Source organism: Quercus suber, unplaced genomic scaffold, assembly GCF_002906115.3.
Source record: "Quercus suber isolate HL8 unplaced genomic scaffold, Cork oak 2.0 scaffold_279, whole genome shotgun sequence".
Taxonomy (NCBI): domain Eukaryota; kingdom Viridiplantae; phylum Streptophyta; class Magnoliopsida; order Fagales; family Fagaceae; genus Quercus; species Quercus suber.
The window spans coordinates 855,437-927,525 of NW_027069735.1; the positions used below are offsets into that span (position 1 = coordinate 855,437).

At 34.3% G+C, this 72,089-nt stretch overlaps 2 protein-coding genes and 2 long non-coding RNA genes across 6 annotated transcripts; 3 read left to right on the forward strand and 1 right to left on the reverse strand.

The window, feature by feature from the left end:
- Window positions 1-18,243: 18,243 nt before the first annotated feature.
- On the forward strand, window positions 18,244-19,651 carry LOC111996272 (ervatamin-B). The gene is made up of 2 exons (XM_024028233.2): window positions 18,244-18,755; window positions 18,859-19,651. Exons 1-2 carry the CDS (start codon window positions 18,251-18,253, stop codon window positions 19,446-19,448), a joined length of 1,095 nt encoding a protein of 364 aa, XP_023884001.2. The 5' UTR covers window positions 18,244-18,250; the 3' UTR covers window positions 19,449-19,651.
- Window positions 19,652-20,730: 1,079 nt separating this feature from the next.
- Window positions 20,731-25,237, reverse strand: LOC111996251 (uncharacterized). 3 transcript variants are annotated; one of them, XR_010632338.1, is made up of 5 exons: window positions 24,961-25,237; window positions 23,714-23,769; window positions 22,147-22,307; window positions 21,894-21,965; window positions 20,731-21,026 (listed from the first exon to the last, which is right to left on the reverse strand). It is a non-coding gene; the product is annotated as an uncharacterized LOC111996251 (long non-coding RNA). The 3 variants fall into 3 exon arrangements; XR_002881215.2 differs by lacking the exon at window positions 21,894-21,965; XR_010632337.1 differs by lacking the exons at window positions 21,894-21,965; window positions 23,714-23,769; window positions 24,961-25,237 and adding an exon at window positions 22,427-23,513.
- A 12,650-nt stretch (window positions 25,238-37,887) lies between these two features.
- LOC136071025 (uncharacterized) lies at window positions 37,888-40,067 on the forward strand. Its single transcript, XR_010632342.1, has 2 exons — window positions 37,888-38,058; window positions 38,664-40,067. It is a non-coding gene; the product is annotated as an uncharacterized LOC136071025 (long non-coding RNA).
- Window positions 40,068-49,615: 9,548 nt separating this feature from the next.
- LOC111993195 (uncharacterized) lies at window positions 49,616-59,098 on the forward strand. Its single transcript, XM_065781803.1, has 14 exons — window positions 49,616-49,962; window positions 50,483-50,618; window positions 52,050-52,195; window positions 52,665-52,866; window positions 53,114-53,382; window positions 53,896-54,007; window positions 54,240-54,426; window positions 54,630-54,781; window positions 54,914-55,080; window positions 56,049-56,360; window positions 56,450-56,487; window positions 56,873-57,078; window positions 57,444-58,534; window positions 58,649-59,098. Exons 1-14 carry the CDS (start codon window positions 49,735-49,737, stop codon window positions 59,096-59,098), a joined length of 3,696 nt encoding a protein of 1,231 aa, XP_065637875.1. The 5' UTR covers window positions 49,616-49,734.
- Window positions 59,099-72,089: the final 12,991 nt, after the last annotated feature.

Below are 72,089 nucleotides of genomic sequence, written 5' to 3' on the forward strand. Positions count from 1 at the left end.
ATAATGAATAAGAGAATCTAGATAGAGTCAAACTTGACTATTGGTGAAAAAATCTTTTTATAGTCGAACCAATTCTTTTTGAATAAATCTTTTCGCCACTAGTCTTGACTTTGAAGATTTGCACCTTCAAATCTATCAATCTCATTTACTTGTAGACCTATTTGAAAACAATAGGCTTATTGCCATTAGGCGCCTCTACAAGTTCTAAGCTTTAAATAGAATCTAATTCTATTCACATAACCTTGATCCAGTAATCCATATTCATATCATCTATTGCCTTTACATAGGACCAAGGATCAAATTCATATCCTTGTGGAATAACTACAAAAGTTTATTCCAAAAGTATGAATTTATTTTGGTAATCCTCCCACTACGATGTTGTACTAGTGTAATAATTATCTACAGAATAATGTCTTATGGTATATCTAATACAACCATCTCTTTTCTAAATGTATTTTATAGTTGTCCTACAACAAATTCTAACAATTTTTCTTCTAGAAAAATCTACCTTTAAAAGAGCCCTATTCATCCTTTATGTATGCACTAACGTAAAGAAGTCATTGGAACTTCATTCCTTTACTTAAAGGAGCCCTAGATCATATTATCCTCTAAATAGAATTCATAGATTGTGAATATAACAAAATAATGGTCCTAAAAGCTCATCTTTCACCAATCTTGAATACCATTTAGATTAATAAGATCTAGACATAAGTGCCAAAACATACAAAACCAAAGGATGGAAACTTTCTCTTTAAAAAAAATAAAACATGTAAATTTCCATCTAGTAGACAATCATGGACAAAGCTTAGCATTACCAAACCAGAAACACTTTCCTTTGGTCATACTTTTGAGTTTAATTTCCTTTTGGCAACTACTAAGGCAACTAACTTGCCCAATTATTTGGTATTATAACTCATCTTCTTACCACCCTTATCTTTCGGTTTAGGCTAAGAATTTGAATTAAACCATATTGATCCTAGCCTTAGCATTTAGGATGTCTTCCGTTGCGTAGAACTCACTCATCAATTCAGATAATATAAAAAGAATTTATTTTCAAAGCAAGCTGAATTGATCAAATGATTCTAACAAGGACTTGTGGATCATATCCATATGAGATTAACATTTAATCTCTACATCCAAGAATTCCAATTCATTTTTAAAATTAAAAGATATAGAATTGGAACTCCTTAACCTTTCCTTAGCACTCAATATGATTCATACCAAATATCTTATTTATACTTAATATAAAGTCTAAGTCTAGTACTAACTCTTGCATCTCATGCAATAGTACAATTGAGATAGAAGCCAATGAACATTTTAGCATTTCAATGGAAACTATGATTATATCATAAGCTATCTTCCATTAAATGCACCATGTATAGGAAATTATGACAATACTGAATCAAAATATAAATATGTACTTCAGCTTCTTTAAGCACCATGTCCAAAATTAATTATTAGTTAATGTAATTCAATTAAATAGTAGCTAGAGAACAAAATTTATGACAACTTTATTTTGAGACAATGAACTTAAATACCAAGACATTATCATTTTGCATCCATAACCATATAATATGGAACCCATAAAACATATTATATTAGGTGCAATGACAACCCAATCCATGTCTATAATTCCTTGGTAGCAAGTTTATTATAAACACATTAATTGGTTCAGAACTATTCTCATTACTAGTGCTATCATGATAACTCTTATCATACACTAATAATATGCCGTAATACCTTCAGCCTCTAAGTAATAATGACATAGCTCCTTTGGGAGGTTAACATTACACTTAGTCTAGTGTACACCATTATCTAGAATCATGCATAGCCACATTTCATCTCCCTTTATAGTGTTTAAACTAGAGTACCATGAAACAAAACACCCTTCTTTGGGATCGCGAGGCATATACGCCAACACAAGGTGCTTGTTCACACTACTTTAAACGGGTAAGTTCAATCTTGTAGTACCATGAAGTAAACACCCTCATTTGGGATCGTGAAACATATACGCCAAGACGAGGTGCTTATCCACACTACTATGAACCGATAATGGAGGCCGTGAGATCCAACCCTTGTATCTCTCTCCCACTAGAAATTTTAAAACAAGTGGATTGTCCTGAAATCATTGTGATCTAATCACAATTTTAACCCTACACATTAAATGTGTTTAATTCTTTGAAATCAATGTGATGTAACTAAGTCACTTCACTATAGCGTAATGAACATTCGCGTAATCACAAGGAAGTTTAACCTTGTAATCTGAGAAGTAAATACCCTCCGCATAGAATGCAAGACTCAAAGTCAAGACAAGGTATTTATTCACTTTACAATAAACTTAACAAAAGGGTTATTTCAGCACTCCCACTCATTATTTGGGTTTTTCTTTAAATAATTGTGATCCCATCACAACTAATAACCTTGCACTTATTGAAGACTCTAACATTATTAGAATCACTAACTAAAATGGAAGTCTTAAACTATTTAGGATTCCTTAGACACTAATGAATCAAAAATTAGTTATACAGAACTCTATCCTTAATTTACTAGATAAAGTATTCTAATCTCATTAGAAACTATGTAACTTTAATTAGAATTTTAATCTCATTAAAAACTTCTAATTAAAATAAATTAAGGACTGTTAATCATTAAATGATTTAGTACAAAGAGTTCTATTTAACTAACATCTTTGATCTTAGGTCTTTTAGTTAGATAATGATTAACAAATGTCCTTAACTTTTAAGGACTATAAAATTAATCACATAGCTTTACTTTTATTTATGTGAAAAACAGGTGCCAGAATTTTTGGCGACTCGTTTTGGCGACTCATTCTAGTTGTGAGTTTTGGCGACTAGTCCAGTCGCAAGACCCCAGTCGCGAGTTCATCCAAAAGCTCTGGCGACTCACTCGCGACTCATACCGTGACTTGCCAGTCGCAAAAAAGCCCAAAAATAGCCACTTTTCTATTTAACCATTTTTGACGCTTTTCATTATTCTTCCATCAAAAAACACTTTTTGATTTTATCAACTAAGATTTACAAATCAAACATTAAGGTTTTCAATATCAAGATCAAGAACCATAATAATGCTAGAAACCTTGAAAACCATAATCCTAATCTCATTAGGAGTAAACTTCATAATCCTGGCAATACCAAACTGTTTGATCATAAAATATATATATAAAGCAAGATTACCAACAGTACACGTTCACCATTGAAGAATGAAAAACATACATTCATACATGTACGTTCAGACCAAAAACAAACGCTATTTGTAATAAAATAATCAAGCGTTAATTAAAACTTATGAACAAAAAACATGTGAACGGCAAAGTTGAATATGCCATATGCCACATGGGTCCACAATATAGATTTGTAAAATAATATATTATGCCAAGATATATGTTAATGGCAACACTAGTTATTGAATAAAACCAATAACTATGCCAAGCATGTCCAAGCGGTGCAAAGCATCATTCACGCACTTGACAGTTACATTCAATGGTCATTAACTATATCCATCCCAAGAAAACAAGAGACCGACACATCAAACTCTATCAATGCATTTTAAGTTTATGTGTTCATCTCTAATACAAAGGCGATTGTGTTCATGTCCAATACAAACACCATACATGGAGAGACATAATCTTGACCACTTCGAACAAACCAAGAGAATATGCATCCTTGGTGTGAACCCAGTATCATCATGTCTCACATACATGAATGGCACAGGAAACGATTATCGAATAAATTAAACTGCCAATATCCAAGCATTGAAAACCAAAATGCTCATGCTTGATCGATATACCAGTTTCATTTACATTCTTTAAACCTTAATCCATGTCTTTCACAAAAAAGTACAATCAAGGACAAAATTATGCAGAAAATTTACTGCAAAAAATTAAATCACCAAGAAAAAGATTTTTCTTTAATTCTAAAACTCAATCACGTGTTATACAAGCATGATATTGAAGACTGCTCTAATACAAATTGTTCGAAAATCGGGTTTTGTATCTCATACAAAACACACAGCAGAAGCAACAATCATGGATCTACTTCAATTATGAAAGATAACATGTAACCATGAATTCTAGAATAAAGAATAGAAAGCGTACCTTGATGCAGTGAATTTCAAAACCATGACTTGAGAATACCTTTAATCTTCATCTCAATTTCACATGATGCCCGAGATGTGTGGTCTCTCAATCAGTATAGACTCTCAAAGAAAAAATCATTCTTCTTCTCCTTGAGGAGAAAAAACTGGTTTCTTTTTCTTTCATCATACGTACGTTAAAACTATTCTCATAGTTTTCATTATTTAATAACTCTTGTTAAATAATAACTGATTATCTAATTGGGTTAGCCTTTTGGGCCTACCCAATTGGGCTTTAGTTTGTGGCTTGAGATGGGACCAAAGGGAACAAATAAGACTCTAGCTCCAATGGGCCTTGGGCTTTTCTGTCAACTCTTGACAAGTCTAAAGTTACCCTTAATTATATTCAATACCACTATAAGAATATAATTGCACTATAGGCCTTATTAATAAATTATATCCCAAAACTTTATTATACATACAACCCCTTCATTAAAATATTCGTAGTAATACAAAGTCATGAATGTAGACTGCCACTTTGAAGATTACTACATCTTAATCCTTGAGTACCTGATTTAATCCTTTATGTTATTCATCATATATTTATGAAATCCAATTCCATAAATATATATTTTAGTAACTCCTTACTAAAGTGGTTAGGCCCAACACTCTAAATAACCAAACCCATTAAACTTATCTCAAGGAAATATTTTATATCTCCGTTAAGAGATTATGAATTCCATCTTGAGAATATATGTTCCATTAACACTAAATGTGGTTGCCCAACATACTGAGGTTTTGACCGTAACTTATAGATCTCACGCTTGATATATCAAAGCAACCTACATCTCATGATCAGGTCCATTATTCTCTCAGGATTTAGAGTTGATGTAAATAGAAGTCGTGAGATTTATTATTCAATTGACAGTCGTTAAGAGAATAATAAATCTCATAGTGGTTCAGTTCAATATGTCTTAACTCTTAAACCATATCAACATATCAACTAGAAGTTCCTACTTCCATGGTCAAGACAAATCATCTTAGTTGATATATTATAGTCTTCGCAAATGAAATGCCCAATTTCATCATTGACTACGAACTAAAATTTCGAGTTTACAAAGAACTTGTGATTTATATCTTCTGTGACTAAATCACATAAATCACATAGTATGCATCTCATGGACTAAAATAATGTCCCATTAGTTCATTTATAGATAGTCTCATATAACTAAACAATTTAATTATTTATGACATGTCAATAAATTGGATTTTAGGGCATAAACCCTAACATATCCTTACACGGAGTTTCCTCCCATTGACGACATTATGTCTTTTCTTACTGGTACTACCATTAGTTGGGGTACTAATCATAGGATTACCACCCATGAGCTTACTGAGATCAATTATTTGTTCTTTAGGATTTCTTGTCATAGCATCTGACCTATTTCTCACATACATACCAATCCCATTGAGGGATGAGCATTTTTGTACACTCTCATCTCTGATGCTCTTATCAATTTTCCTACTCTTTTCATACGTTCTCTTGTAGAGGTTCATAGGAGTAGTGCTAAGTCTCATGGATTGTTTTTCCCAATTTTTATACATAAGATTCTTTTAGATTTAGGTTTAGAGGACTTCCCCATTTCAGAGCCTGTTCATCTCATTGCTTCCATAGGGTTTATCAGTTAAAAGCTAGCTCTAAATGCCCTCAAGTCAAATCTTCTATAGGAGATGCATCTAGAGATCCTCCTTCTAGTGATCCTATTGCTGGATTTTGTGGACCCCACTACCACTGTGGATCCTCCACCGTTTACATCATCATCTTCTTTTATGCATACTATGTTGGAGACGTGTTTCACTGTTCAGGTGGCACATGGACAGCTTTTGTTAGATTTGCTCAATGAGGTTGTGGCCTGACGAGTAGATTTAGCTGATGCTAGAGGTGCTTCTCCACCGACTTTGCCCTCAGATCAGTCTTGATTGCCCTTTGGCAATACGTCACGGAAAGGGGGAGTGCACAATGATAAGGGGAGATGAGATATTTTTGGTGTAGATTGTATTTAGGGGCATATATGTTTTGATGATGTGATTGTAGATGTTAGGGGGAGACATCGCTTTTATATATTTTATGTTCTTGTTTTATTTATGTTTATGTTCTTGTTTCACAAACTATGATACATTGGTTATGATCTATATTATGAGGCTATTCATGGTATATATCTTTTATTTTTATGTTTTGTGAAAGCAAGAAATTTATTTTGGTTTACTTGTATTTTCCACACATGACGTGTGGGGTTAAGTGTTTCACTCTATTAGGACATATGTGTTTTCACTTGTTAAGAGCATATGTCACTGATTTATGTAAATTGGCTAAATCCTTTGACAAAATGCACTCTACTTGTAATTGGATAGTTCTAGGTGTTTTTAATACTTCAAGAAACAAGGTTTCAATGTCAAGTGTTGAAGTCATCAAGCCTGTCCAAGAAAAAGCAAGCTGAAGTGCAAATTCATTAAAGATTAACACCTGCTCAATAGCTACCTCGACACCTGCTATCTGTCAAGATTTATAATTTCAGATTTTCTAATATGATTTTCTTGGGATCCGTGAATATGCTTTTGGGCCTTCTTTTCTCTAAACCCTAAACATATAAAAGGATTGTTTTAAGAGCCGTCAAGTGTGACACAAGTTGCAAAAGATTAAGCAATTTCTATTTAAGCAAATTGTGATCAAAAGACAAAGTTCTTAACCTATCAAAAGACAAAGTTCTTGACCTAGTTCATCTTCTCTGAAGAAGTTGCTGTGTGTTTGCACCAAAGGGTTTTGTGACCAAGCATCTTCCTGATCTTCATCGTGTAGGATGAACTGAAAAACTTTGTAGCCAACCTCTCTTCCTTAAGTTGGTGTTTTGAAGTCGCGTACTGGGATTCGCATATTGATTAGTCACGTACTTGGGAGCCATGCATCAAAGGTGGGAACTGTCACTACAGATCAAGTCCAATTGGATATTGGGGTAAGGGTTCAACTGTAGGTTGATAAGGTACTTGGGATTCCTTTACTTGTAACCGCTTGATTTGATATAGTGGAGTTTCAGGAGTGGTGACCTGAAAATCACCCGGTGGGGTTTTTGCCGCAAGGTTTTTCCCCATTCGTAAACAAATCACCTTGTTATTTAATTTCCGCTGCATATTTATTTTTTGGTGATTTGTTTGTGCTTCCACGTAATTGCATGATTAATTGATTAATTAATAACTTGGCTAATTAATTAATTAGTATAATCACAAGGGTTATTCAGTTTGTGGCCTATCAAGTGGTATCAGAGCAGGCACACTCTGATTAGGTTTAATCTTTGCGGTGTTGATCCATTGACCCCTATTGTCATGGTTATAACCGGCTTGAAGAGATTCTTGTTTTCAAATACATCTTGTTTTTCTAATCACTATTTGTTTGAGTGTCTCAGAAAATACAAGTCTAAAAGTTATTTGAATTCTTTTATAATGACTATTGGAAAGGATCTCAGTTTGGCTAAGAAGAAACTAGACTATCTCAGAATAAAAATGTGCAAAGGAGTTCGTCTAAGAAGAGTAAAGGTTAAAGGCTTAGCTCATCAAAGGCAGTTGAGTGAAAGAACCATTCCTTTTGATTTGTCATCCAAGCATGAAATGTGTTTCATGATGAAGTCTGCTTTCAAAGTAATAGATACATGTCTATGGTATCTTGACAGTGTTTGCTCAAGACACATGACTGGAGATCGATCTCTCTTCAAGATCTTTGAGCCTAAAAAGGGTGGTAATGTGACTTTTGGTGATAGAAGCAAGTCACAAATTAAAGGGAAATGAATCATATCTCTACTAGGACTGCCAAACATTGCAAATGGTTTTATGTAGAAGGCCTAAGGGTGAACCTATTGAGCATAAGTCAGATATGTAATCAAGACTTCATGGTGCTATTCTCAAAGGGAAAGTGTCTTGTCATGGATGAGTCTGGAAAGAAGCTCATTAGTGGGGTTTGCACTCTGGACAACTGCTATGGATTGGTTCTTGATGCCGATATAGTGTGCAATAGCATTCGATTGCCTAATGAAGATCTATGGCATCAACAAATGGGACATGCTAGTTACAAGCATCTATCCATTGTATCTAAGCATGAATCAGTCTTGGGGATACCAAAGCTTAGCAAAATAAGCAATGTGTTGTGTGGACCATGTCAGCTTGGGAAACAGACGAATGCTAAGCATCCGGGCACTCAGACTTTAGCTACCTCCAGACCATTGGAGCTTTTGCATTTAGATCTTATGGAACCAACCAGAACCGAGTCTCTTGGTGGTAAGAGATACATCATGGTTATGGTCGACGACTTCACTAGATACACTTGGGTCATCTTACTCCGATCCAAGTCTGATGCTCCTGAGCACATTGAGGCTTTGTGCACAAGAATGCAGAATGAAAAGAGGTTAAAGATTGATCGAATTCGAAGTGACCATCATAAAGAATTCGAGAACTCATACATGGAGTCTTTCTGCATAAGATCAAGTATATATTAAGAGTTCTCTACTCCTATTACGCCTCAGCAGAATGGTGTGGTAGAAAGAAAGAATAGGGTTATTCAAGAGATGGCCAGAGTGTTGCATAACAAAGATGTGGCTCGAAACTTATGGGGAGAAGCCGTAAACACTGCTTGTCATACGGTTAATAGGGTGTACTTCAGACCCCGTACCAAAAAGACTCCCTATGAGTTATGGAAAGGAAGAAAGCCAAATGTGAAGTATTTCAGGATATTTGGAAGCACTTGCTTCATCCTTAAGGATAGAGAGAATGTGGGAAAGTTTGACTCTCGAAGCGATTAAGGCATATTTCTGGGATACTCGTCCACAAGCAATGCTTATCGGGTATATAACAAGAGAACTCTGAAGGTAATGGAAACAGTAAATGTGGTCATTGATGATTCTTCTGATTCCAGTTCTGAGAAAGGAATTGAGGAACTCTCTAAAGAAATTCTTCCTCCTGAGCCTAAGGAAGTTCAAGATATTGCTTAACCAGAACCTGTGTCCCCAAGTACTCCTAGTATTGTGGAAGACTCTGCAAATACTCCTACTTCACCAGATTCTGAGTCTCATGAAGAAAAAGGACCCTCCTCTAGAATCAAATTAAATCATCCTCCTGAAGTTATTGTGGGAAACATGAATGAACTCACATTAAGGAAACGTACAGTCGATAAATGTGTTGCTAACTTTGTGTCTTATTCTTGTTATTTGTCACAGGTTGAACCCAAGAAAGTTGAGGAAGCACTACAAGATGAAAGTTGGGTTGAAGCAATGCATGATGAACTACTCCAGTTTCAGAGGAATGATGTTTGGACTCTAGTACCTAGACTAGAAGGTGAGCACATCATCAGTACAAAGTGGATATTCCGCAACAAGACTAATGAAGAAGGCAATGTAATTCGCAACAAGGCTCGACTTGTGGCTTAAGGATACTCGCAAATGGAAGAAGTAGACTATGATGAAACATTTTCCCTAGTTGCCCGAATGGAGTCAATCAAAATTTTGCTTACCCTAGCATGTCAGCTGAATTTCAAACTTTATCAGATGGATGTAAAGACTACCTTCTTGAATGGGTTACTCAAAGAGGATGTCTATATGGCTCAACCAAAAGGATTCATTGATCCACACTTCCCGGATCATGTGCTGTACCTTAAAAAGGCACTTTATAGGTTGACGTAAGCTCCTAGAGCCTGGTATGATAAACTCACACAATATCTGGTGTCACATAGGTTCACAAGAGGAAAGGCTGATCAAACTCTCTTCACCAAAAAGGAAGATGGTGAGTTGATAGTTGCTCAAGTCTATGTTGATGATATCATCTTTGGGTCGACTAAGGATGAACTTGCTCATGGCTTCTCAAAACTCATGCAAGCCGAGTTCGAGATAAGCATGATTGGAGAGCTGACTCACTTCCTAGGATTACAGATTCGCCAACAAGATTCATGTATATTCCTTTCTCAATCTAAATATGCTAAGAATCTTGTGAAAAAGTTTGGTTTGGAATTTGCTAGTTCTGTTAGAACCCCTATGAGCCCAAATGTTAAACTCACTGTAGACTTGTTAGGTAAGAGTGTTGACCCCTCTCTTTATAGAAGCATGATAGGTAGTCTTCTTTACCTTACTGCTAGTAGACCTGACATTAGTTACAGTGTTGGAGTGTGTGCTAGATATCAGGCTAATCCCAAGGAATCCCACATGACTGCTTTAAAAAGAATTATAAAGTATGTCAAAACCACTGCTTAGTTCGATGTGTGGTATAGCAAGGACACTAATGCTTAGTTCGATGTGTGTCTTAGCTGGGTACTCTGATCCTGATTGGGCTGGTAATGCTGATGATAGAAAGAGTACTTCGGGGGGGTTGTTTTTATGTGGGTAACAATCTTGTCTCTTGGATGAGCAAAAAGCAGAACTCCATCTCGTTATCCACTGCAGAAGCTGAATACATTACTGCCGGTAGCTACTGCACCCAACTTCTCTGGATGCAAAAACTCCTTCATGATTATGGTATTTGTCAAGAGCATCTCACCATTTACTGTGACAATACCAGTGCCATAAATATCTCTAAAAACCCGGTTCAGCATTCTCGAACCAAACATATAGAGATTCGACATCACTTCATTAGGGAGCTTGTCGAAAATGGTACTCTCACTCTTGAGTTTATCCACACTAATGATCAGAAGGCTGACTTGTTCACCAAACTTCTTGACAGCAAACGTTTTGAATTCCTTTGTTAAAACATTGGTGTCATCTCCATGGATTGATCTCCTTCTCTTGTTCTTCTTCCTCATGCATTTGCATCTAGTTTTTATGCTTTGTTTTGTTTAACATGTTTTTGTGTGTTTACTTTCAGTTTCGTTTACTTTTGTTTTTAATATAAAAAAAAAAATTGAAAAATCAGAAAAATACAAAAATAGTGTGTGTTTTGTGTACTTTGGATGGCCATTGAAACATAGTTTTTAAACTTTGTGTCTTTTGTAGCATAGATGAGCATCTCTATGCACAACTAAGCAAGTGAGCTTTGTGGCTCTTGTTTGTGATGAGTAAGATTAAGTCATATCTTAAAACTTAACACTCATATCACTATTTTTGACGGGTAGGACTAGAAAATCTTAAGAGAAAGGTATAAATAATCATCTCACCATTGTTGCCCGCCAATTATAATATGACACATGTATGCTTCGGCATAGCAAACGTGCAATGTCAAAGACATTCGTATGCTTAGGCATAGCAAAAGTGCGATGTCAAATGCTTAACATCTTGGGTATTTCTTTTCTCTATTTTATATGCCCATATATGATATGCTAAAATAAACGAAAATATGCAAAGAAAATAAAAAGCAAAAAGATCAAAAAATGCTTTAAATATGGTTGCAAGTGTGTATTCTAGGAGATGTGGGAGTTATAGGATGTACCTCGAAGGTGATAGTCCCCGTCAAACAGTTATGATTATATGTGAGTTAAAGTTATTTTCTCATATTTCAGACCGTTATAACATGTATACACATATGCAATCTTGCGATGTTTTTCACATACAACACGTAATATTTTTTGCTACTTTTGATACATGTGCAGGTACAATGTGATTTGGCCATCATAAAGGTTCTATATGTGCTAATGTATACTCACTAAACTGTCTTAACTTGTTTTTGAAAAATAAAATTGGTTAGACTTGTTTAGTGTGTGTGTGTGTGTGTTTTTGAGGATCCATGTGCTAATTTTTGATTGAAAAATGATTTTGAGAGCTTAAAATGTTGATTGGATCTTTGGTTGAGGTGTATGTTGGATTGCATTCATGTCTGTATTTTTCTCTTCTCGAAAATTTGCTTTTTCAATTTGGCTCGACATCTTCTCGATACCTCCTCGATACCTGGTTATCTGTCGAGCTTCTCAAGCCTTTTTCTTATCGCAATCTCGACACCTCTTCGACACCTGGTTGATCGATTGAGAAAGTTCCTGTCTCCTCGATACCTCCTCGACACCTTTTCGATCGATCGAGCTTCTGTTCTTTGAATTTGTTCTTGTACCTCAACACCTCTCGACACCTGAAGCTATCGAAGGTCAAATCGTCGACACCTTCCTCGATAGCTTCCTCGATACCTCTCAACACCTCAGCTATCGAGATTTACTGAGGTGTCTATATAAGGATTTTTCGCGATTTTTCTCTCATTCTCTCGTTCTCTGTTGATCTGTTCGAGGCGTTTCATCTTCCAACCACCTTTCTCTCACTCAAATCTTCAAACCCACTTCATTTTCGATTTTCCCTTGGTTTCTATCACTTGGTAAGTTCAATTTTCCCTCCCTTTCTCATGCATTTCATGTTTTGAAACCTAGTTTTTGGGATTTTTGAAAAATTTTGGGGTTTTTCAAAATTGATGAGTTTTTCTTGAAATTTTGGGTTGGGTTTTCACTTAAATGCTTTCAAAATGTCATACATTGCATTCCATGTGCATTAGAATGATATTTACATGCATTTAGATGTGTGCTCTATGCTGTATGCTGGTAGGATTGGATTGGGCTGAGCCCATGATGCCTTTTGATTTGCATGTCACATGCTCATGCATTCCTATGCATACGTTCTTTTTGTTCAATATATTTGATCTATTTGAACTGTGTTGGGACTTTTCTGATTGTCTCCCTCTCTATCTCTTTCTCATTCTTTTACGTTAGTAGTGTCTATGGCACCCAAACGTAAATCCATTCCTGCTTGGAACCCTCTGCGTTCTGGAGCTTCCTCTTCTTCTGATTCTGCTCCTCTTAACCTTCAGTTCCGTGATGGAGATGCCCACAAGGCATTTTTGGAGAACTTTTCTCGATGAGATGTTCATTCGGAACGCCAAGTCATTCTAGCGGACTTCGGCGACACTGACCTTCCCTCTATCATTCACAGTAGGGGATGGGAGTCACTGTGTGACGTCCCGGTCACTTGTCCTCTCGTGCTGATTCAGGAGTTTTACTCCAATATGCATGGGATAGATCGTTCAGTACCTCTCTTTTTGACTCCCTTTTAAGGTACACGCATCCCTGTCACACCGCAGCTAGTTGCAAATGTGCTTAAGGTTCCTAGGATAGAGCTTCCTGACTATCCTTCTTGTGAGTGTTTGAGGACTGTGTCCAAAGATGAGCTCATTTCTGCCTTTTGTCAGCACCCTGTTAATTAGGGTGAGCATCAGTACACATCATGTAGGCCTTTTGCTAAAGGTCCTAAATTCCTAAACATGGTGACAACATTTGTTCTCCATCCTCTCTCTTACTACAACTCCATCATAGAGCCTCGTGCTCGATTTTTGTTATCTCTTTTAGAGCATCTTACCATAGATTTTCCTTCTCACTTTATTTTTTCTATCATAGATGTTCATCTTAATTCGATGTCCCTTGATAAGCTCATCTTTCCTTCCGCTATCACGAGGATCTTACCCCATTTTTCTATTCCCTTTCTTGTGTCCGACCACTTCACACACATATGTGCCATAGATGCCACTACTGTAAAACGTAGTGAGGCGCAGTTTAGGTCGAGACAGATAGATTCCACTCATCCCTCCCATTCAGCTCTGTCCAGATCAACTCCATCTACATCAGCTCCTTCTTCCTCTATGGGCAATGTATCTCTAGGAGACATTATGGTGCAGCTGCAGCGCATGGACACTCGCCTTGATACATTCTCCGCTGAGTTGTATCAGGTGAATGTTCGTGTTGGTTGTATTGCACGACGGCAGGCGACCATGGGTGGTTTTGCTATAGAGGCTACTCCTTCACCACCTACTCTAGCAGCTTCAGATTCTGAAGATGAGGATGATGATGATGATGATGGAGATGCTAGCTCTACTGATGAGATGTCTACATGACACTCTACCCTTTGTCACTCGTGACAAAAGGGAGGAGTAGTTTTGGGTTATGAGAGTAGTCATTTTAGGGGGAGAGTTAGGATAAGACATTTTGATAGGGGGAGTGTTGATAGTTTGAGGGATGTAGTGAGGTTTTGATGTATTTTTTCTTTTCTATTCTTTATAGATACATTGATCTTGTATATGAGGTCCTTTGACCATTTTTACATACATTGTACTTATACTTCTCTATATATGTGGATGTATGTTTCTTTCACCTCTCTCTATTGTACTTATACATTGTTTCTTTTCTATCTTTATACACTTGTTCTTTATACTTGTATGCAATCTATTATTTCTATTTCACACAAGATGCCTTGATGAGTTTTGTTTAAAGTATTTCAGAAATACAGGTTGTCAAAGTCTACTTGCCATAAACTCTTTTCTTGCAAAGTTTTTCAAGAGTTTGTGTTAGGATAGATTTTATTGTATCAACAAGTGCATATGAGTTGAGTGATTTATGACTTCTCTCATATGTTCATTTCTTTGTTGTGGTTTTGTCACGGATTGCCAAAGGGGGAGATTGTTAGGACATATGTGTTTTCACTTGTTAAGAACATATATCACTTATTTATGTAAATTGGCTAAATCCTTTGACAAAATGCACTTTACTTGTAATTGGGTAATTCTAGGTGTTTTTAATACTTCAAGAAATAAGGTTTCAAGGTCAAGTGTTGAAGTTATCAAGTCTATCCAAGAAAAAGCAAGCTGAAGTGCAAATTCATTAAAACTCGATACCTGCTCGATAGCTACCTCGACACCTGCTATCTATCGAGATTTATAATTTCAGATTTTCTGATCTGATTTTCTTGGGATCCGTGAATATGCTTTTGGGCTTTCTTTTCTCCAAACCCTAGACATATAAAAGGATTTTTTTTTAAGAGCCGTCAAGTGTGACACAAGTTGCAAAAGATTAAGCAATCTCTGTTTAAGCAAATTGTGATAAAAAGACGAATTTCTTGACGTAGTTCATCTTCTCTGAAGAAGTTGCTGTGTATTTGCGCCAAAGGGTTTTGTGACCAAGCATCTTCCTAATCTTCATCGTGTAGGATGAATTAAAGAACTTTGCAGCCAACCTCTCTTCCTTAAGATGGTGTTTTGAAGTCGTGTACTGGGATTCACGCATTGGTTAGTCACGTACTTGGGAGCCGTGCATCAAAGGTGGGAACTGTCACTACAGATCAAGTTCAATTGGGTATTGGGGTAAAGGTTCAATTGTAGGTTGGTAAGGTACTTGGGACTCCTTTACTTGTAACCACTTGATTTGATAATAGTGGAGTTTCGGGAGTGGTGACCTGAAAATATCCCGATGGGGTTTTTGCCGCAAGGTTTTTCCCCATTCGTAAACAAATCACCTTGTTATTTAATTTCCGCTGCATATTTAGTTTTTGGTGATTTGTTTATGGTTCCACGTAATTGCATGACTAATTGATTAATTAATAACTTGGCTAATTAATTAATTGGTATAATCACAAGGGATCATTCAGTTTGTGGCCTATCACACTCCAAGTATAAAAAGAAAATCCCTAGTTACTTTTTAAAAATCTTTGTTGACTTGTGTGTTGAATCTTTTATGAGATTTGAGATGTGCTTACCTTCAAACACACATGTAGAGCTACCAAGATCAAGATTCCTATCAAGAACTTGATGATTGTTTCAGTTGCTGCATAAATAACTTTAAAGAAGATCTAAAACCTTTGAGTGAAGTCTCAAAGTCACAAGTAGGAGAACTTGTGGTTATTGTAGATCAAGGAAAGAAATAGTCCGTGGACTCAGAGCTATCACGTGGTCATGATAGTAAGTTTTCTACATGAGGTAGCAATAGGATATTAGTGGTCTAAGTCTTAGTGTACAAAATTCAATTTTTTTATAGTAGATCTGTTTTTATCTTAAGGATAGCGAGGTTAAATCATTCCTAGATTTTTTACCAATTTGGTTTTCCTGGGTCATCAGATCTGTGTTCTTTTCTTTCAGCATTATATTTGTTTAACCTAGATTTAATTAACAAACTTGTTAATCAACTTGACTTAATATTATGTTAAACATATTGTGTTAAGGGGTCTAAAACCTAACAAAAGTAGAGAATGTTTCTTGTATCAAGATCTCTTTTGGTGACCTTAATCTGAGTAATGTAACAATTCTACTTGCTAAACTCTATGCATGTCTTCCCATTGATTGATCTTCAACCAAATTCAAAACCAACGCAAGGTCTAATATGCCTATTAATGAATTCTACAACATTTGGGCCAATAGTTCATTATTAATTCGAAGTAGCTGATGAAGGTACCTCACATACATCTTCAAATAAATTGTAGGACAACTCGTCCCATCAAATTTTTCCATCGATGGTGTTTTGAACATGGGCAGCACATGAAAAAAAAAACATAGGTTTTGCAAATTTAAGGTGTCATCAAATTTTAAGAAAAAATAAGTTTGGCATTGAGCCATAACAGTCTGGGTCGAAAAAGCTTCTTTATTCTTGATCCTCGCAAAGGACATGAGAACGAATGACAAGAACATGTGCTCTATGCAATTATACGATCGGACCAAGACATGGATTTCCACGCTCATTATTTGGGTTTGTCTTTTTAAGTTGTACCAAGGCAATTAGAAGGTCTCAAAGGTCAACAAAGGAGCATCACTGGGTCTTTCTTGGGCCTTAATTTACATGAGAACATAAAAGAACTGCTGTACGGGATTTTGGTGTGGCTATATGTGGGTTGGGTATTGACTGGGAACTAGGCTTTTGTTTGGGATGTTGGAAAGGATTGGGAAAAACATTTTGCTAGGCTTGAAGATGGCTATGCAACATAAAACCAAAGAGGTTTAATGCTTGATTGGCGGAGGTCAATAACTGAATGGATGGGGCAAGGTGAGTCATTGATTTGTTATTTCATGCTTGATTGACTGAGGTCAATTGTTTTTATTTTCCTTAAACATAAAAGAATGGTTCGTGCATTGTGATTTATTGTTTCATGCCTAATTAGTCTATTTCCTTATTGAATATTGATTAATAACCGTTAAGAAAACAAGCCTTATGTAAGGAAGACTGATGTACAAAAGGAAACAGTGAGTCTAAACGACAGAAGTATTGCTGTTTCGCTGAGAAAGCTACCTGTAGTATTAAAAGGTTAAGTGCGGCACGTGAGATGCACATGAGAGAGTTGGCTGAGTTATTAGTGGACAGATGGCTAATTGTTATTGGAAGCGTGTAATTAGGAAATCTGTTATTGGTAGTTAGAGGCAGTTAATGATCTTCCCGCTCTTTTTATCTTCTGGTAGAGTAGTAATCCACAGTATAAATGTAAAGTAGTGCATTGTAATTCATTCACTTCTTGTAATCACAGTAATTGAGCAATAAGAATTTTCTCTCTTACTCAGAAAATTCTCTCTCTAGTTGTCGAAGTCTCTTGTAGTTTCTTTGATATTTTTGCTTGATTTGAATACTCTGTTTAGTTTCTGATCTTTAACAATAAGTAGATGCTTGTTGTTGGATTGTATCTTTGATCACTGAGATACTTTTTATAATTGAATATTCTTAGTTTTCATTGTTTATAAAAGTCCTCCTATCATTATTGCGTGATGGGTGATGACAACAAAATGTGAAATGGAAAAGTAAAATTGGAAAACTGGGAAAGAAAAAACTGCAAGAAGCGCTAATTACCATCATCAGTCCAAAAAAACCCTGCATATAGTCAGCATGGAAAGTTCGAAACAACTTACATGAATGGATTGACAGCAATACCACATTTATAAATGATAGATCCCCAGAACTTGGGAGTTTATTCGTGTTCTCCACAAAGAACAATAGCCACTCAGACATAGTAGTTAGCCGTATAGCAAAAGTCCAGTTTAAATAATAAGTTGGCTACAGCTAATAAAAGCCAAATTAACTGTTAAAAGGTCAAACTCTATAAGATCTTAGTAATCGTTGGTCATCAATCACCGGCATCAATCCAGAACACTCCTTCATAAAATCCAAATGGAAACAACTTAGAAGATAGGTCTTACTTGAAATTTGGTTGGCAGAACTTTGGAGTTCATTCTTATTCTCCATTAAGAACAATAGCTAGCCACACATTACAGTTAGTAGTATTACAATAGTCCATTTGATACGCTAAAATTAACTGTTAAAGTCACCTTAAACTTGCCCAACACGCTAAAAAAAAGGGACCACGTCTTTCCTTCCCAAGATGCACATCATAATGGGGATAATCATCTCCTATATATAGGGAAAATGTATGCTTTCTTCCTCACCATTTATCACCAAAGCCATTGCCAAAGAACCCTCTTCGATTTGTATACAATGGCTTTAACACAGCAAAAAAAACTTATCACAGTCATGTTTTTTATTCTAGAGACTTTGATATCCCAAGCCATGTGCCGCACTTTGCTTGAAGACTCCCTTGCTGAGAGACATGAGCAATGGATGGTTCAGTATGGACGCAGCTACAAAGATAGTGCAGAGAAGGAAAAGCGTTTCAAGATATTCAAGGACAACGTAGAATATATAGACAAATTCAATAATGAAGGGAATCGCACTTTCAAGCTAAGTGCCAATGTATTTGCAGACTTAACCAATGAAGAATTTGTTGCCTCTCACACTGGATACAAGATTTCCCCCCAACCAAGTTCTCTCAAAGCAAAAAGTTTAAAGTATGAAAACCTTACAGAAATTCCAACGACCATGGATTGGAGAGAGAAAGGAGCCGTTACCTCCATAAAGGACCAAGGCCGTTGTGGTAAGAGGAACACAGTACCCAACACTCATAAGTTTGGCTTCAATTCCCGTAATTATTGTTCTCATAAAAATATATCACTTATAATTGATTCTTATACACGCAGGATGTTGCTGGGCCTTTTCAGCAGTGGCAGCCGTAGAAGGGATTACCCAAATCAAAACTGGCAACTTGATCTCTTTGTCTGAGCAACAACTAGTGGACTGTGCTGTGGAAGGCAATCGGGGCTGCAACGGTGGTTGGATGGATAATGCTTTTAGATATATAATAAAAAACCAAGGACTCTCTACTGAAGAAAAATACCCATATGAGACCATGCAAGGAACTTGTGACCATGAAAAGGAATCTATTTATGCAGCTCAGATAAGTGCATTTGAAGATGTACCTTCCAATAATGAGGAGGCATTACTACAGGCTGTGGCCAAACAACCAGTTTCAATTGCCCTCGATGGTTCTGGTCCTAACTTTCAATTCTATAAAAGCGGAGTTTTCATGGAAGAGTGTGGGACTCGTTTAACACATGCCGTTACTGCAATTGGGTATGGAATAAGTGATGATGGTACCAAGTACTGGTTAATGAAGAATTCGTGGGGCACCCGTTGGGGTGAGAATGGCTACATGAGGATTCAGAGAGACACCGGTGCTACAGAAGGTCTTTGTGGCCTTGCCCAGAAAGCGTCCTATCCTGTTGCTTAGATACTCCAATGGTGACACATCAAGTCACCTATGGCTATGATACTTATTAAGTACTGCTCTCTCTTTCACTATATCTATGTTAAATTTGTTACGGCTGTGAAAATGCTTATACTGCTTCTTGCCACTTCAAAATATGAACGTTGTAATAAATAAACTTGTTAGCTACTGCTAGTATTAAGTAATGTAATGATAGATTATAAAAATCTTAACATTTCTTTCACTATATGTATGTTAAATTTGTTACGGCTGTAAAAATGCATGTGCTACTACTTGTAACGTCAAAATATGAACGTTGTAATAAATGAATCTAACAGGTACTGATATTATTAACACTAGCTTTTAACCCGCACCATGTGCGGGAACCTTTTTATTTACATTTATTAGAAATAAATTTTTTAAATAATATTTAAATACACTTTTACCACATAATAAACACCCAACACATATCTTGATTTACAAATCTAATTACAAACACGCAGATACCAAAAACTAATTTAACCCAATTATTTAAAACAAAACCAAATCTAATATAAATACCCAACACAAAATTTATTTTAAACCCAATACCATAATTAAAACCATATCTAACTCAAATATCTAAATCCAAAACAATCCAACCAAGTGCACTTGAAGATGCTAATTCAACATCAGCTAACTTTTTTTTTCTTCTAAATTCCAACGTGTCTCTACATTGCTTTTTGTGTAATTCCATGCTCATTTCATATCTCTGCTGTTCTTTTAAGATAGATGAATAAATATCTCCCCCTTTTGAGACAGAGAGTGAGAGACAGCTGAGAAACGAAGAATTTGAATGATGTGAGATTTGTTCCTGCTACCTTCCAATCGGCCAAATTTTTTCTCCTCTTCTTATTTTTTGCCTATCATGTCCCTTTCCTGAGGAATGAATATAGACCTTTGTAGATTTCGTTCAACCCCAACATTTATATATTGAACAAAGTAAATGTATCTTAGAAGCTTGATAAGAAACTAATAATAATATATAAAAAAAAAAATCATAAATGCATATAGACCACAAAGTTTGATAAGAAACTATGTTTTGTTTAAGCTACCTTAGGACACAAATTTTCTCAACCTCATTAATTTAAGAGACATTCTCCATACCCTATCCATTCAATAGATGGTTAATTCAATTTCACAACTCCTACTAAACCATAATAACTAAAAAAGAAAAAAAAAAATCCTATAACACACGACATACATACTAACCAAAAAACTACACAAAACATATTGTTTATAAACAAAATTATTAGCTATATGTTAATGGACAAAGAAAATGCTAATTTTGGGATTTTGCTGAGAAATTATATATGAACACTTTTAGTTTCTATTCAAATGCATGTTCAGTTACAAAAATGATTTCTTAATTCTTTACCATAAGTGGCTAAAGTAAGATTCTACCAAAATTAAGCACAGATATTGAAGAAAGAATCTTTTGCTCAATCTGAGCTCCAAATCACAGTGGTTTCTCCCTTTAAGCCATAGTGGTTCATACTTCTCTTTACACAGTTCCCAGAGTTGCTTACCATGGGAGCAATCAACAACTTCATATGAAGTCCCCTACAAAAGGATATAAAAGAGTTAGACTACAAAAAAATTAATTTATACCAGCATGTGGTAGCATTTTCACTTATTTCAGAAAACTCCCTTGGTGGGAAGCAAACAATCTACTTGTGATTATAAATGCTTACTTATAAATGAATGCACTAAGAGAGAGAAGAACATGGCTCATTAACCTTAGAAGATTTTACAGAAGAAAAAACTATTATTATTGGATTAGAAATATCTATTTTTTGATATGTTTGGCACCAGGCAGAGGATGAAAGGAAGATTTGAACTAAGGAATGTGGGTTCACTCCTGCTAACCACTAATAATGTATCCCTTAGAGTGATCTTACAACTATTGCAAATTTTATCATATAGTCCTTACAAACTGATGTGCAATCTTTTAAACAAACAACTAAGAAATTTAGGAATTTATTATGTTATTGATGTAACGCCAAACACATTCATTGCCATGTCAGTTGTAAGCTTTTGTGGAAAATTGGTAGTAGCTTTAGCATTTTTCTATCTTTGAATGTCTAAATAACTAATGTAGTGTCACCAAATTGAATGTGCAATTCCCATAATTTCCTCACTTTTTTCCCCAAGAAAGATACATGAAAATAAATAGAAGAAAAGAAAACTGGAAGGCACTCTCTTTCTATACTGTCTACCCTCAATTCTTTTCCTTCTTTGACTAATTATTTTATGATCCCTCTAAAGGTCAAAATGGACACATCAATATAAAATCCTTTGAAATACACGAAATTAAAAGCCATAAGAAGAATATAAAAATACAAAACTTTGTATCCAACTAAACTGAAAATCCTCAAAGAATACGAAAATTAAAACCCAGAAGAAAAATATCAAAATTCTAGGGAATACCTCCATAGATTTTTCTTTGCCTTTTGGTTTCTTAAACTGCTTCAACATTAATGTTGGCAATGGAAAAGAATACTGAACACAACAAATTATGCAATTCCACAAAACCAATTCTAAACAAAATAGAAGAAGAAGATTAAGAAAGAAAATCTCAAGCACATAGGTAAAGAGAAACTGCCTAAACTTTAATATATATATATATATATATATAGAAGAAAGGAAAGAAACAATGGTAATTCATGAATAGCATACTTACTTGGTTTTGAACTCTTATTGCAGAAAAGAATATTCTACTGTCTAACGGTGGTTGTAAGCTGGCGGAGACAACCCTCTGTTCTGTATCTCCACACTTTACAAAACCCATACCCTAATAACAATTCAGGTGGTAGTATTTGAACTTCTAGAGTGCTTCCTTGACTTCAACCAAGAAAATAATAGAAAGGAAAAAGGGTTTGGAATCAAAATCCCAAAATTGACAGCAAACATAATTATGGACAATAGGAAAAGAAATTAGTCTTAGATTAATTAAAAATTACCAATAGAGAATGGTCTAATACTAAAGTCGGGTCAGAAATGGCAGACATAGTCATGCCCTTGCAGGGTATTACTGTGTTGGGTCTGCATATGAGAGAGTGACAGTGGGAAGAAAGACAGATGAAAGAGGGGATAGGTTATGCGCAACATATGAATAAATGCAAATCGTGAAAGGTTGGTTTTAAATTAAAATGTAAAAAAACACTATATAATAAAAATGGAAAATACTACTGCACAATTGTGTGTGAGATGAACTAATAACCATTGCTCTAATCAAAATACAACCAAAACTACAAATAAATAACTGAACATTCACACCGGAGTTTTGAAAATATTTGGCTACATATTTGTTTGAATCTTTGAGAGAGATTAAAAATGTTATCTTTAAAAAAGTTTTTTATAAGCCAAACGTTAAAAAGGATCAACTGAGCCACAAATATCAATAAAAGGGAACAATGAGAGACATAGATATCAAAAATTCAGTGATCAATAAACTGTGAATTTCTCAAAAACTCTTCTCATAAAATAAAAAGAAAAAGGTTACTTTCCCACCAACAATGAAAACCTAACAGGAACTCAATATGCCACCCAAAAAAAAAAAAAAAAAAAAAAAAAAAAAAATCTTTATACCTACCAATGATGAAACAGAATAGTAATAGAGCAAAACCACTATAGCATTAAAACATTTTGTATTGCTTGTCTAATACATTAGGCATTCAGAATAGTCAGCTTCATTTACATCCTTCCTGGTATGCAAAAATTCCCATTCTCACAAGTGGGCAAATATGGCCTTAGCTTCTTCAACAACAGGTGGTGTTGTTGACAAACTTTCTGAACCAATTTGCAGAGCATTAATAACCACATTTGAATCACACTAAAAATATCTCTAAATTCTTGCTTCCAAGGAAAATTGGGTAAAATTTTAACTAAACCATTACCCCACCATTAATTATGTAGAGACCAGGAAATTGGGCATTGCAAGCCTTTGCTGTATAATTCAAGCGGTTAGTTTTTTTTTTAATTGGGAAAAATAAAAAAACAGTGTTTTAACGTTGTGAAATAGTATAATTTATCACATTTTAATCCTAAGTTTTAAAACAAAAACAAATACAAAAAAAAAAAAAAAAAAAAAAAAATCCTAACACAAATACCTAAATGAAAACAAAATAAATTCTAACCCAAATACCTAAAAATCAAACCAATCCAACCAAATATCGAAACATAAAGCATTTTTAAAATTCAATTAAAAGAAATTACTGGTGATGGTTCCAATAAAGTGGAAACTATACCCGCTAGTACTGCTTCTATTCAGACTTGGGTTGCTTCCAAGGATTTGCCTTTCCACCTACAAACCAGAAAAAGAAAAGCTAAAGAAAAACCTTTTAATTTTTTATTACACAGATTTGAAATTGAAATCAATTAATGACAAATGAAATCTACAATTGAATCCAAGAGAGAATTAAATAAATCTAAATTTGTACTTGATAAATAAAAAAATTGGAAATTCTTCGCCAAGAATGCTAATTCATGATGCGTGAAGACATTGAAGAAACCAAAAATACTTTGCTTTGTAATCCACAAATTACCCACAAATTATACAAAACAATTTTAATTCAAAAATCCAAAACCAAACTAGAGCAACACATATACCCTAACTATAAACCAAGTCTAATCCTATAATTGATCAAAACAAAATCTGACCCAAATGGCTAAATCGAAACACTCAAACATAAATCATAGTTATCGTGTAATTTTAAAACGAATAAAGAAAACTTTCACCGGCAACGGTTCCGATTACATGACTGTGGTGGCTATCCTGAAATTCATCTTTCTGTCGGTCTCTGTTCTTCATCTGTTTTACCGGGATCATTATCTCGACCGAAAGCACTTTCGATCTCTCTTTTGTAACGTTTTCGATCTATCTTTTGACTTCTGTTCTTCTGCAGTTTACAAAATCTTTTTGTATCTCTCTGTTCTTTTGTGATTTTTTCTCTTTCAACAAACCTTCTACCATTATGGTCTGGGTTTTGGCTGATGAAGAAGGGGTTTGGCTGTGGAGTGTGTTTTGGAAGATGGAGAAGTGGAACAGAGAAGGGTCAGCAAAAAACCTAAAATAATTATCAATGCAACATTCAATCCTATACTTATTTAATCCCAACGATTTTAACTGAAATAACTAAATCTAAAGCAATCCAAGCCAAAAATCCAAACCTAATCATATTCAATCCCCAGATTTGAAAAAGAGAAGGAAAAAAACAAAAACTTTACTGATTATGGGTATACGGCAAAAAAACCAAAAGTAAATATCAATACAACATTCAACCCTATACTTATTTATTAGAAACAGAAGTACCCAAACTAAAACCATTTTTTTTTTAGTGATTTCTGTAATCTAAAAAAAAATTCCCGTTTCTTTACAGTGAAAACCCCAAAAAAAAAAAAAAATCAAAACCTAATGTAATCCAAATACCTAAATAAATTCAATCCAGCAAATCTCATACCCAGATCTAATCAAGAAAGAAAAGAAAACCTTTACCGATGGTAGTTCCGACGATCTAATGGTAACGTGTTAATGGCACTTAGTTTTCTCTTCCTCAATCTCTACTCCTGTGCGCCTTATGGACTGTCTCTCTCTATCTCTGTATCTCCCAATCTGATGGTAATGGTGTTGATGGCTTTCTGTAGGTGTGCGTTTGAGTGTCGCCATTGTTGGGATCTCTCACTCTCGCTCTCAGTCTCTGTGTGTTAGGGTCTTCGGCGCGCCTCATCTTTCTCTCCTTTCTTCGCGTACCAATCTTTCTTTTTCTTTTTTCTTTTTTGTTTTGTTTTGTTTTAAGCGGTTAGTTTCCTTTTATACCAAAAGGCACCCGAACAATGTTTTAACGTAGTGAAACATTGTATTTTCTTTTTTTTGGATAAGTGGGTGGGTGTCTAAAACTATGCCTCCAACGCACCGTGCGATTTTTTTCAAGAATAAGTTGTGTACGTGTCAGTTTCCTAAGGGGGTCTTTTTGCCTTACGTGTCAGCACCTGGTAAAAGCTTCTGCTATTATATATAGTATTAGATAATGATAGCTGACTCTTCAGAATTTGACATATTAAAGTGGTCATGAGACCTAAGTTAGGTCTTTGACAAGATGACAATCTATTTGATAATTCGGTAGTTAGGGTAGAAAAATCTGAAGATTGTAATAAATAAACTTGGCATATTAAAGGTTCAAGCACTATGGCACTGAAGTTCTGTGGTCATGGTCCTCGACCTTTTAGTTGTGCTGTTGTGCATTGTTTGCCAACACAGAAGAAACACGTACGATTACAATTCCACAATGAGTCCTAAAGTTGAGTTAACTATCTTGACTCAAATCCATGGGCATGGTCCTTCTTTTCTGGCCCTTAATTGAGATTGAATCAAACAGGAATAGTTCTAGTTCTCTTTGCTTGATCGCCATGCAAAATTACGTATCTACGATGTTCGAACGATATCTTCACCTCAGATCATGTATGATAAGAATAATAACATGCTCTTTACTTGTTTTTAAGGAAAACATGTAAAAAAACATCAAGGGCTCTCGATGACTGCAATTTTTATTTATTTTTTATTTTTTTATATATAACTTATAATAAGAAAAGAAAAAAAAAAAAAAAAAACGTAAGTATATTTGTTATTTCATTTGAACATTAAAACAAGCACTTTTTTTTTTTTAATTTCTTAAAAAAAATNAAAAAAAAAAAAAAAAACGTAAGTATATTTGTTACTTCATTTGAACATTAAAACAAGCACTTTTTTTTTTTTAATTTCTTAAAAAAATTAAACATGTTCTTTATCACTTTTTGCATAATTTTTTTTATTGTTTTTTATTTTTTTTTATTTTTTTTATTTTTTTTTAACTCCAAAACATGTAATTTTTTCCTTAATCATGTTTAGGACTTAAACATAAAGGACTCTCAATAGTTGCAATTTTATTTTTGAAAACATAAATATGTATATATATTTAAAAGCAGTTAAGTGTGTATAAATTTTTTTTTTAATTAAGTATATATGCTTATATGAATTAATGGACAAAGTAATTAGGTTTATAGCACCCTAAATGTCAATATATATATATATATATATCCATACACTAGGGATGAAGCTAGGACTTGGAGTTAGGGGGTAGAAGTATAGACAATAAAAAAAAAAAAAAAAAAATTGAAACTCCAAATAAACATTCATTTAATAAACCATCAACAAAGAAAAATATACAAAATTATTGTTTTTTTAAGATATTACAATGCAGTTGTTTATGAAAATGGAACTCGCCGTATATGGTCAATAATCTACAATCATTACACACAATAGACAAATACTATGCACACAAACATTCAACAACTAACCAATAAATTTTAAAATTACAAATAATCTCTTTAATTATTTATCCAACTTTAATGTTTTAAAAGACACTAACTAATAGACAAAAACACTAAAGACAAAACTACAAAAAAAAAAAAAAAATCACAAAACACAGTCTATTCACTATTGCTAAAGACAAAACTACAACAAAAAAAATTACAAAACATCAATGGCAAGTGTTGATTGCTGCATGTGTAGTTGTGTTTGTCAAATGCAGCTTTTTAATTATAAAAGAATGCTAAAGACAAAGATGGGTCTTGGATCAATTTTTACCTCTCTTTTTTACTCTTTCTCTCTAGCATATTATGTTTTTGAGTCTCAAGTCTCTCTGTCCCAGCCAGGCTCCCAGGCCCTAGCTGCCCAGCGTCCCTAACTAGCTTACTCCCTGCGCTAGTTGCTTAGTTGCTCTATGCTCTCTTTTAAGTTTTCTTTACAAGTCACAGTGTCAAGTATCAACACATTATTAAAAGTAAGTCATCCCAAACAAGGATTCAATATGAGATGAGACTTGAAGGGGATACCTTTGCTTCTACCGCTACCGCTGGCTGCCGTATATTGGGGGGGGGGGGGGGGGGGGGGGGGGCACTGCCCCCCAGGTCCAAGAATAGCTCCGTCACTGCCACACACACACACACACACTAGTCGCTAACCCGTGCGATGCACGAGAATAGCTACCTAGGAAAAAAAACAATTATTTTTTAGCTGGAGTAGCATGTGTTAGGGACATATTTTATGTAATTGGCTAATCTTTTGACAAAATGCACTTTACCTATAATTGGGTAGATCTACAATGGGTTTAAGACTTCAAGAAACATGTTGTTCAAGTCAAGTGTTAAAGTCATGAAGATCTAACCAAGAAACAAGTGAAACAAAGTTGTTCATTAAAGCTCGACAGCAATCTTGATAGAAAGACTTCTATCGAGATTTAAAGTCAAAGCTCGACACAAGTTGTTTTCGTCGAGACTTACAAAATCAGAAATTCCAGATCTGATTTTCGACTCATGCTTGTATATTTGTATAGGGTTTCTTTTCTCATAACCCTGGACATATATAAGACTTATTTTAAAAATCGTTATACAGGGAGAACACATGCAGAAAGTGACCTAGTTCATTATTCTCTCTGAAGAAACTATTGCGTCTTTACGCCAAGAGTTTTGTGACCAAGGAACTTCCTGATCTTCATCGTTAATGAATTGAAGAAATTTTCAGCCAACAACCTTTTCAAGTTGCTGGAGTTAGTCACGTACTAGGATTCATGCATCAAGGGAAAGAGATTGCCGCTACAATACAAGTTCAATTGGGTATTGGGGTAAGGGTTCAACTGTAGGTTGGTATTTCAAGATAGGCTAAAGGGTTTGGTAAAATTCCTTATACTTGTAACCGCTTGTGATTGATAATAGTGGATTCTTGGCAGTGGTGACCTTAAAATCACCCGATGGGATTTTGCCTCGATGGTTTTCCCCATTTGTAAACAAATCACCAGTGTCAAATTTATTCTTCGCTACATTTAGATAATTTGGTGATTTGTTTGTGCTGCCACGTTATTGCATGTAATTGAACCTAATTAATTAACTTGGGTTATTAATTAATTTGCAATGGGTCAATTCATTTTAACCCAACAATATGCAAAAACACATGAAATTATAATAATAATAATTAAAAAAAAAAAGATATTGAAAGAAATAGCACAAAGTTTTAAAAGTTAGGTAGAAAAAAGCAATGTTGTTTTATTTATTAGTTTTTTGTGAGAATGAATAAAAGACAGAATATTGCGTCTCTAGTCTAATTTTTGTTGTATATAAGTATATAAAAGATAGGTTGTAATATACATACTAAAAAGTGCCAATTGAAATTTCATAATTCTTCAAATTAGATATACCAAAAGTGCCTATTAAAAGGTCATAACCCTTCATAGTGAATATATCAAAATGTGCCTATTGATAAAAAATGTGCCTATTGATCGAAAAGGTACCTATTGAATAAAAATGTGTCTATTGACTGAAAATGTACCTATTGAATGAAAATGTATCTATTGACTGACAAGGTGCCTATTGAATGAAAAAGTGCTTATTGATCGAAAATGTGTCTTCTAAAAAATGAAAAGGCACAATTGTTTGGTGTTTTTAGATATATACATGGCATAAATTTGTGATGTGGGTTACGGAAGCGTTAAGAAGTAAAACACGTCTACTTCTAGAAAACAAGAAACAAAACAAGTTTGCTTCTGAAAATAACCTCAAACCACGAGGGTTCCCTAAATGTACAAGGGTCCTTGAATCCATAAGGAAAAAGGGTTTTTGAATCTACCAAAGAAACAACAGACAAAAGTCTGAATTTTTATAATATCAATAATTGTTTTAAAAAAAGTTTACAGATTTAGGGGTCTATTTAAGGGCTCTGTAAAACTTGAAAGACAAGAAAATATATTTAAAAATAATTTCTAATTAATACCTAACCATAACAGGAACCAAATTTGACTTGAATATCATTGAAAGCACCTAAAAACAAAGAAATAAATTCTCTAAACCTAAAATAACGATAATTATATAAAAATACCAAATATAACAAATTACAAAAATTAATTTGAAGATTCTGCCCTACATCAGACCTCTCTACTTGAAACAAACTCATCCTCGAGTTGATAGTTGAAATCTGAAATCTCTCATGCCAAGAGAAAAAATACATTGAATACTTCATCTTATTTGTCTTGTTGCCAAACTTGAAAGTCCTTAATTGGGCAACATGAACTTCTTCTTCCTTGATCTTCATGCAACTGACAGTATTCACCAAATAAGAGTCAATGATTAAATCAAATCTTTCCATCCCAATAAAATCAATAAACTTTGTTTCGGTGTCTCCCATCAAAATAATAGAAGCTTGAGCGTTGCAATCATCTAACTTGAATTAATCGAGATCATTGACAACTTCCTCTATAATTTCTTCTTTAATCGTCTCTACTATCTCGACCTCAAGATATTTCTTAATAATAGGAGTGGACACAATGGAGGAGTCGCCACCTAGTTTTTGCAATGGTCTAGGAACCATATATGTAGCATCCTTTTGAGGAAAGACCATTGATCTTACTACTAAAGATATGGGTTCGGAGTTTAGGTACGCTCTTGGGAAGGTGTTAGGCACCAAAGATCGCCCAACCCTAAGGTTGACTTCCCATCATTGTGTCTTACACCTTAACCTTATAAAAAACAATTTCAATACTTGTATTCTAAACTCACACACACACTAGCATGCACCTAACATACAACATGGCATCATCATCCTAAAACAACATATCATATCTATCCATAAAGCAATAAAGAGATAGATCCAAATGCATATAAGAAACCCTAGCATGTGTGAAAGTTCAATATGTGTCTAAAACACCCTTGAACGTTTAGACCCTAAATTATAAAATATCAATTCAAGCTTATAATCAAACAATTAATGTGCAGAACATGAACATAAGCCAATCACAGAATTGATAACTAATCTATACCAAATATAAATGCATCCACAGCAGTAAATGTAAGGCAAAGATAAAGGGAAGAAAGATGCAAATACACGGACAACACACAATGTGTTATCAAAGAGGAAATCGAAGTCCTCAGCGTAAAACCTCTCTGCCGCCCTCCAAGTGGTCAAATAATCCACTAAAGAATGTAGTTGGGATACATTAATAGCAGAAGACCCTCTAAGCCTAATCTACTCAAGTACCTAAGCCCTCCAAGCTTCCTGCTCCAACGAGGTTACGCCGAACCTATTTCTTCTTTAGCTTCCTGGATTCTGCTACTAGACCATAGCATCAACCAATGTATATTGGTTCCTTCCAAACTGCTTCCCTTAGCACCAAATGAACCTTTTCACAGACGTAGGTGTGGTGAGATAAGGATTTGGTCAATGACCTCTCAAGGATGTGACAATGGAGAGGAAGAGAGTAGAGGAATTTGTAGAGTCTCTAAGATAAAGATTGGGGATGAGGCAATCTTGTTTTTCTCTGGGGTTTTTCTCACAAAATTCTCTCTAGATGCTCTCGCAATTTACTGGGTATAAGGGCCTATATATAGTGGTGTATGTTTGGAATACGAAGAGACAGTTTTTGTCAAACAGGGCTGATTGGTGGCTTGACCTCGCGGCTTGTCCAAGTTGCGAGTTCAAGTCGCGACGTAACGGCCTGGCCAGCTTGGGACTTTTGTCTTGTAGTGCGATAGCTGACGCGACCCTTCAACTCCCCATGTGTGTATCTCACGTACCTATAGTTGGCGGGTTGCCAGTCGCAAGTTAGCCGCGTGTCCTAGCTGTGAAACTCTGCTTTCTTGCACATACTTGAGCTTTTCTTCACATCTTCTCACACACTACCCTTACAATAATCCCACCTAAATACAAGGTTACTAAGTGCATAAATTACAAGCAAATTGGTAAGGAATAAAGCCAACAATATGGTTGATAAATTTCAACCTTACAATGTGAAACTCTATCATACAAGCATATGCATATCTAACATCAAAATAAGACCAATACAAATGCATGAACATTTCAAATGCATAACTTACCTTTCACTTACCTTGCAACAACTCATCATTTATGACATTAATGCATGTACATGTGAGTGAATGGCATGGCATTAAAACTAAGAAACCCTAATCTAAACGTCTGATAGCAAACAAGCATGTGAACAAAGCAAACATAAACTTATGGACCCTAAAACATATGAAAAGAAGTTTAAACAGAACAAACATGTGAAAACAAAAGTAACAAACAAATAAAATTAAGGTTTCTGGGCAATGGCTCACACACGCAAGAACAGGCCTGCGTACACATAATCAAGCCTATGTGCACAGGCAAGATTATGCGTATGCAAGTCCTTGCCTAAAAAACCTAATAACACAAAAATAGAGCAGAACTTTAAAATGAAAATCTAGCAACCTAACATGCATAAAACATGAAAAGAACTATAAAACTAAACTAAACTAAACAAACATATATAAACATAAGCAACGCAAAGAACAAGATTAAAACAGAAAAGAAAGACTAAAGGGAAAAAAAATAGTTAAAGCTCGATACCTCAAAAAGGAGTTCCCAAGCTTTGATTTTGAGAGTTCCCTTCAGTCAAATCTATCAGAAGTCATTAAACAAGTGATTAGCAATGTTAAACTAAAATGATTGGGCCAGAGAAAGTCCCAATCAAATAAAATTAACTTGTGGGTGTTTTGTGGAAACTCCCTTTTCATTCACTATTTTCTAGTGAATCTTTGGTTTTTCCCATGGGATTTCTAGGTATTTTGAAAATGTACCGTGTAAGATTTTATATAGTGAAAAAAATGGGGTTTAGAACAACTCCCAAACAATATGGGATTCATTCCAAACCTCAAGCATTATTACAGAAAACTTGCCTTTTTCATGCTTCTGAAACCCTAGTTGCATAAGCAGGAATATGCCTACGTACACATGCTTTGGCCCACGTACGTAGGCCACTGCCCACGCACGTGGGCCGAGGGCCACTTCGGTATTTTATTTCCAAAAATAGATTTTTTCTCATTTAAAAATTATATTTTCCATTTTAACACTCCTTAAGTCAATTTGATATTTGATTGAGCTTTAAACTGGCCTTGGGCCTTAGAGTTTAAACATCATTAGGGAACAACAGACCAAGTTGTAGGGGGTGCAAAATGCAGTGTCTATAATAAGGTCTTCATTAATCTCCTCCACAATCTTGATTTTGGTTCTTCTTCTATAATACGATCTTCATGAACTTTCTCATAAACTTCTATATTTTCTTGAAGAAAAATGTGTTGTTTAACATACAATTCTTCTCTTGATGGTGGAATATATGGTTCTTCAAAATAATTCAAGTGTGAACTTCTTGGCCAATAATAATCTTGTTTTGTATACGACAAAAGTTCATCACAATCCAAAAGATAATATTTTATAGCAAGCATCCTTTTCATCCTTGGCCATGAAAGAATTTTGTCTTTATCTTGTCGGATTCTATCAGTCAGTATTCGTTCCCACCAACGTAAGGCATACTCTCTAAGTTTATACAAAGCAAGTTTAACTTTTTCCTCATCACAAATATTCTCGTAGTCAAATAAATCCTCTAGATCAAGTAACCAATCAAGAAAATCTACTTCATAAAAATAACCATTAAGACTTGCAATTTTCTAATAAGGCCTATATGAAATTTACTTACCAATAAGCTACCCGTGAGTTATGTTTATGCGACATTTATCTCTATTGTTTCCATACTCCAATGACAGCATCCTAGCAAAGATATTTGTGAGTGCTAGTTGTACGTCGCATAATACTTACTAAGTTTTCTTTCACTGGCATTGCTACCATCACATATGTTAGCCATCAGACTAGGATAAGTTAAGGCTCTGATACCAATTGATGCGGGATATGGAAGCAGCAAAAAGCAGAACACGTCCACTTCTAGAAAACAAGAAACAAACACATTTGCTTTTGAAAATAACCTCGAATCGATAAGGGTTCCTTGAATCCACAAGGAGAAAGGGTACGGAATCCACCAGAAAATAGAAACACAAAAGTTTGAGTTTTATTGATTGAATAATTGTTTTGAAAAAAAAAAAAACGTTTACAAACTTAGGGACCTATTTAAAGGCTCCATAAAACTTGACAGACAAAAAAATATATTTAAAAATAACTTCTTATTAATACCTAACCATAACAGAAACCAAATTTAACCTAAAAAGCATTAAAAGCACTTATAAACAAGGAAATAAATGCCCTAAACCTAAAATAACAAAAATTAAATAAAATACCAAATATAGCAAATTACATAAATTAATTTGAAGATTCTGTCCTACATCAATTTGTTTTTCCACGTGGCATAATGAGAAATGATCAACAAAAAGTCAAACATTTCGCTTTTATATTATATATAAATCTATAATTTATATAAGAAATAAAGTGAATTTTTTATATTTATTTGAATTAATAGAGCTATAAAATTATTAAACATTAGTTATTCTTTCTAAAAAAATAATAATCAAATTAGTTTTTTTTTTTTTTTTTTTTTGGGTGATACCATTCAAAGGGAGAATCATAATTAAGATTTAGTTACAAAATAGCTGGACTAGACCAGCATTGGTGGGTTGACACTCTAGTTGCCATATTAGCTACAGAACAGACAGAGTCTAAAACAACTTTGGGAACAAAAAACGTCTTTGAAACAAGGCCATTTTGATGAAGAAAAGATAGATCAGCATTATCATCTTATCCTGCCAATTTGGAGCCCTTTCTTTTTTGGATATTTGGACTAATCTTCTGCTATTGCTTAAGAACAGCACTCGATGAAAACCAGCATTCCTAGCTTTTATAGTTGCCTCCACCAGAGCTTCTTGAGTTGCCCTATAAGCTGAATTTGCTGCATTGCTAGCTACACCACAAAACAAGATCTCTCCCTGCATATTTGCGCACTCCTTCTAGCTTTCTTCCTCCTAACACCATCAATTTTGATCATTAGGTGCCAAGACCCTGCTATTAGTTAATTATTTAGTTTTATATATCTCAATATCTGTAATACCAGTGACCAAAAAAAAAAAAAAAAAAAAACCGAAGGATTTATTGAGTTAGGTACAATTTAGTAAAGGGCCAATAATTTATGTTTCATACTTTCTAAAGAGATTCTAGAAAAATTTGGTTGGGTTATAGATTGACCCCGGTTAATTAATTCAATTATCCAAATTGATTAATTAGGTCAAATTACATACAAATTGTGGAGGCACCAACAAATCACCAAATAAAATATGTACAGAGGAAAATAAATTGACACGGTAATTTGTTGATGAATGAGGAAAACCTCTCGCAACGCAAAAACCACACAGGGTGAATTTCAAGTCACCACTCCCAAGAATTTACTAATCAAGAACAAGCGGTTACAAGTATAAGGAATCTTACCACTATCCTAGGCGATCCCAAAATACCAACTTACAGTTGAATCTTTACTTCAATCCCCAATTGGACTTGTTCTTTTAAAAGACTTGTTCATTTGCACGGATCTCAGTACATGACTAACACAATAGCTTCTCACAGAGTGAATGAGCTCTCTAATTGAATCTCCATGTCTTTGATGATTTTAAGATAAGCCTTTTATATGGTTTAGGGTTGTAGAGAGATAAACTCTAATTTTCAAGTCATCATGGGCCAAATTTTAGATCTGAGAATTTTGAAATCACAAGTCTCGACAGATCAAGCTTGTGCCAAGCTCTTCATTAAACCTCGATAGAAGCTGGTGTTGAGCTTAATGTCGAGAATTACTGAATTGGCTTTTCTTCACTTGTTTCTTTGATCAGTCTTCATGTCTTTAATGGTACACAATTAAATAAAATACCAAATATAGCAAATTACAAAAATTAATTTGAAGATTATGTCCTACATCAATTTGTTTAGTCACGTGGCGTAATGAGAAGTGATCAACAAAAAGTCAAACATTTCGCTTTTATATTATATATAAATATGTAATTTATATAAGAAATAAAGTGAATTTTTTATATTTATTTGAATTAATAGAGCTATAAACTTATTAAAAATTAGTTATTCTTTCTAAAAAAATAATAGTAATCACATTAGTTAATTAGGGTTTTTTTTTTTTTTTTTTTTTTTTTTTTTTTTTTTTTAATACCATTCAAAGTGAGAATCATAATTCAGAGTTAGTTACAAAATAGGTGGACTAAACCAACATTGGTGGATTGTCACTCTAGTTGCCATATTAGCTACAGAACAGACAAAGTCTAAAATAACTTTAGGAACAAAAAACATCTTAGAAGCAAGGCCATTTTGATGAAGAAAAGATAGATCAACCATCATCGTCTTCTCTTGTTTGTCAATCAGATTTTGAATGGGATGTCACAGATTGATGCATTTGTCTATCTGATGGCTAGGTTCTTGATGATATTTGCAGAACTCATGTGATTTAGAACCTTTAGGCAGTGGGCTTGGAGGAGGTCGAGCTTCAAGTGGGCCAAGATTCCCTTCAAGTTTGAGCTTTACAAACAATTGGCTCATAGGCGAGTTCATTGAACTTCCTTCGAGGCCTAGAATTAACAGTTGATGATGTTTGGGGAACTACAACATTGATTACCTCCTCATTGGTGGTGTGGGTTGGAGCTTTCTCAAAAATGAAGCCTTCTTCATTCTTCAACATGCCATTATTGATAGCATCTTCTACTTGAGTACCAACTATGACCAACGCTTTAAAGTTCAGGAAGTATTGGGCAAAAAGATGCTTGTGGAATATGGGTAACAAATTCTTTACCACCATTTGGATTTGCTCTTCTTCACTAGGTATTTTGATCGTCTAGGCAGCCTTGGCTCTCCATTTGGTTATGAAGGCGAAAAAGGACTCCTTCTGCTGTTATTTAGTGGTCTTTAAGGCTATCCTCATCGCATCCACTTCTATGTTATACTTGTATTGATTGTGAAACTCGTGGCAAATGTCCTCCTAACTCCTTGCTCTAGCATCATCCATGTTGAGGAACCACTTAAGAGTGGCTCCAATCAAGATATTTTGAAACATTTGAGCAAGTAGTTCTTCAGTTTCTCCTAGGGGCTGCATAGCCCTCATGTACATCTTCAAATGGGACTTTCGGCAGCCAGTCCCGTCGAACTTGTCTAAAGTTGGCATCTTGAATTTGGGAGGCAATCTCACATCTGGGAAAAGTGAGAGTGATTGGTAGTTCATGAGGTCTTCCATCTTGCGAGCTCTCCTGATTATCTCTTCTACCTTGTTTATCGTTTCATGGATCTTCTTCTCACCCTCCATGGTTGGGAATTATGATCAGTCTTGTTCTCTTCTTGGCCACCCTTCAAGTTCTGAAATTGTTGCACAATAAGGTTCATGTCTTCCCTCAATTGGATTTGACTAGCTACCATGGTGTTGAGTAGCTCTTAAGGGTTCATGGGTTCCTTAGTGTTTGGATGTTCTCCCCCTTCAGCCATAGTGATGGAGTCTCCGAACTTCTTGTGGCTTGGGCTATCTTATAGGTCAAACACAAGATTGTGATGTTGCAGTAGTGGCTGCTTCAGTATCATGATGGGCTTGGAACTGGAACTGGAACTACTAGCTTGAGTGTCATCCTTGGATTCTCTTTGGAGTCTTCCCTTTGATCTTGACCGAATTCTCCCTTCAAAACAAGCTTGGTTGGGTCAAACAAAGTTAGGTCCCATTTACATTAATCTATCAACCAAACAAACACACGCAAAATGCAATGCAATTTTAACATGGGTTTGTTGTTTTATTGTTTCCCATAGCTAGGACGTTACACCACCCAACTTGTAATGTAATGAATATTACGTTGGTCTGAACGACATGGTTTATCCTACATAATCAACAAGAAGTGATCCAGTGACTTTGGGCTATGAGTTGGTGAGTTTACCACTAGGTACCTGAATCTAATGAAGACCGGTGATCCATGGTTACTACCACCATATTGTTGAAATGGGTGCATACATATTTGATATTTTGATGGCATACACTATGACAATTAGGGAAAGCTTTTAACAATCAACATGGCAACACAAACAAAAATATCATACAAACATCTCAAGATATAAATAAACAAACAAACAACAATATCATGCAAAATCATGCAAAAGACAAGGGAATATTGTTGGTCACTTAAAGTCTAACATGAAGCTTAGCCCTCGACATCCCCAGTGGAGTTGCCACTGTGAGAGACTACGAAAATTTGAGGTGTTCTCAAAAAAGAGATTTGGGTGCTTGTAAGGGCACCTCTCTTTTGGGGTAGTGATATGGAGTCGTCACTTATTTTTTATACAAAATAATAAGAAAAACTAAATACAAAATACATATTCAAAATACTTTGAATGTCATTGATTGAATAAAGAAAAGTAAAATTTTGGTAAATTAAACCTTACAAGACTTTGGGTCATAGTTACAATCTATGCAAAAGAATACAAAGTGCAACATCCTAGTCAACTTAAAAATAAAAAATAAAAAGTCAAGGGCATTTTTTTTTTTTTTGGGTTACCACGTGCCCCCCACCTAACCCCACTACCCACCACTCATCTCACAATCCCACTACATCACTTGGCCAGCCATCATTTCTTCTTATTTTCTTTTCTTTCTTTTCCTTCCCTCATACACTTCTCTGCTCTCATATTCTCTCTACCTGGTACTACCACCATCACCATTTCCACCATCATTTTCCAGCAAGATCACCGGAAAATTTTTGGGAACCCATAAACACCTTCACATCCTTTTTTGAGGTAAAAATTTCTTATCTTTTTGGTGGGTTTTGCACTTTTGCTTGAGGTTATTTTTATCTAAGTTTTAATAATGATACCCATGTGATTTATAAGCGTTGGAAGTGATATTTATATGTTTTTATGTATGGGTTTTGTATTGGTGGAATTATTTGATGAGTGGGTATATATTTTTGTGCTATTGATGACTACTTAAGGGTTATGTATGGTGGAAAAATTTAGGAGTTTTAAGTTATAACATGTGATGGTTGGTGAATTTAATTTTTCCATTGCCATTGGGTTCATTTAGAGTTAGTTGAAGTTCTAAATTTCTTATCTTGGAGGATATATTGATTTTGCTTTCATGGGTCTCTTAATGATGTAGTGTAAATTTTATGGAAGTTAGTCATAATGTTGGAGATGATATTAAATGGGTTAACTCTATAAATTGGAGTTTAGGCCTTGTGAATCAATTTGTTGAGAAACTATGAAAGTAGAATATATTATTATTGATGAGGTTAAATACTAGGCTTGCCTAATTAAGTGATTACTTGGCAATTCCTAAATTGTGGCTAGATGCAATTTCAAGCTCTATACTTATTGTGATAGGTTTACTTGATATTGTTTAGGCTCTAGCTAATCTCCTTGGAGCTTGGAGAATTAGGTTTTTGCGGTTGCGAGGTAAGTAGCTTTTTAATGGGATTTTGAAAAATAACATAAATGTTGTTTTTGGGTCAGACACATTTTTGGAAATTACCTATGAAAACTATATTTTCCTAAAAACTACTATGTCGTAACCTTAATATATATATATATATATGATTATATATGAAAATGCATCATATTTGGTATTGCATTTGAGGAAATGTATGAATTGTTGATATGGAAAAATAAGCATCATTTATTTAATCTTTGACAAGAAAATCATTGATTTTATGGTATATTGAAAAATTTAGAGATGCTTATCTTGTCTTGTATTATTTGGGAAATTGATAGAAAATCTCTTGACAAAAATAAAGTTGAAAACCTTACAAACTTTGTAGAAGTTAGATTATTTAAGGTTTTTTGTAACTACGTGGATATAAACTGTGTTTCAAAGTAATGTGAACTGTGAGTTTATGTTGTTTTAACACCATGCCATGTGTGATTTCCCCGGTGATCACCCGATTTGGTTTTCTTGGTCTTTGTGACAACGAAATCAAGTTTAGGTCAGTGCTCTTTCACTTTGGATAACGCATTCTTCCCTGCTATCCATAGAGGGAAGATGATTCCTTGATTGTGTGTGGGTGAGGCTACTGCCCATGGGGCCAAGAGACCATATGCAAGAGAGGTCCTATTTGATGCGCTCTCTCTGCTGCCCATGGGGGGAGAGAAAAACCTTGAGGGTATGGGTGAGGCTGCTATCCATGGGGCCAAGAGTCTGCATACCAGAGAGGGCAATATTGCGCCAGTTGTAAATGGGTGGATCCCCTGACCGGTCTACGTGGTAGGGTGGTATATTTGAGATAAATTATCATATGTTAGAATTTATGGCTTTGGAATTATATTATTATTTCTCACAGATTATAGCATATGGTTTCAAGATATTTACTTTGAGGAACTTGTATTTCATTATTAAATCATCCTTGTCATATTATTATTATAGTAGATGAAACTTGCATTTCCCTCACCCCCATTAAATATGCTACTTACTGGGCTCTGTCTCATCCCATTATTTTTATAACCTTTTCAGAGTAGGCAACAGTCTTTTGAGACAGCTTTTTGATGGCTAATAATAGTTAGACTAACTACTGATGGAGGCTGAACTTTTGTAATGGGTGTACTAGATGGTGTAAATCTTAGAATAGGCTTAACTCATTCTTTTGTATACTAAAGTGGTTGTGACGTTATTTCCATTGATGGAACAAGCTGATGATATGTAATTAATTATTCAGACCTCTATTCTTTTGTGGCCAATGGTCCTTGTAATTATTGCTGAGAGCTCTGACTGACTTTGAGAGTATATTCAATGAAATTATTATGATAATTCTTAATGTTGGTATTTGATATGATTTATGTGGATTGGATTGTCAAAAAGGAAAATCTACAGGTTCTTTGAGATGTCTTTTTCATGCTTTGGACCCTTTGGGGTTTGGGGTGTGACACAAAGCTTTGGTCCTAGCTACAACCTACCAAAATTAAAAGACAAAGCACTAATCTACCTATCCAAAAATCCTAAGCTTGGGGGCTAAGTTATGGAATAGGAAGGTGTTAGGCGCTCATTCCACCCAATCAAAGTCTGGTCTTCTAGACTCTAATGATCAATATACCCTCTTTGCATGATGTTGAATGATATGTTGAACTCATATGACAAACACTTGGAAAAGAATTAAACTAAATAAATTTACCTCATGAATATGTCTTCTTTTTAAAAGAAAAACCAGATCTGTTTTGAGGGTAAAGAGAATAAGACTTGGTTTGTAAAAAAATCAGATATGTTATTATAAAAGAAAAAAAAAATGAAAGATTTTATCAAGAAAAAATAAGATCTATTTTTGTGTAAAGTTAAGTAAAAAAAAAAAGAAAAAAAAGTGATTTTTGGTTTATAAAAAAAAAAAAAAAAAATCCCTTAGCCAAAAGCATCTTTACACCAAGCATTGTCCTCAATCTTCTAAATCTATCAACTGGTAAGGCCTTGGTAAAATCGTCTGCTACTTGCTCTTCTGTATTGCAATATTGGAGCTTCACAACTTTCTGTTTCACATAATCTCTCAAGAAATGATATTTCATGTCAATATGTTTGCTCCTTCCATGTTGAACTGGATTTTTAGAAAGTTCTAGGGCAGACTTATTATCCACATAAATAATTATGGATTCTTCTTGTGGATGATCAAATTCATTTAATAAATTCTTCAACCATAGTGCTTCACAAACAAAAGAGGATGTTGCCACATATTTGGCTTTGCATGTCGACAAAGCTACAATACTCTACCTTTTGGACATCCAAGTGAAAGTTGTTGATCCAGGATAGAAACATATCCAGTAGTGCCTTTTCCTTTCATCTTGAACACCTCCCCAATCTTTATTTGAATATCCATATAATGCGGCATCATTATTATATTAATATAAAAGGCCAAATCCATAGTACCTTTTATATATCTTAGGATCCTCTTTGTTGCAAGCCAATGAGATTCCTCTGGTTTCTCCATATATCTGCTCAAAAGCCCAACACTATAAACAATGTTTGGCCTTATGATTAAGAGGTACCTTAAACTTCCAATCAAACTCCTAAATAGAGTTGGATCTAAAATTTTCCTTCTCCTTCTCTTGTTAATTTTAGAACCATTGCAATAGGTGTATTGACAGCATTGCAATTTTTCATATTAAATTTGTCGAGCAATTCCTTTGCATATTTTTTCTGACATATGAAAATGCCATTTGGTTGCTATCATACCTCAATCCCAAGGAAAAATGACATAAGTCTAGAGTCAGTCATCTCGAACTCCTTAAACATAGCCTATTTAAACCCATGGAACATTTTCTTACTGTTTCCTGTGAATAACAAATCATCAACAAAAAGGCAGGCTCTAAGAATTTCACCATGTGCATTCTTCTTGATGTAGACTGCATGCTCATAAGGACACTTAACAAAACCACTTCCTCAAAAATAGCTGTCAATATGAGAATTCCAAGCTCAAGGAGCTTACTTTAGCCTATATAAATCTTTATTCAAACGATACACCTTGTCTTCTTCTCCTTCAACCACAAAACCTTTAGGCTGCTCTACATACACCTCTTCTTCAAGTATGCCATTAATAATGCCTTCTTGTTGGTATATTTTCCAACTATGATGTGCTACAAGAGAAATCAACATCCTCACCATGTCAAGTCTTGCTACTGAAGCAAAGACTTCTTCATAGTCTACCCCATACTTTTGCTTGTAACCTTTTGCTACAAGTCTTGCATTATAGTGCTCAATCCTCCCATCAACTGTGTGCTTAATCTTATACACCCATTTCACACCAATGGTTTTTTGACTTGGGGGAAGTGTTGTCAATTCCCATGTGTTTTTTTTCCCCCTCAATGTCATAAATTTCTTCTTCAATGGCATAAATTTCTTCTTGTATGGCATTCCTCTGACAATTCTCTTTCACAGCTTCTTTGAAAGTAAAAGACTCATGGTCCACATTCAAACAAAAGAGATTTGTCTCTTTAGTTTGTGCATAGATATTATCTAGGCCTCTCATTTTGATTGGTGTTGGAGATGGAGAAATACTACCTAGGCTTCGGATTGATGAAGTGCCTGTTGATGATGCATAGCAGTGGGGTGTTGAGGAAGGTCTCATTAAACATTCATAATTCACATCTTCTTCTTGCCCTTCTAACTCAAGTGGCTTCTCTTTACTTGTGATGTCATCATTCCATCCCCATGACTCATCTTCATTGAAAATGACATCTCTACTTACCACTACTTTGTCGGTAAGTGGATTGTAGAGTTTGTAAGCTTTCGACTCCTCATTATACCTAATGAAGATGCACTTCTTACCATGACCATCCAACTTCTTTCTCTTAGTCTCAAGCACATGAGCATATGCAATACACCCAAAATTTCTTAAGTGTGACACACTTGGTTTGTAGCCACTCCACGCCTCTTATGGTGTCATATTTTTTGAAGGGCATCAATTGAGTAAATAGGCTATACATGCCATTGCTTTTGCCCATAAATACTTTGGCAAACATTTTTCTTTAAGCATGGTCCTTGTTATATCAAGGATCATCCAATTTTTCCTCTTTGCAATGCCATTTTGCTGTGGTGTATATGCAGTTGTAAACTGTTGCTTGATTCCATTTTTCTTGCAATAATCTTGAAATTCATTTGAGGTGTACTTAGTGCCTCTATTAGATCTAAGTATTTTGTTCTTATAACCACTTTCCACTTCAACATGTGCCTTGAAGCTTTTGAATATAATGAAAGCTGCAGAATTTTCTTTGATAAGTTAAACCCATAATTTTCTGCTGAAACATCAATAAAGAAGATGAAATATTTTTTACCTCCAACAAAAATTGGATCAAATGGACCGCAAATATTTGTGTGCACTAGCTCTAGTGGTTAGGTGCTCTCCATGGTCTCCCACTTGGAAAAGGACTTTTTTGTTGCTTGCCAAGTGTAGACACTCGATTTTGCACCCATAATTTAATCTTGGAAGATGACTAGAGTGACCATTCATATAACCAAAAATTTAGAGTTGCATTACTTGCATTAATTCATTCATTGCATATAATAAAAATGATTTTGAAATTCTAATAGTTGCAATGGTATGTTCGATTCCCAAATCAGACCATTGGATTGAAAGATATCATGAGATCAAGTTTTCACAGTTTGCATGCATTGTATGTAGTGAAGCTGATCATGTGTGATTAATTATAATTAATTTTGATTGGTTAATGATTAAAATTAATCAAATGAATTTTTGTGATTGGTTAAGTATTTTTCTTAAAGTGAGATTGTTGCATGGGATTAAAACAAATAAGCTGATAATATTTAAAGATTGTAGATAATTTGGCTTTTGGGATAATTATATTCAAAATAATTATTTTAAAAGTCCTAATTATCACTTTCGAATGAGGTTTATCATGAAAATAACTCTGAAATTCATCCAAATACAGTTTTAGAGTTGGAAAACACTTCAAAAGCGTGCTAATCAAGTAGCAAATTTAGATTCATGTTCCAAGGCACTTTTGGCATAGTATTACTCAAAAATCAGACTAGGCTATTTCTGGAAAACTTGTAGAGAATCAAGTTTCCCTTTGGCTATCAAAATTTCAGCTTAATCATAATTGTGAGTAAAACGATATGATTAAAATACTGAAACTGGTTCTGATCTGAAAAATCAGTTTACTCTTATCCAAATCTTCTTCTTTATCTTTTAGGATTTTCCCCATAGGTTTTTTGCTTATTTCTTTAAGCATCCCAACCTTTATAAATAGGTGATATCTCTCAAAATTCAGCACACTTTTTCACACTATCTGACCCCCCCCCCCTCCCCCCTCCCTTCTTACTGGCTCTTCTCTTCTTTTCCCCCTTACGTTAAAGACCATCTGGAGGCTCTTACCATAGGAATTTCTTTTTTGTAAGCGAAGTATTTTAGGCTTCAAAGAGTTGAATGAATTTCTTTGAATCCTAAAATATTCTTTCACTAAGAAGAGCATGCTCATGCAAGAGGTATTCTATTTTTTTCTTTTTTTGTTCTTCTCTATTAATTTTGGTTGATGATGCGTGAATAGGTTTAAGATGTTTTATTATTTCTGGTTTGTGATATAATTGCCACATTTTGTTTGAAATTTTTCTTTAAATATGTTCTTAGATGATTGTTTGTTGTGATTTCTTTCTTAAATCTCAATATCTGCTGACTATCAAAGATTTCTTTAATACATAAAAATTGATCTGAATTTTTTAGATCTGATTATATTTAAACTCAAAAACTGATCTGAATTTTCTGATTTGATTTTCTTTAAACTCAAAAACTGATCTGAATTTTCAGATCTGATTTTCTTTAAACTCAAAAAACTGATCTGAATTTTTCAGATTTGATTTTTTAACACAAAATTGATATGTATTTTCATTAAATACATATCTGATTTTTTTCAATACAAAACTGATCTGAATTTTCAGATCTGATTTTCTTAACACAAAACTAATCTGTATTTTCATAAATACAGATCTTTTTTTTTTTTTTAACTCTCAAAACTGATCTGTATTTTCATGAAATAAAGATCTAATTTTTGTTACACAATTGCATATTTTGAAATTTAAAAGAAGGGATTGAAAGTTAGGTTGAAGTCTTTTCTTTTTCTTAATATGTGATGCATGCATAATGAATTTATCTCATGAATGTGAATCTTCCTTCAAAAGTTTTTTTTTTATTTTTTATTTTATGTCCAACAATAGATCTGATNTTGTAGTAAATTTACAGCATACAACTTTTGTTATGAATTGCGGAAATCTCCTCAGCCAAATACTATAGGTAATGATTAAGCACTGCTTCCGCGAGAAAAATTAATGTACAAATGCTATGGCTAGAAAATGATCAGATCTAAGCCAGGATGAAAGGGCCACTCCATGTTGAAGCTAAGGTGATCACATGACTACTTGATCTGAACAAAAATTAATTATTATATATAAATTTTAAAAATTTATGACTTTTTTACCTTTAAAAGAAATTTATGACCGCCCTAAATTTCTTTAGGTTCAACATAATTAAACTTTAGACAAAGTCTAGCAACAAACTTATTGGTTGTAGACTAAAACTATAATTTCACTTAATATTTTTATTGGTTGTGAATTTTAAACAAATCTACCATTGAATTACATTTCCTTCTTATATCCTTCATGCTTACAAAATTTCAATAAGATTAAAAAATTATATTATCAATCAAATATTTAAATTTTGAGTTTTTATAGTCTAAAATTATACATAAAAAATAAGTTTATAGATCGAATAATAAATAACATCTGATTGGAATAAAATTTGACATGTGTTTTAAAAGGCGAAAAGCACATTTTAGTCCCTACATTTTTAGGCGATTTCTATTTTAGTCCCTAAATTTTATTTTTACCGCTTTTAGTCCCTATCCTGAAAAACGGTTCCGTTTTGGTCCTTGCCGTTACATCAGAAACGGATATTGCTGACGTGACAAACGGCGATAATAAATAATATTTGTTTAATGTCCACGTGGCCTAATTAATAATAAAAAAATATTTTTTGACATTAAAAAATGCCACGTCAGCATATAAATTAAAAAAAATAATTTATTAATTTTAACTAAATAAAAAAAAATTAAAAACAGAATAAAAAATTAAAAATTTTATGAATTGAGATCTAAGTGTGTATTGATCAAGAACAACAAGAACACAAACTTAAACCCAATTACATAAACCCAGAAATTAAAAAAAAAAAAAAAAAAAAAACATGAGATCCCTGCTATAAAAGGCAAGGTGTTCTCCGCGCCGATTGATCGGCTACCACGCTGCGAACTGCTCTCATTTCTCTCTCTCTCTCTTTCTCTGATTCTGTAAATACAAAATCCCCTAATTTTCACAAACCCTAGGGTTTCCCTATTTTCGTATATGAGATATCAATCGAAACGATGCCGTTTTGAGCGCAGACCACAGTGAAAGATAGAGAGAGAGAGAGAGAGAGAGGGGTTGATCGGAGAGAAAGGAAGGGTGGGGGCAAAGATGTATAGGGAGAGAGGGGTCGGAGGTTCGAGGTCGGAGGTCGGAGTCGGAGTCGGAGTCGGGCCCAGCTCGATCGGAAGCAATGGATCAACGAGGTACTCGATAAGCAGCTCGAGCGATCCTCGCCGTCCACCTCCAGACCTTCGTTGATCAACGGCAAGGATAAGTCCGTGTTCTTTGTTTTGATTGTTGGGTTTATGTTTGTGTTCTTGCTGGAGATCAGTTTGTGTTTGGTTTAAGTTGATTTTGTGTTGGTTTCTCGGAAAAATGAGAAAATCTGGGTTTGAGTTGTGATTTTGTATATCTGGGTTTTGTGGTTTGAGAAAATCTGAGTTTTTTGGTTTGAAAAAATCTAAGAAGATCTGCTGTTGGTTTTGTGTTTGTGTTCTTGCTGGATATCGATTTGTGTTTGTGTTTGTGTTCTTACATTTGGTTGACAAGAGAGGGCAAGAAAATGTGAGAAAATTTAGACTCTAAAATCTGGGTTTGTGTTCCTTAGTGTTCTTTGGGAAGAACTTATTTTTTTGGATTTTAGCTGAACAGAGTGAGAAAGAAATGGCCGAAGCTGATGGGTGTTTTTTTTTTCTTTTTTTTTTTTTTTTTTGAAACTGTGTTTTTTCTTTCTTTGTTCTTGGATCTGGAATTATGTTCATTTTGATATTCTTCAAGGTATACTTTGATCTTAGGGTTTGGTTTTTTTTTTTTTTTAAATTTCTGGGTTTATGTAATTTCTTGTTGTTCTTGTTCAATCAAACTTAGATCTCAATTCATAAAATTTTTAATTTTTTATTCTGTTTTTAATTTTTTTTATTTAGTTAAAATTAATAAATTATTTTTTTTAATTTATATGCTGACGTGGCATTTTTTAATGTCAAAAAATATTTTTTTATTATTAATTAGGCCACGTGGACATTAAACAAATATTATTTATTATCGCCGTTTGTCACGTCAGCAATATCCGTTTCTGATGTAACGGCAAGGACCAAAACGGAACCGTTTTTCAGGATAGGGACTAAAAGCGGTAAAAATAAAATTTAGGGACTAAAATAGAAATCGCCTAAAAATGTAGGGACTAAAATGTGCTTTTCGCCGTTTTAAAAACATAAAAAACATGCAATTCAACAGTTATATTTTAAAAATATACAGTCATTTTAATTTGTTTAGTGAGAGTTGTAGCCTTAGAATACAATTAAATTTGCAGTCAAACGTTGTGTTGGATATTTTTATAAAAAAAAAATATTATATTTATTTTAATACTCATTTATGTGTATCAATTATCTCTTAATGTCAAATACGTTGATTGCTAAATTTTGAAATTCAAATATAATTCAAAATTTGAATAGCTTTTGTCAATGGTTTTAATCAGGAAATTTATGAATATTAACATGATATTAATACCATAATTGCCAGCATATTTGGTTTTATTACAAATATATACTTTCCATTCTAAACGTTTTGTATTCAAATGTTCTTATTTAAATATGACATAATAGTGTCATATATGGAAGATTTTTCACACTTAAATGTACCGCTATTGCTGAATTATTTTATGTTATAATAAGTTACCATATATATAAACAAGTATTTACTATTTAGTTTAATGGAAAGTGGTCAAAACAGCTAGCAATTTTTTGTAATATATATATTCTGAAACTTTCAAAAGGGTATTTTAATAAAGTTCAGCCATGTTAACTATGGGCCATTAAAAACATAGCATTATGACATATTTCCCTTGTTCTCAACGTATAGATTTGGCAAAGACATGTTTGTTGACCGGTTTATATAATATATACATATATATATATATATATATGTATAAAGTTTTAAAGATAGCAAACGCTTTTATTTTTTGGCTAAGGACAAGCAACATGTCTGGCTCTATATATATGGAAAGAAATAAAAGTTTCATACATACACATTTTTATTTTTGAATTAGAAAGCTACAAACTTTTCAAAAAAATTTTTTTATTGTCCTAAACACTTGCCATCTATTGCTTTTTATTACTCAAAAAAAAAATTTTTTTTCTATCTTTTACAAAATTTTCTAGGAAAAGAAAGTATTATAGAGAACTTATATCCTACGAGCAGTGGAGGCTCGCAAGGATAATCAGCAAAGGTGGCTGCGCTGTTATATCTTGGGGACAACGTGCAGAAACTATTTGTTTAACTATATTGAATATACCGTAGNAACGTTTTGTAAAGTTTAGGGGTGAAAAAAAAAACTTTGAAAAATTTAAGGGCGAAATACAAACTTTTATTAAAATTTAAGGATGAATTAAAATAATATTTCAACCAAAGTTTTATTTTATTTTATTTTATTTTTTATTTGAGAAGAATATTTCAACCAAAGTAAAGAGACAAGTTTGGAAAAAGTAATGAAACTATGGATCATTATATGTTTTGCGCTATCATAATTCTTTGCATTGAAGATAGAATGAGGATGTCATTTTATTTATTTATTTACTTTTCTTATTTCTTCCATGATACCAATAATCTAATGAAATTATTACAGGCCCATGACACAGAAACATCATAGCAGCATTTAGTTTTGCTAAAAGTTAATAATTGTCTAAAGTCAGAAGCACCAATAATGCTTCTTTCCTGTCTTCCATGTCTGCCTTCACTCTTCATTTTATACTAAAAAAATTAGGGTTATGTTAACGAGTGTCCTTAAGGCATTGGTTAATAATCTATTTTAAGAAAATTTTGATATCATTTTTATGAAAAAAAAAAAAAAAACTGTCAAAACATTAAGAGGGCGTTTGGTTTCCGCGTTCGTCTTTAATGTGTCCGCGTTTTGCCTCTTTTTTTTTTTTTTTTTTTTTAGGCCGCTTATGTTGACTTTAGCGGCAAAATTTACTGTTGTGAACAGTGCATGCACTGTTCATGTACTATGCATGCACGTACTGTTTATGCAATAAAAAATATTAAAAATGGGTCTCACAATATTATTCATATATTTAAAAATTATTTTGCTACAGTGTTTTCAGTTTTTAGTTTTCAATTTCAGCAACAATAAGCTCAATCTAAACGGACACTAATTACTTTTCTTTCTTTCTCCATAAAACTTTTTTAAATAAATTATTAAACAGCAACCGTTAATAATTAACGGGGGCTGTACAGCAACCGTTAACAGCACCCTTTTTTTTTAAATGAAGGAAGTTGACATCTATAGTCACTCTCTTAAGTCATCTTCAATCACCCTCTTAAGTCTTACCTCATCAACCACTAAACAGTCCAAACTCATCTTCTCACACACTCTCTCTCTTTCTCTCTCTGGGAAAGCCTTGAACTTGCACAGTAAAGTCATCTTCTTAAGTCAATCTCTTACCTCTACCATTCATTGTATAATCTCTATCCAACTAATCTCATTTACAACACGGTTTCCATACAATGTCCAGCTCTCACTGTTCAAATTTATTATCACATGCCCCACAAATGTGTTTCTTTTGGTTATAAATTGTTGAGCCTTTACAGTTTACATGTCTAAGGTTTACTCTGAAATGGGCTTGCTTAAGCTTCCATTGGTGGTTTTATTTTTCTCCGTTTTTTCTCTTTTGGGTTTCATAGTACTCTGTGATGACTCAGAGCTCACTGTGAAGTTCTTGGAGACTCCCCATGCATTCTCAAAACTTAAGTCAACCATATTCGTCTTTGAAGTTCTTGTGGGTGGGAGTGGCACTTGCACCAATTGTAATATCACTTGCAACGTACGATAAGCTCTAGTAATACTTTGAGCTAGTTTTACTTTGCTTTTCGTTTTGGTTGTTCTGATCTCTCTCTCTCTCTCTCTCTCATGAGTTTATATGTTTCATGGTTCTTAAGTTAATGTAAGGAAGTTGGTTGATTTCAGAGAGTAATTAGCACTTTTTTCCACTCTGTAAGGATGTAATGAACTTAAATTTTAGCTTAGAGTTTAGGCTAATCAAGAAAACTATTTGGAATTCAGTTTATTCATATGTACATATTTTTGTATTTTTCTGTAGTTGATAAGATTATTATTATGAACGATTACTCATATACTTGCTATTTAGGCATATTCTTCCTGGTGCCAAACTAAATTATTGGATTTTTTTTTTGCTTTGTGTGTGTTTTGCTTTCTAACTCAATGGTAAGTGGGAAGTGAAAAAGCTCATCATGGTTTGATTTATTGGGATAGCTTTGGATTTTCTCTTGGTGTCCATTTGGCTTGTTCCACAAAATAATAGGTTAATAAACTTGTTGTTGCAGCTGGATGATGGAATTGCTTCGAATTGTGAAAGTAGGATGGTTTCGTATGCAGGCTTGCAGGATGGAAATCATACATTTGAGGTTTGCACCAACGGGTCTCAAGGAGTTGGCTGCGGTAGCTTTAACTGGACTGTTGGTTAAGAACCTTCCTTTTATTCTTTTTCTTATTGTTATTATATTTTCTTCAATTACCACTCAACTTAAAATAAGACCTTGTTGCTTGAAAGTCTTCAACAGTTATGTTAAGACCTTCTTTTTCTTATTGTGTTCCTTAGTACCCAATTTCTAATGTATACATTTTTCTGAAAGGGCTCTACAAAATTCATCTACTCAATTTTCAGTTTTGTATGAAATGCATAAAATTTACCTAACTATTCATATTCTTGAAGACTCAAACACAGCCTACATTGAGGTATATAGTTTGACACTTTATCAAGCTAGCCAAGGACAAAGCCAGAACTTGAAGTTAGAAAGGGCGGTTTTGTAATTGGCTGCATGCGGAAGTAGCCTCTAGCTCTGTTGCTTAACTGCTAAGGTTTAAAAAAAAATTAATTTATTATTTATTTTTATTTTTTTATGTGTGCGTTTGCTATTAGGTAAAGACAAAATTATTTTGTTTAAATTTTTTTAAAGGCCTGAGTGGTTTGATTTGGGTAAAATTAGTTGATTGAGCTGAATTGTTTTTTTGGGTTTATATATTTTGTTTTAGATTTTAGGTTTATAATTTTTTTTATATCCTTTAAAATGAGAAAAATGCTAGAATTACAAATGAGCTCAGATGTAAATCAATAAGAATTTACTTTCTTAGTAGTTTGTAAAAATGTTATAGAAAAGTTTGTGATTATAGGGAAAAGTATAATTTTTTAGAATAAAATTGCTAAAATTTATAACTATATATATATATATACACACACACACACTAAGGGTCTGTTTGAGATTTGTTTATTTTATTAAAACTGAAATTTTTTTGCTGAAAGTACTATAAATAAAGGTAAACGTTAGTTGAAATAGTATAGTGGAATCTATGAATAGTATCAAAAAGTACAGTGAGACTCATAAATAGTAGCAAAAATAAGTTGAATATTAAAATAAGTTAGCAAAAATAATTTTTCCAAACGAACGCTATAATAAGTTGAATATTAAAATAAGTTAGCAAAAATAATTTTTCCAAACGAACGCTATAATTGTTCGTTTGGCAAAGATTACTTTTGCTAACTTATTTTACTATTTAGCTTATTTTTGCTACTATTTATTGGTTCTTTGCAATTTTTAGTACTATTCATGAGTCCTATACTATTTCAGCTAACTTTATTTTTATCTAGAGTATTTTGAGAAAAAAAGTTTTCAGTTTCAATAAAATAAGCGGATCCCAAACAAAATAAGTGGATTCCAAACGGACCCTAATATTAAAAAAAATTTGGGGGTCAAAGTTTCCCTCCATCACTGAGTCTGCTGAAACCAAACCGAGTCTATGATGAAACAGTCCAATTTAGCTTTTCTGGCAATCATGCTGACTTATATTTTGTCTGTACACTTATCTGAATCATATTATACCTTAACTTTGCAGATACAGTCCCACCTACGGCATATATCACAACCTCAACACCTTTCACAAATGCTCTGAATGTTTCTATAAATATATCTTTCAGTGAACCCTGTACTGGACCTACTGGTGGAGGAGGTTTTGTATGCTCGTCTGTGAATGACTGCAATGTGAGTAGGTGGCTAACAAAAACGTTAAATTGATTTTATTTGATTCTTGCATTATTATAGTGTTTCAGAATTGTGTTTTTTGGGTTGATTTGTTCTCAACCTTTCTATTTATTGAAGAATGGCTTTGGTTGATTTGAGAAAGATAAAATGGAGTTCCCTCTAGTGTAATGAAGTCCATACAGAAAAGGCAATAATGGTGGATTATCTCCCTGGTCAAATATTTATTGTCAGATATTTTATAATAACCCTGCTTGAAACACTTATCAATATATGATATAATCATCTTTTTAAAATTTTATAATCACTGACAAGTGTCTTGAAATTCCTCATATGGAACTGTCCACCATGTTAATTGTGTAGATGTGTAAATTGAATTCCATAATCTAGGTTCTCTGACTAGTTATGCAGTCTAGACTAAATAATAAACCGAATTCTAACATTTTCATCACTTTTGGAAAACTCTTTACAGCTTTTGGTCTATGGTGCTGGCCAAGTTATACCATCCTCGCTCAACATTCTACAGCCAAACCTTCAATATTCTGTCCTTGTGGGTTTATCATCCACTGCTCAGTATGGGCGAGTGATTTTGGTAATGGATAATAATTTTTGTACTGATAGTGCCGGGAACAGATTTACAAGAAACCCGAATTCTACCTTCCATGTGCATTTTGGTGAGTCTAGTTTTTATTTCCATAGGATTATTTTTTTCCCAATAGGCAATATGTATTATTATTTTCAGGAGTTGTAGTTATAAGTGACATGTCCTTGATGCCTTGAGCTTTTCTTATTGGCAATCTGTATCGTATTAAAATGAATAATCTGGACTGTTTATGTAACTGACCTTGTCCAATTTGATTGATTGATTGTTGTTGCTGTTGTCAATATGCTATTTACATGCTCTGTTCATTGATTCTACAGACAGACGAAGTATGTTTGTGAACTTAACTACTCATGTTCCAGAAAGGCTGCTTCAACTTAATGGTGAAACTAGATTGGTTCGAGCAACTAATAACTGTATTAAACTAAGGGTGTGTTTAACCTTTCCAGAGCCAGTTCTCAACTCATCTGCAGAAATTTTAAATTCTCTCAAAGTGCAAATTTTATATGCTCTCCAATTGAGTCAGGGCACACTTCTTCCTCTGGCTGTCAGTAAACAACATCCAGGGCATCGCAGATTTGAATATAAGGTCAGAAGGTTCTCACAATCTTATACTATTTTTACGGCCATAAGAATAGAAGTTGGTTCATAGGTTTGGAGGCTGTTTAGTTGTCCTATGAATTTGGAATGGCTCATTTATATTTTGTATATGCACATAGTCTTGAATGGGGTCACTTAGAAACATTGGAGCCATTTTTTTTTTTTTGCTAAACGAAACATTGGAGCCATTAATTGTATTGGAAAAGAATCATTTTCAAAAATTTTACCTAATTGCACATCTTGAACTTCCCCCTAATATAAAATGCAAAAGGGTATTGATTATCGCACAATCATTGTTGTACATCATCTGTACACACTACCAGCTTCAAGATTAAATGTGGGCATTCTTAAAAAATATAGACATTGCATGTGAAATTGTGGACGTATTGTGTATGGAGTGTACATTATGTGTGTGTTTGAGAACATTTATCGCTTTTATATCGGTTGGACCTATTTTTCTCTTACCTTTTCTTGCTTACTCTTTTTCACTCTCTCCTTTCAGGCTGCTACATGCGTATCTGGCATGGCTATAGTCACAGTAAACATTAATTCAACTATAATATGCATTTCAGGGACTCCAGTTTCTCAAGTTGAACCAATTACTTTCCTATATGGTATGATTGACAATAGTTTACAATCATTACAAGAGAAAATAAATCATTTGTTTGTGGAATCAAAATTATGTTTAAATATTCTGTTATTGAACTCTTTGAATATTTCTCGGTTATATGCAATTAGGTATATCAAAAAAAGGAAAGAGTATATGCAATTAGGAAAGCTATTGGACCTATTTAAATGTCTATTTGTAGGGTGTTTCCTCCTGATAGATATAAATGTGACCTTCAGATTCTCTGAGACCTGCTGTAACGTTGAGTACACCACGTTCAGAATCTCTGAGGCCTGCTGTAATGTTGAGTACACCATCCCATATTAGGACTAGAGAACGCAACATCCCTATGTTGATAAAATTCGTGAAGCCTGTATTCGGCGTCAACTCTTCTATATTATCAATCACAGGAGGGAATATACAGAGGCAAGTAATTTCTGGTTACCTTTGTGTTTGTATCTATGTATATTAATGCGCCCACACACAAATTAGAAACCATGATGATGATGACCTTTTTACACACCATGACACCATTTGGGTTCTTGATGGAAATAATATTTCAATTGGTAATATTTACTTTTAACATATTTTCATTTTTGTTCCTTCCAATGAATCATTACCATTTTCAGCTTTAAAGAAATAAGTTCAAGAATATATGCTGTAGAGATAAAAGCAGAAAATGATAGTGTATACTGTGTATCTGTCTTTGTTCCTGAAAACGTGATTGGGGATGTTGCTGGAAACAAAAATCTACGTTCCAATGATCTACAACTATGTCCCTGTAAGGATTCTGATTCTTACTCGTCTCTTGTTGTCAGCTCAATTGTAGTCCAACATCTTTGCCCTAGATGACACTTGTTATCTCTTTGATTTCCTTATTTATTTACTGATGTATGGTTAAAAAAAAATACAGATCATGTGCCCAAAATATCTTCTGTGGTTGCTGTGCTTGCAACTGCTTCATTTGTGGCGACATCTGTTGCTGCCGCGCTGCTTACGGTTTCAATTGCAAGCCTTTCCTCCATTGGGGCATTTCCAACACCATTTTCATCTTTTTCTAATCCTGCAAGGAATCTTTTTGTATGATATCTAACTCATTTGAACAGTTATCTCATTAATTGATTACTTAGTTATACCATGATAATCTTCTACTTGGGCTTTTACACTCAACACAACAGTAAATAAATTGACATTAATGGTGAGGTTGGATTTATAAAAGGGGTAGAGAATAATCTTACAACTGTATGGGGTTGAAAAAAATTTCTCTAAATGACATTCTTGACAAACAATCATGACCCCACAAAAAAATATCTGATAGCATGTTGATGTGCACCTTTAACTTTCTTGGGAAACCTTGAATAAGAACACTAAACACATCGTTGGTGATCCCTTCATTCTAAAATATGTTTATGGTCTTACTCTTTTCAAAGTATTTTATTTATGGTAAAACAGGATCTTTCTGATGTACAAATCATCTTTCCTTATTTTTTTTCTTTGTGTCTGATCTAGTATCTTCCAAGGTTTGAACCAAAATTTAATCAAACTGCACCAGCAGGTTATTGCACTATGATTATATATAGCCTCTTGACAGTCAAGTAAAATAACTAGATATACTGTGGAACAATTAACCCTTTTCCTCCTCCCGTAGAAATAATACACTCCCAGAATAATATTACTTGATTTTTATACATAAAATTTAACATATAATTGAACTCTCAAAATATTTGCTTGGTTTTGAGTCTTTTGACCATGTTGTCTGACTTTTTGAACCAAAAGCCCAACTGAAGCATGTAGAGCCTATTGGTACTTCTGCCAAAGATGGAAACTAGGATTGACCTCTTCAGAGTGGGATTTTGTGAGCTGGGGTGTTGTTCAAGAACTGCATCACTCTTGTTGAACTTTATCAAACCTTATTTATGGTTTATGGTGGGTAGATTAGTGTAACATACTGTCGTTTAAAATATCTGATAAAAATAACTTAACAAACCTTATGAACTGCATCATTCTTGTAGAACTAATGATCATTTTTCCTTTTCTATTTCATACAGAGAAGTGCATGCCATATTCAGGTTTTTGCATTATCTAGATGGTTGGCAGTGAAACTGCCAGTGAATTATTATGAATTTGCAAGGGGTTTGCGATGGAGCATTCCCTACTTCAGTCTTCCATGGGAATCTGGGCACATCCAGCCAGTCGTGGGCTCAAGTCCTCCAACCAACTCAGATTCCTACAGGTCTAAAATGCATGATTCAGAAATTTTCCTGGGTATGCAGCCAAAACAAGGGAATTTGAGTAGGGCTGCTTCCATATACAAAGCACGATTGCGGCCAAATCCAAAAGAATATATATCATTATTTCAGGTCTGAAACCTCTACTTTTTTCTGTGACTTGCTTTTGACTTCTTTAATCATGAATAAATTTTGTGACAGAATTCATTGTACACCTGCAGAACAATAGTAAACCAGATGCTGAATATATTTTGGATGGGTAAGTTATGAGGCCTCTTATTTCTATCTATTACATGTAGTTGCATATAGATTTTAGAAATAAAAAAATGGAGAGAATATTCAATTCAGATTTTATTTTTCTCAAAAATATTCAATCTTAAGCGGAAAAACTATGAAAGCAATAATGAAATATTTCGTCTTCTTCTTCCTTTTTAAAATGAACCGTTGAATGCAATTTAAAGAATTTTGGGAATGAACTATTTGGTATGCTAGTTATTGATCAAACCAAAGGGACAAACTTGATACTTAATTCCCTATTATTCATTTCTGTTTAATTCGTGAATTCATCATTTGGATTTTGAAGTGCCACAAACAGAATCATTTATTTTTCAGTGTAATATCTTACTAGATTTTGTCTCGTATAGGTGGGAGGATTTTAGTAGAACCATGTTCTGGTTAGCCATAATTGGTGGCAGTTTAATACTGCTGCATGCTCTACTCCTTGCCATCCTAAAATTCAAGAAGCAAAAGCAGAGGGGTTATGGACTACTCACATTCCCAAGATTTGAAATATTCCTTGTAAATCTAGCACTACCTAGTATTTGTGAGGCCTCTTCTGCTCTAATTAGAGGTAACTTGACAGTTTACTTCTCTACAAATGTATCCTTATCTATGCATTTATCATGCAAAATTTAAGTTTCGAAAGATAATTATGTTGCTTTAAATTTTTTTTTTTATATACTAATTGCAAACCCCATATCAGTATCTTTTAACTCTCTACTTATATTGAATTCTTTAATAAGAGAATTGTCTAATTCTCATTCTGATATACCATAAAATGAGTTTTTTTTTTTCCAAGTAATCTTTTCTACTCTACATTCCAAATATTTGATGGAATAGTGACTATGTTCCTGTCTTGTTCATATAAGTCTTATTCATAAAAACTTCAAGTACACAACTATGTGGCTTCATCTTTTCTCCTTTTTGTGAATTAAGGAGGAACATCATCAGGGATTGTAGTTGGCAGTCTGTTTCTGGGTGCTGTGTCTTTTCTACTGCTAGCCTTGCTCTGGTTCCTCTCTACACGCATTACATTTGCAAAGCAACTTCAATACGAGGAAGATCATCAAGCAGGTCGGAGATTTTACAGTCTTGGAAATAGAGGCCAATGGACATGGAAAAGCGAACGGAACTCTAATGGCCAAATCATTTTAGGGCCTCTATTTGAAGATATAAGAGGCCCTATCCTCTCACAGATTTCTGAGGAAAGTGTTGATACAAATGGTGATGAGATCATTGCCTCTAATGAGGAAACTGAAGAGCTTTGTCCAAAAGATGAAGAGGTTTCTGGGAACAATGTTGCGATAACATCAGGGGCGAGGCTTGACTTAGCTCCGCCAAGTTCAGCACAAAGTAAGTCCCATTCAACTCAACCGAGTCCCTCTACAAGATCGCGTATTGCAGCAACTTTGGTGGATTCCTTGATGTCTAGCACAAGTGTTTATACACATGGTGATGATGGGATTATTGCCTTTGATGGAGAAACTGAAGAGCTTAGTCCAAAAGTCGAAGAGGTTTCTGGGGGCAGTGTTATGAGAACATCAGGGACGAGAACCGACTCAGCTCCACCAAGTTCAGCGCGAAGTACGTCCCGTTCAACTCAACTGAGTCCTATTCCCTCAACAAGATCACGCAACGTAGCAACTCAGGCAGGCTCCTTGACGTCCAGCTCAAGTGTTCATCCACATGTTGATGATGGGATCATTGCCTCTGATTACAAAACTGAAGAGGTTTATCCAAAAGCTGAAGATCTAGAGGTTTTTGGGGGCAGTGTTCATACACATTCAGAGGCACCTTTTAACCAAAAGCTGTTTGGGAAACTCAGATTGTACTACACATTGCTCGAGTCCTTGAGACGCATTGTGCTAGGGACTATGACTGGTGTCTATAAGGACTACTGGCCTTCTCAGATTCCCACTATAATATTGCTATGCATCACTTCTTTTCAGCTCTTATTCCTCGTTCTCAATAAGCCATTTATTAATAAAGCAGTTCAGTTGGTTGAGATTATTTCAGTTTCCAGTGAAGTATGTGTATTTGCTATTTATTTAGTTCTCTTGGAGAGTCCGTTTGCAGCCCATGATGAGACTATAGTTGGAGTGTTCATGCTTATAATTTTCCTATTGTGATTTTTACCACAGATAATGATTCAATGGTATGCTCTCCAAAGACAGATAAAGCAGCTGGACTCTAAAAAGAAGCATTTCCTAACTGGTTTGAAGATAGTTTCAATAGGATTAGCTCTGCTTTTCATCTCACAGGATTTTTTGGATAGCGAGTTCCCAGGAATTTTTGGGGATGGTGACCAAGGGCCGGAAGAGGATAATGTCAATATTGATGACCAAGGGAAGGAAGAGACTAATGACACTGGTGACCAAGCGAAGGAAGAGACTAATGACAAAGATGACGAAGGGGAGGAAGAGACTAACAGAAGGAACTCTGGGAGTAGTAACAGAAGGAACCCTAGGAGAAGGAACAGGAACAGGAACTCTGGGAATAGGAACTCGGGAACAACTGTGCCAGAAAAATCATGGTTAAACCAGTTGGTAAATCCTGTTATGAACTGTATGGGATTGCCTAAGATAATTTAAAGATGGCTGCCAGCAATGTGACCCATTAGAATTGTAATTTGATTTATTAGATTATCTTAGTTGCTTAGTTGTTATTTGATAAGCACATAAGGATTCTATGAAAGCCTATTGAACAATAATATTAGATTATCAGAATGTTTGTGAGAAAAATCGAAGCTTTTATATGCTTGTTAGAAGGTCATGGTAACCCCTCTATGCATAACCATAAAATATCTTTGACATTTACTTTCCATATCCATATTTCTCTCTTGTCACCAAAACCCCACGTGGGAAAAAAGGGTGCAGCTCGCGGCCGAGGGGGTCGTAACAACTAACAAAGGAGATAAAAATATGACCTCTCCGTCTTTGGTTCAAGGACGTTGATCGCTCTATTTTGCCTTCTCTAAGCTTGAGCTCTCAAATGGCATTGGTTTGAGCTTGTTCTCAATTTTTTCTAACTGCATTCCACTTCCTAAATGGAAAGAGAATTTGTATATTTAATGTGGAATCTTAAATATAGTTAGATTTCTTACATGCCCAGTGCCATATCTCTTACATTATGATTATTCCCCTTTTCTTTTCTCCTTATGCTTTGTTCACATATCCAATTGTTTTATGTCCAGAGTCCATCCTTTACAATTTGTTTGAAAGCTTGGAAATAGATGAGCGTTGAGGGTATGAGAACAAAAGGAAGGAGAGCAGAGTGAAATGGTAATCCCTTCCCCTTCTTTAAGTGTTTTAAAATTTAAGTAGGATAAGAAGAATAGATAATCCCTTCATTAAATTTAGTTATTTTAGAAAATAAAATGGTAATGGGAGAAAATGATAAGACATCATATAAATTGAAAATTATAATTTTTTATTCAATTTAAAGAAATATATAAATTGACATCATAAGGACAAATTTGACAAATTATCTATTTTTATCTCCAAGTCTCATTTATCTCCAAACTTTCAAAGATATCGTAAAGGATGAGCTATGGACACTATTGGATATACTTGCAAAGCTTAAGGAGAAAAAAAGAAAAGGAATAATTCTAATGTAAGACATGGCACTAGGCATGTAAAAAATGGAAATGTGATGCCCCATATTTGATTGGATATTGACTAAGTTTGTGTTGTGTGGATGCGTTTGATGAGTCTCACATTAGATATATACTGGGTTGATTTAAGATTTTATTAACAACTATAAAAAACCTTAATTGTGATTAGTATTTTTGAGATATAACGCAAATATGACTATCGTAGGCTCATATTTGGCATCTCTACTCAAAATGCATTTCATAGGATGTGAAATGCAGTTTGCAAAAAATTGAGATGTTTGGCACTTTTTTCGAGTTCCATGACATGCATTTTCAATTTAATACATTTTGCACTTTTCGTTTCCTAGAGTAAAAAAAAAAAAAAGAAAATCCCTAAAACCAATAATTCCCTTTGTTGGCACTGTATCTAGTCTAATATATTGCTAACATGTCAGCACACCAGCCATACTCAGCAAGGGACATGGGGCTTGATCCCTTATTGCAATTTAAGTTAGTTGAAAGCTTCACCAACCATATTTCATTCCTTTTTACTACATACTAACATTTAGGCGTCCAATTTATTTTAAGAAGCAAATAAAAAATATGTTAGATCCTCAAAGTGGCATTGATGATTGTCTTCCCTATAAAAAAAAATAAAATTAAGGAAAAAAATGCAAAACTAACTCTCTAATTTTCAGCGTTTTTCATTTCAGTCCTCTAACTTTCAGTTTTGTCATTTTAGTCTTCTAACTTTCAATTTTTATCAATGCAGGATTCTGTTAGAACTCAGTTAGGAATTGCCGTTAAACTCACTGAAACGATGTCGTTTTACTTCTTCTTCTTCTTCATTTTTTTTTTGTTGTAAATTTCAGAATTAAAAGAAAAAAAAATTTATAAAAAAAAAAAAAAAAACATTTAACGCTGTAGACTCCATCAACAATTCATTTTTTTTTTGTTGTAAATTTCAGAATTAAAAGAAAAAAAAATTTATAAAAAAAAAAAAAAAAACATTTAACGCTGTAGACTCCATCAACACCCCACAACCCTCCAACCTCTCCAACGCTGAAATCTTCTCTATCAACACCTTCGGTGGTGGCAGCGGCGGCTACCGCTCCGGCGCCAGCCCTCAGTACTGCATGTCAAGCTATGCATTTTCTGACGCTTATTCCATCCAGCCCACACCTCCCCAATCAAACTTCAACAACAACGAGTTGGATCAACTAGAGATGATGAGTGCCAACAATACCAACAACACCAACACCCCTGTTTCGGTCTGGTCAAGATCGCTAGTTGGGAGGCTTTTTTGCCACCCATCTTCGGTTTTCTCCGGCGCTAAAATGCTTTGGGACTCATCACAATCATCAGTGAAGTTCAGTAATACTCATGAAGAAGAAGAAGAAGAAGAAGAAGAACAGAGACAAGGGTCACCTTCATCTCGATCTTTCTCTCATACTCGGTCTATCTCTCAAACCGATTTAGTCTCTCTCTCTCTCTCAAACCGATTCTTCCTCTCTCAATGTTTCTTTGTTTTGATTTACGTTAGGGATTTGGGTCTAATGTTATTTATTTTGATTTTAGGGGAAGGAGGTTTTCAGAAAAAAAAATTTCAGGGGACCCTTTTATTTATTTTTTATTTGATAGATTTTTTTTTTTTTTATAATTCCAAAAAAAGAAAAGAAAAGAAAGTAAAACGGCGTCGATTTAGTGAGTTTAATGAGAGCCCTTAACTGAGTTCTAACGGAATCCTGTATTGACAAAACTGAAAGTAAAAAGACTAAAATGAAAAACGCTAAAAGTTAGAGGGGCAGTTTTGCATTTTTGCCTAAAATTAGTAACTCTGCCAAAGGAGAAATTATCATGTTCGTACCCCTATGGGACGGTGGACTCCTGGACAGACCTCCTCTCACAGTCTAAACTATGTCATCTACCTCAATACTCTCCCAAGATGCAAACACATTTTAAAAATTGAAATTGTATTTTTAACTCACAATTTCAGTTTAAAAAATAGCAGTGTAACGGTGTGTGTAACATGGTTTTAATAAACACTACCTTTTATCTTTTGAGTGATATTTATTATACACATTCTAATCCACAGTTTTGCCTACACACCTCAAATAACTGAACTTATAACTAATTGAAGTTATGATTTTAAACTTTAAAATCGTGATCTCAAGTCACAAGTCTTGTCATTTTGAGTTGTGTGTGCAAATTTGCATGAATATGTGTCTGTGTGGTAGTAGAGTACTGGAGTTCAAGTATTGATGTTCAAAATGATGTAAAAACCATAGTTTAAAAAGTGTTGTAAAAACATTTGTTTAAAATACTCATAATGCAAAAAATGCGTTTGGTACCATTTTTCTAATAACATATTTTCAAATGTGAAAACAAATATAATTATTTGTTTGGTATGTGTACGTATTTTTTTGAAAAATGGGTAAAGTGTGTAACTTTTTCTAACAACACAATACTTTTTATTTGAGAGAGATACTCCCACTGTCCCACCCATTCCCACAACCACACGAACAAAACCAATCCTCTCACTTCTTCCTCTTCTTCTTATCTCCTTCTTCCTACACCCATTCTCACAGCCATAGACACAACCAAGAGAAAAGAGGAGAAAATATTTGGTTGCGCCTTCAGTGTATACAAAAAAAAATTAACTATCTTGAACAGTTTTAGACCCCTTAAACTAATCAGATTAACCTAGTTAATTAGCCAAGTGATTAACTTAGTCAATTCATGCAATTTTAGGTTATCAAAACATACAATCATATTAAGAATATAAAGCAGCGAAATAATAAATAACTCAATGATATTATCACCCACGAAACCACATGGTAAAAACTTGAGGAGGATTTGACCTAGCTATCCTCAAGGGAAACCTGAATCCACTATGTGAAAGAATCAAAGTTCATACAAAATGACTTACAAGCTCCTCGATTGAATTCCTAATGCTACCCACTAGTAGAACTTACTAACAAGACCACGTGCAAGCTCCGAATCCACAGACTCCTTCTTTCTTGGATTCTCCAATCAGCTACAAGCACCCACGCTTGTTATTCTTTAAGCTCTAATGATAGCAATCGAGTTGATCATCAAGATGTTGATACTATCTCTACCTTGAAAACCCTAAGTTTTGTGTAAAGGAAAGCTCCTCTAGATCTCACAAGAGATTTACACAAAACAGAAAAGTATGAGCAACAATACAACAGGAGCAACTCTAAAAACGTGGCTAGGGTTTTGCCTTTTATACCTAGGGTAAAAACAGAAAACCCAAAACGTTTAATGAGTTAGGGCTGAGTTGGAAAATTTTGCAGAAAAGCATTCTGCCCGAGATTCGATCGATCGAGTCTTTCTTTCGATCGATCGAGCCAGGCCGAAATGCATTAATGCATCTGCAGCCTCTTGATTCCAACTTTACATGAAAGACACTACTTTGAGCAAGCCTAAACAAGACTAAACATAATGTTTTGATCATGGTTTGCCAACATTACACATTAGAGTTCTAAACACATAAATTCCTAAATCTTTAGAACCTAAGAAACTCCCCATTTGGCAATCTGTGACAAAACACAAATTAAAAGCTCAAAGTTTACAAAGTAAAAATCCCTTTACAAAAATAATGCTCATAAACACTAAAATTCAATCCTAACTACTATCCATCAGTTGCAAGTGTAGACAGTAGCTCAATTGAATCGACTTGTATATTCCCGAAACACTCAACAAACGCATAAACGCATGTGTGACAGAAAATAGTAAATAAACAGGTATAACATTCTTGTATGATTCACACAACATATAATAAAGATATATATCAATGAATAATTCATAAATATAAATCAATAAGCAGTGAATCACAAGAAACAAGAATCATGTATATCAAAAACAATGTAACACCCAAAAACAGTTACTCCCCCTAACATGAATAGCCCCAAAACAATGATATACAAAGTAAAGCACCTAGATACAATCTAATATCTCCACTAGCTCAAAAAGAAACTCCTTCTAACTATAAAAACTCCTCTACAGTGTCAAAACTCTACTCCCCATTTCTGTGATGGAATGCCAAAGGACAATCACACGCCATCATCAAAAGGAGGTGGTGAGGGTGAACGAAGATGTGCTACGTCAGCTCGCAGAGCACGAATCTCGTCAAGCAAGTCCACCAAAATTTGACTATAAGCCGCTTGAACGGTCATGACAGTTTCCAAGGTATGACGAATATCAAAGTCATCCAAAAGAGGTGGAGGAACATCAGCAGCAACAGCATCACCAACAGGATCAGGAGCATCCTCACCAGCAGGACCTGTAAAAGAAAGAGGAGAAGGTACGCAACCAGAAGGCTCAGACCTAGGGTGTTTAGAGCCAACTCGAAGATGAGCAGCCCTCTATCTAAGAAGAGACGCACCTATAAGAGCAATTACATAAACGAGCTCAGAGGAAGGGAAACCCCCAAGATCAAGATAAAGCAAAATCCTATGAATAAAAATAGGATGAACAAGAGCATGAGAAGAAGATGAACTCCTATAAACTTCGTTCAAAGAACGAAGAAACAAATAGGGAAAACTGATAGGAGCATCAGTGACAAGAGCATACAAAAAGACACACCGCTCGAGAGGAATGGTGTGTAGATGAGAAATGGGCCAAATCGAATGATAAGCTATCCTAAAGAAGATATAATGCAACTTAGATAGCTTAGCAGAGATGATCCTAGGATCAGAACCCGACTGGATAGAAGACCTAGTGATGTAAGACATAACATCACTCAACATAGGAGACTCATCATAAGGGTAGACTGGGTGCTGGACCAAGGGTACCCCCAGAGCATCAACCACTACCGTAGAAGTAATGGTGTACTCTACGCCTCGTATCCAACTCTTTACTAAAGTTTTGGAATCATAGATGTGGATAGAGATGTTAAAAAAGAACTCTCTAATCAAGGTAGCTAGAGGAGGAGGATCAGAAACATCCAGCAAAGGTAACCAACCCCGACGCTTAAAATTTGCCCTAATGGCAGAATTAAACTCATCTAAAAGAACAAAATGCTCAGCCCAAATCTTTCTCCTAAGGTTCAGCTTCTCAAAAATCTCTTGGTTTTTCTCACTAGGAAACCTCTCTCGGTCAAAGGAGGGAGGGGAAAGAGTAGGTGAGGGAATAGACCTACGAGCCCTAATCTTTCTAGGCATAGTGCTAAGGAAAGGACAAAGACACAAAGAGAAAACCAAAATAACATAAAAACCAAGAGCAGACTGCAAGTTAGCACAAAAAGATAGAGAACAAAAATCTATATGATGCATGAACAATCACGTCATGATGCATGTACTAATGTAGTAAACAAAGTTCAAATTAAGTTCAATTGCACAAAATTGGCTTGAGCATAGAGTTTCTACCAAAAACCCTAAAAATTTGAAAAATCACTTGAATGTTTTGAAACAAATTTGATGAATTAAGCATTACATAACACAGCACATAGATTATAATGCCTAATTACATCAAAACAACAAGCCAATTTCATCAATTTCAACCCAATTGAACAAAATCCCCAATTCGGATTCAATACAAGCCCTAGAATTTTAATTTTTCTCAAAAACCAAAATTGATCAAATTAAACCATCAATATTATGTTTATATCATGTCCCCACAAAAACCCATTGATCAATTTCACAAAATAGGGCTTGAATTATCAAAAATCCCAAAAATGGATAGTCCAAAAATTTGAATGTATAATGCATGAAAACATGAAAATAAACTCAAAAGGAATGGCAAAATAGTCTTACCGGCTTGAGATGAGAAAAACCTCACAAAAGATTCGGAGGAAAACGACAAAAAATTGAAGATTTAGCCTTGCTGAGTCGGAGAGAGAGAAAAAGGTTTGAAAAACTTTTTGAAAAAGTAATTTGAACAAGTCAAAGCTGAGTTTTTAAAAAACCTGATTCACGATCTTCGATTGATCGAATATTACTTTCGATCGATCGAAGAAACCCGAGACTTATAAAACTTTTTAAGTACATTTTCATCACAATTTCAATCGATCGAAAAACAGAATGGATCGATCGAAATAGGCAGAGGCTTCACAAAATTTTTGAGAAAAATCACAATTTTGAAAGAACAAACACATTTTGACACAAACTCCTCGAAGCATTAGAATTGATGAACAAAATGCATGAGTATGAGATGGAATGCCTTTTCAAAAACCCAAGTTTTAATTCCAATTTCTCCAAAGAAAATTTCAGCCATTCTCTCTTTAAGTTCTCAAGCAAAAAAAATGTTTTGCATAATACTCAAGGTATTTTCAAACTTGGTTGGTCAGACCAAAAACACACACAATAACATGTACAATGTTTAGCAAAGAGTAACTTATGTAGTGTGTGCAACTAGTAAAAACTTGAGATACATGTGAGGTGATATGTGAATAGAAATCAATCATAAAGTTTACAAAATTTATCACACAGAATTTAAAAGAGACTATCACCAAAAGAGTTACATCATATAACTCCCACATCTCCTAGAACATAAGCTTGCAATCATATAAGTTTCTTGAATTTTGCCTCATAATTATGTGAATTGACATCAAGCCTAATAGTACACACCAATTTTAATTATGTAAAATGACATCAAGCCTAATAGTACACACCAATTTTAAGTAATAAGCAATTAACCGAGGCTACACTTTATGTTCTTTTTGTGCATGTGCTACACTTTCTCGAGTACAAAATCTTATGATATGCACTAAGGTGTTCATGATTGGCTAGTGAACAATGGTGAAATAGTTATTTACGCCTTTCTCAAAAGGATCATGTTTGACAGTCAAATAACATGTGACTTCAAGATTAAGACAAAGTGATAAACACCATAAACATCTTTCCCACACAACATGCACTACAAATTTTCAACTAGTCAAGTGCAATAAATAAGCTCATCAAAGCTAAACAAGGTACACAAGACATGTTATGTGTAAATAAATTGACCAACCTTGTTTTCAAAAGCCAAGAAAAATAGTGCCAAACATATTTTTGCTTTTTCCTTTTTTTTTTTTTAATTTTTAATTTATTTATTTTAAAAGAGAAAACTGATAAATCCTAGAATGAAATGCATGAATGTAATGCAATGCAAGTCCTAGAAAAAAACACAAAAACACAAACACCAAAGAACAATGGTCACAGAGAAATGAGCAATGAAGCACAAGGACCATGTCAGAAAGACTCAATTAGATCGAGTCTTTTGCATCTAAAACCGTTTAGATGCACCATGAGTATTGGAGTTCTTATTCACATTCAAGTGATTTCCAACTCCAGGATTGGAATAAAGGTTCAACACCTTTACCAATTCACTAATGAGTGCTATAGGATCTTGTGCTTGAGGCACATGCACTTTTGATTTGTTTGCTCTCTTAGCAGCTTGAAGCTTGTAACAGTTAAAATGAATGTGTCCAGACTTTCCACAATAATGACAAACCCAAGCAGGTTTACCATGCATCTTGTCCTTAGAAAGGGTAGACTCCTTAGGTTTAGACTCTTTCAAATCAACCCTAATCTTCCTAGGGGGTGAAACTTCCACAGGTTTGACAACCTCACTTACAGGGGGTTTAACAGTTTCACTCACAACCTCACTCGTAGAAGGTTCAGAAGAAGATGAAGGAACAAAGTTCCTGGAATGTGATGCAGAAACAGAGACGTTTTCAACGTAACCTAAACCAGATTTGTCAGAAGGATACTTTTGAACATTCAACATTTGATCAAGTTTAGAACTAGCAGATCTAGCAACAGATAAATCATGTTCCAAAGTTTTAACTTTATCAAGTAAAAGCATATTCTCAGATTTCACATTGTTCAAAAGATCATTAGCATCAAACAATTTCACAAGCAAATTTTTCTTATCAAGCTCAAGAGATTCAATTTTCTTCAGGCTAAGTTCAACATTCATAGCATCCTTTGCAGCAACTTTGCAAAGTTTATTATAGGCCTCTTGAAGATCTGCATCCTCAGAGAGTTCCCCATCAGAAGGGTTCTCTTCAACAGATATACTTTCATTGACTACAGCAATAGTAATGAAAGTAATGAAGTTTCCATCCTCGTCACATCTAGACTCATCATCAGAAACCTTATTATCACTAAGAGTTACAGCCATAGCTTTACCTTTAGACCTTAAGAATGTAGGACATTCAGATTTAACATGACCATACCTTTGACAGCCAAAACACTGAGCACCCAACGAATTGTTTAAAGATTGACCAACTTTTTCTCTAGGTTTTTCAAAGTTATTAACTTTAGTGGGATCATTCTTCCTAAAGTTTCTAGGTTCAATAGTGTTTGTACCTCTTGCCTTTCTGTTGTTATTCTTAAGAAAGTTTCTAAAGTTCTTGGCAAGGTACGCAATCTCTGTAGCAGAGCTCATCATCAAATCCACCAACCTCAACATCATCAACTGACTTAAGAGCCATTGATTTGGATTTGGTAGCTTTGAGTAGGTCAGACTCGTAGGACTGAAGAGATCCTATAAGCTCATCAACAGGGATGGAGTCCACATCCTTACTCTCAGTAATGATAGTCACTTTGGGTCTAAAGTCTTTAGTTAAAGATCTAAGAATCTTCCTAACAATTTTAGATTGATCATAAATTTCACTCAAATTAAAAGCAGAATTAACAATATCATTCAATTTAGCATAGAATTCATCAAAAGATTCATCATCAGACATTCTAATGCTTTCAAATCTAGAAGTTAATTGCTGTAGCTTGTTAATCTTAACTGCCTTTGTGCCTTCATGCACAGTCTGGAGGATTTTTCAAGCAACATGAGCAACCTCAACATTTGAGATTCTCTTAAATCCTTCATAGAAACAGCATTAAAGATGGCATTCATAGCTTTGCTATTGAACCCAACTGCTTCTTTTTGAGAAGTTTCCCACTCACTCACAGGAGTAGTGAGCTTCTCCCATCTGTACTCAACGGAATTCCAAACTCTCTCATCAATAAATTTCAGGAATGCTTTCATCCTTATTTTTCAATAAGCATAGTTGTTCCCATCAAAGTGAGGAGGAATAACGAGAGAGTGATCATGTTCCATGACAACAAGGGTCAAGAATCAGCTCAAAGATCAAAAGATCTACAACAAGAGGGCTACCTGCTCTGATACCACTTGAACAGTTTTAGACCCCTTAAACCAACCAGATTAACCAAGTGATTAACTTAGTTGATTCATGCAATTCTAGGTTATCATAAACATACAAATATATCAAGAATATAAAGTAGTGGAATAATAAATAACTCAATGATATGATCACCTAGGAAACCACACAGTAAAAACCTGGGGAGGATTTGACTTAGCTATTCTCAAGGTAAACCTGAATCCACTATGCGAAAGAATCGTAGTTCATACAAAAGGACTTACAAGCTCCCTGCTTGACTTCCTAATGCTACCCACCAGTAGAATTTACTGACACGACCACGTACAAACTCCGAATCCACGGACTCCTTCTTTCTTGGATTCTCTAATCAGCTACAAGCACCCACGCTTGTTATTCTTTAAGCTTCAATGGCAGCAACCGAGTTGATCATCAAGATGTTGATACTATCTTTACATTGAAAACCCTAGACTTTGTGTAAAGGAAAGCTCCTCTAGATCTCACAAGAGATTTACACAAAACAGAAAAGTATGAGCAACAATACAACATGAGCAACTCTAAAAACGTGGCTAGGGTTTTACCTTTTATACCGAGGGTAAAAACAGAAAACCCAAAACATTTAATGAGTTAGGGTTGAGTTGAAAAATTCTGCAGAAAAGTATTCTGCTCGAGATTCGATCGATCGAGTCTTTTTTTCGATCAATTGAGCCAGGCCGGAATGCACCAATGCATCTGTAGCCTCTCGATTCCAACTTTACATGAAAGACACTACTTTGAGCAAACCTAAACAAGACTAAACATAATGTTTTGATCATGGTTTGCCAACATTACACATTAGAGTTCTAAATACATAAATTCCTAAATCTTTAGAACCTAACATATCTATTGTTGATATAAATATAAAATTTGACCAAAAGATAGGGGTATCAAAGAATTAGGTCAAGTCAATTTTAACATCCTAAAGAGTAAAGATATATACAAATCATAGTATTTACGAAACATGTAACAAATTATGAAAATTTGAGATTTCAATAAAAGGAAAAATAGGAAGAAAGGGTTAGATAGATTGGTGGATTTTATTACTCCATTATTATCTGATTAAGTTTTGTTTTGAAATAAGTAGATATATAGTGTGGGAGGGTGAGGGGAACGTGGATGTGGGGTTGAATCCACAGTCTTATTATAATGCCATTTTTACCAAATTTAATTGGCTACAAAGGGTAGCATTGTTGTTCATATCATTCCTATTTTTTTTTATCTAAAACATTTCGATAGTGGGAAGAGAGTGAATTTTAATATTAGATATTTCTATTGAAAATATCAGTGAATGCCAGTTGAGCTACAAGAGTCTTGACTGTACATTTTTAGATCCTTATAAACTAGATTGTTTAACCTAATTAATTAACCAAGTGAATGCTTAGGTTTATTATTCAAATCTAGGTTAAAACAAAACAATCATATCATGCAAAGCAGCGGAAAAGTAAATAACACAATAATATGATAACCTAGGAAAACCAAACTGGTAAAAAACTTAGGGAGGATTTAACTTAGCTATTCTCAAGGTAAAAACAGATCCACTATGAAAGAATTGAAGTTTTACAATAAGACTTAGACCACTAACATCTTATTGCTACATCAAGTAGAAAACTTACTATCATGACCCCATGATAGCTCCGAATCCACGGATTACTTCTTTCCTTAAACTACACCAAACACAAGTTCTCCTACTTGTGACTTTGAGACTCTACTTAAAGGTTTTGAATCTCCTTGAAAGTTTTTTACGCAACAACTGAAGAGATCATCAAGTTCTTGATGTGAATCTTGATCTTGATAACTCTATGTATGTGTATGAAGGCAAAAACTTCTAAATCTCACAAAAGATTCAACACACAACACTCCAAAGATTTTAGAGAGCTTTTGGGTACAAAACCCTAGATCTACAAAAGAGGCACAAGATGCATTCTAATCTCTCTAAAAAACTTTGAAAAACCCTTCCTAGGGTTAGCTTATGATGTCCTTTAAATACTGGAAAAAACAGATCACGATTTGAGCTTTAAAACGGATAAGTTATGGCCTTTTGACGTTTGCTAATTTTTGCTAATCTGCGACTTTCGATCAATTGAATGTAATCTTTGATTAATTGAGCCTTGCAGAAATTGAATAGTAATTTCCTGCAATTACTAGATTCCAAATTTAATTTAAACCAAACTTTGAGCAAGTATAAACCTAGACTAAATGTTTTGATCATGGTTTGCCAACGTATACAAATTGAAATTCTAATACATTAGTTCCTAAAATCTTAGAACCTAATATTGACATTTTTAATTTTAAAACAAAAACGTTATGCAACATTTACAAAAATTGTATATTAAGGAATCAAAGGAAGTAGATTAGTATTATTATTTCCACAATACTAACTTTTTCCCATTGTGTGCATTGAACATGTCATTTCAAGACCATTTTCACCTACTACTATGTGTGATATTCATATCATACTACATAAACAGTGTACTCCCAATTTAAGCATGCAAAGTCTTGTCCCATGACTATCCATATATATTTTCGGTATATTAAGGTCAAGGTTAAATCATGATTACCTGAAATAGCTATAGTAACGGGTGAATATAGGTAACCAAAAAAAAAAAAAACCTTAAAAACCTACCGTATTAGCTTACCCATTTCCCTCCTAAGATAGAGTTTTAGTTACAGTGAATTTGATGCTGGTAAAAAGGAAAAATAGTTAGTTAAAGGAGAGAAAAAAAGCTTTTATCCTAAAATAGAGAAACAAATTTTAGGAAAGATACTGCCGTCTTAGCAAGTCAATACCAATGGTCTTAGCAAGTCAATACAGTATAAGATTCCTCTCTTT

Coding starts and splice junctions, on each gene's coding strand:
- LOC111996272 (XM_024028233.2), top strand. CDS start 18,251: ATGTATGCTTTCTTCCTCACCATTTATCACCAAAGCCATTGCCAAAGA. Junction 18,756..18,858: donor AAAGGACCAAGGCCGTTGTG/GTAAGAGGAACA, acceptor TTATACACGCAG/GATGTTGCTGGGCCTTTTCA.
- LOC111993195 (XM_065781803.1), top strand. CDS start 49,735: ATGTCTAAGGTTTACTCTGAAATGGGCTTGCTTAAGCTTCCATTGGTG. Junction 54,427..54,629: donor ACAGGAGGGAATATACAGAG/GCAAGTAATTTC, acceptor TACCATTTTCAG/CTTTAAAGAAATAAGTTCAA. Junction 54,782..54,913: donor TGATCTACAACTATGTCCCT/GTAAGGATTCTG, acceptor AAAAAAATACAG/ATCATGTGCCCAAAATATCT.